General features: G+C 43.6%; 2 protein-coding genes across 3 annotated transcripts; both read left to right on the plus strand.

The window, feature by feature from the left end:
- The first annotated feature begins 8,660 nt into the window (after positions 1-8,660).
- On the plus strand, positions 8,661-20,146 carry arglu1a (arginine and glutamate rich 1a). Of its 2 annotated transcripts, XM_074658212.1 has the most exons (5): positions 8,661-9,256; positions 14,242-14,467; positions 16,152-16,214; positions 17,511-17,594; positions 18,403-20,146. In XM_074658212.1, exons 1-5 carry the CDS (start codon positions 8,922-8,924, stop codon positions 18,565-18,567), a joined length of 873 nt encoding a protein of 290 aa, XP_074514313.1. In that variant the 5' UTR covers positions 8,661-8,921; the 3' UTR covers positions 18,568-20,146. The 2 variants fall into 2 exon arrangements, with proteins under 2 accessions (XP_074514313.1, XP_074514314.1); XM_074658213.1 differs by lacking the exon at positions 16,152-16,214 and having other exon boundaries at positions 8,664-9,256.
- A 3,416-nt stretch (positions 20,147-23,562) lies between these two features.
- Positions 23,563-52,104, plus strand: efnb2a (ephrin-B2a). The gene is made up of 6 exons (XM_074658215.1): positions 23,563-23,712; positions 23,839-24,518; positions 37,180-37,460; positions 46,693-46,785; positions 48,021-48,131; positions 50,047-52,104. Exons 2-6 carry the CDS (start codon positions 24,406-24,408, stop codon positions 50,451-50,453), a joined length of 1,005 nt encoding a protein of 334 aa, XP_074514316.1. The 5' UTR covers positions 23,563-23,712; positions 23,839-24,405; the 3' UTR covers positions 50,454-52,104.
- The last annotated feature ends 19,985 nt before the right edge of the window (positions 52,105-72,089 follow it).

The following is a 72,089-nucleotide window of genomic DNA, read 5'->3' on the forward strand; positions in this document are numbered from 1 at the left end:
GATGATGATGTACAGCAGGATCAGGGATCTTAAATTCACTCAGGTAGTAGACATATTGAGACCGATGGCTAAACCATGCCCGACCCGATCAGACTGAATACCATTTGGACCCGGCCCAACTTGTGTCCTGGTTTGGGTTGCGGCTACTAAGAACCGAGTGAACAAAGGAATACCTTTAATAGCAGGCAGTACACATTTACCCCCTTAAATAACTCCTGTGATAAACAGTACACACACACACACACACGGATACATGCAGGGCTCTTGATAAGCTCTTAACTTCCACCATGTATGAAGTTCAAAGTTTTTTTATTTGTCATTTGTCAAATCCAGCAAAGCAGTCATTGGCAAGGAAAATCTTCGGTCTCAGGTTCCTTCAACAATGCTCATAAAATATGTATATATAAAAGGGAAAAACACATATAAAAGAAAAATAAAAGTGATAATCTAAGACTTAAAATAGTGCAGTTAAACTATAGAGCTTAAATATGAACATGTAAATATAAAATAGAAATTTAAATGTAAATTTGTAATTTTGTTGAAGATAGTTTTTCAGATGGCAAAACAGAATGTAAACAGGATGTAGTAGGTATATGCATGATGAGAATTAATATATATATACACCGAGGTGTAAACAGGAATGTAGTATGTATAGAGAAGTAATATATTTATACAGTAAATATATACAGTATATATATATTACAGTTTGTAATACAGTCCATGACATACTAGCTAGCAAAGGAGGTTAAATAACGCTGCAAACCTACACTAAAGTTTGGCGAGGAAAAACTGGTATGGCGATTTTCAAAGGGGTATCTTGACCTTTGACCTCCAGATATGTGAATGAAAATGGGTTCTATGGGTACCCACGAGTCTCCCCTTTACAGACATGCCCACTTTATGATAATCACATGCAGTTTGGGGCAAGTCATAGTCAAGTCAGCACACTGACACACTGACAGCTGTTGTTGCCTGTTGGGTTTGAGTTTGCCATGTCATGATTTGAGCATATTATTTTATGCTAAATGCAGTACCTGTGAGGGTTTCTGGACAATATCTGTCATTGTTTTGTTGGTAATTGATTTCCAAAAATAATTAATTACATACATTTGCATAAAGCAGCATATTTGTCATCTCCCATGTTGATACGAGTATTAAATACTTCTCCCTTTAAGGTACATTTTGAACAGATTAAAAAACTGTGTGATTAATTTGCGTTTAATCGCAATTAACTATGGACAATCATGTGATTAAGTATTTTAATCAATTGACAATCCTAATATAAAGGTAAATAAAGGTAAAGTGACAATGGTAATGTGGAAACAGCCTCTGCAACCGCTGTAATGTGTGTTAATAATTAACTCCAGACAGTAAATAAATAATTAGAGACTCGTGCTGCATTAACTCACCGTCTATTGAAATAATGAGAAAATGTTCTATACAGTGATTCACATTATAAGTCTGCAGTATTAAAAATCTTTAAGTGAGAGTGCTCAGCCCTAACTGAGGGAGACTCTAACGATTGGTGCAGAGAGGACATGGTGTATGTTTCCCAGCTATCGATGGTCAGCGCTGCAGCGCTTCGCTCCACTGACCCTCCTACATCCTCAATCTCTTCACTCTCCTAAGTCTCCACCTTCACCATCCTCCCCCTTTGTCTCCCTCTGCTCCTCACCTCTCCCATACCCAGCCCCGAGGTGAAAGAACTGTTCTCATTCAGGGTATAGTGGAGGGGATGGGGGGGTGAGCTTGCTTTCAGGTCTCCTTCCTCAATGGCTCTTTATGCCAGGACCCCTGGGCCATCAACATGACAATGTGACAATGTGGCGGGGCTTTTTAAAAGAGATCCTGTGTTTGTTAAGTGTTTTTCCCCCTGAAGAGCAACCACGGGGCAGGGTCAGGGGACCTGAAAAGTGCTCGTGAAAGACGAGGGCCAACTTTGATCACACAATGTGAAAGGGATGGACTTTTTGATTAACTTGAGCCGGGAGAGCCGGGTTCTGTTTCTTTTGGGTTTCAGAGTGTAGTGTGTGTAAATCTGAGTTAGGAGGATAACCTATATAAAATAATTCAAGCTGAAATTTTAAATTATAATTTTAGAGTACGCATCTGTTGTGATTTGACGCTATATATAAAAAAATTAATAAATTGAATTGAAACCTTTGCAATAGACGTTCTGTGTGAGTATTACCCAGAATGACTTCCAGTGCAGAAAACGCTTTATTAAAGGTACCATATTGTAAAAAAGTGAGATTTTCATGTCTTTTATATTATACAGCAGGTTTAAATGCGTTATAAATACTGTTAAACTATCAAAACGCTCAGTATACGGAGAAATACAAACAGCCCGTATTCAGAAATTGTGCGTTTGAAACAAGCCATTAGGATTTCTGTCCATTTGTGATGTCACAAATATACAATATTTAGACCATTACACGGTTTTAAACGTAAACATTCTAAATGTGTCCCAGTTTATTTCCTGTTGCAGTGTATGTAAATAACATCAGCTGACAGGATGTAAACATGGATCCAAACTGTTGCCTAGCAACGCAATTCCGTTGCAATTCCATTTGAATGCACTAAAACGGAGCGTTTCAGACAGAGGGTAAATACAGGTATATTCAGGCAGACAGAATGAAGAAAATAAAGAGTTTTTTGAACAATACATGCATGTAAATGTGTTCTAATAGAAACGCAAAATACAAGTATGAACCTGAAAATGAGCACGATACGGGACCTTTAAAGGGATTTAGAATTGGGGGGAACTGTAATATTTTCCACACTCATGAATGCCTTTTGAGCGCCGTTAGAAATGATGTTGACTGGTGAGATTACTGAGGTTTATCTTTACATGTGGATGTCAATGGCATCAGTATAGAAGCTCCCCTCAACAGTGTCAGCACACACCTTCTTTGTAACCCCTGTTGCAGCGGTGGATGCATGCAAACAGGAAGCGGTGTAATCCCATTTCATAGTTCATAATGAAATGAGTGACTCTCTAAATACCTCCCATTACAACATGTAGTGTAGACAGAGCAGCTGTTTAATTTACCACTCACTGTTTCTGCCCTTGGGACCCCGGCACCATGAAGAACATTCACAAACTGTGAGTGCTGTGGATTACATGACTCCTTCATCTGTGTCACCTCAGTGACACTGGCTGCTGCTCTTTCATTACCATGAAGACACACACTAGTTTAGTTTGCTGCCCCAAATATTAGCCTCAGTTGAGCACCAAATAAAGCCAAATTTCCTCCTGTTTCAGTAATGTTTGCTAAGGACTACAGTGTCCAGCTGTTTAAGGAAATTACTGAGACTTTAAAAATAAAAAAAATGAACCTATATATTTGCCGTATCAGTAAATTAGGCTTCTGTTGTTCTCGCATAAGGAACGTTTAATAATCACACCACTATCTGAGAAGTAATATGCAAAATCATTTTGGATTTGACACCATAGATGGAAATTGTAAAAGAAGGTAACACAAGTCACCTGTTAGCTTTTGGCACATTGAGGCAGTTACTGTGATCGTCAGTCTTTCAATGAATTAAAGGAATAGTTTGGGTGTTTTGAAGTGGGGTTTTATGAGGTACTTGTCCATAGTAGGTGTATTACTTATAGTAGATGACGGTCGGTGTGCCCCCAGCATCGAGAAACAGACAGGAGCACCGACACCGGAGCAAAGCAATACAGTGCTGTGGACGGGGCCGCAGCAAAACGTATTTTAGCCACTTAAAAAAAGGGCCAACCTAAAGAAATCGTGAAGTGTACGCTATATCTAGAATATTTTCACCGCTTTATCATGCCGTCCGACAGCCCTTTCCTTCTCCTTTCCGACGGGGAACTGAACTGAAAGTGGAACTTATCTATGCTCTCTCCAAAGCCAGAAAGCTCAGATGACAACAACAGTACAATATAACGTAAACTTAAACGGATATAAACATTTTTTAGGTAAGCCTTTCTTTTAGGTAGCCCCGTCCACAGCACTGTGATGCTTTGCTCCGGTGTCGGTGCTCCTGTCTGTCTCTCGATGCTGGGGGCAAACCGACCGTCATCAACTGTAAGTAATACACCTGGATAAGCTCCTCATACAACCCCACTTCAAAACAACCGAACTATCCCTTTAATATTAACAATTTTAAAGATGTTCGTTCTCATTTATTCAATCTTAATGAAAAGCATACAGTATTCAATCATACTGAGAGCAGGTGAAATTATCTGAAGTATCTTAGATTATGACAGCTGAACTGACTCTGATTAATACTGCCGATCAGTGAGACATTATGGGACCAAGTCAATCATCATTTTGGCTAAAACTTCAAGGAATAGGTGGTGCTCACTGTGATACATACACATTTGAACCTTGACTGACATGTGATTATTAGTGACATATCCAAATTGTTTCTCCTGAGATTACCTCTGCATGGCACCCTTTCAAATACGGATTAGAGAAATACGAAACCGGCTCTTTGGGCTCTTTGAAACCCTCTCTAACAACTCCATCTTCCGCTCTCATGTTATTGCCTCTCCTTCGACTTTCACCCCAAACCACCCAAGAGCAAAGCAGACAAACTCTGCAAATTCTTTCATTTACACTGCTTCTCCAATTCGGCTTCTTCTTTTTTTTTTTTTTTCCCTCAGCGGAGCCACGCTGGAAGTCTTTTCCTCTCCACCTCCATGAAACATTCTCTATTATTCATCAAAAGGAGCTTTAAGCACCTCTCCCTTCCCGTTACACGAGCGAAAAACAAGACATCTCTGGCTCTTTAATGCCGATTCCTCTCATCTGCTCTGCAGGAACAGAAATTTGTGGATCATTAAAATAAAACACAACCACAAGTTACAGAAAATTGATTCTTTGGCTTGGAGCAGAGGAATAAGAAAGAGAGGGAGGGCAGACAGGGGAAGCTGTTCCTGGATGGATGAACCAAGATTTGCCCTCAATTTCTGGCACTAAAATCATATAATTTCTCTCTTTGCTTTAATTCTGAGGAAATTTGTACTTCTGTGGCGGCGGTGCTCACACTCAATCTGACAATACGGGCTCACGGATGGATGCACAGTTACTCAACACTAAAGGTCCTTTTCATCTGTGTGAAAGTGACTCATCTGACAACTGTTATCAGTTCACAACAACTAAAAGTATTCTTGATCTACAATGGAAGCTGCACACAGCGCGACTACATGTGAACAAATTATTTCTTTCTACTAAATTTAGACTCAGAGATGCTGAAAGCTGCAGGTAATTAAAAAAAACCTATAAATGACAAAAAAAAATCCTTGTGAAGTTGGAGCACTTTCATTTTTAGCTTGAGTGGTGTGACCTTTTTAAAGCTGATTCACTGGGCTTTTGAGTTATGTGTTTTTAAATATAGTAATGCCAGTTTATTTCGAGCGCAGCACTCCGGGGAGAGTTATCACAATGGCCTCATTTTGCCAGAGTGGGATGGCAATCTTTTAGTGCAGGACTGTGTCATTGTCAAGTTGTGTGTTTTCTTTTCTCCCTCGTTCTGTCTGTTTGGTTGGTTATCTGATGTTCTTGTCGCTATATTTACAAGCTCTGATAAAAGCATCATTTTAGCCTCTGATAGTGCATGATAAGAGCATTTAAAAATGGACACAGGCAAAGTTAAATATAGGTCAAACAGTCAGTTCTGCTGATAGAGCAACACATGAAATTAACCGTCACAGTTTATACACTTCTACTCAACAGCTGAGGCAGTGAACAATCTTGAGGTTATGAAAACTGGAGGTGACTGAGCTTTTTCTTCTCTCTGTTTTTCATTTTAAGACATTAGTGGTTTCCTGTGAATGTTAATCTCTTCATTTTGTTGTCAAGAGAATTCATACGATACATACAGTATATATATACAGATGGATATGGCTTTGGATAATTTGCATGGCAAGACAGATTATTTTAAGAAGCTTTTTTTTGCTCAACTTCAAGTGTGTTTTGTCTGCGGGATTTCAAAAGAGTGCAATTTAAACACGTTCTTATTTGATGTATTTGTTTACACATATAAAAAGACAACCTATAAGGACAACTCCCCTATTAGATATCAATAGTCATACTTAAAAAAGAAAAGAAAACGGATGAAAAGATAAAAACAAAAGATTGCATGATTCATCAAAGTTGAGAAATGTATAGAAATGTACAATTTACACAGAAGTTTATGTTTTACAAGTTCAGATGAAACCCAGGCAGTGTTATGAATCTGTGCTAATTACAGTCCTTCAGATGTTTTGTTGAATATTGATAATGTAGATGTCTACTGGTCGTTTCTAAAGAGATGGCCCCTCTGTATTTCAATGAATATTGATTAAGGGAAGTCCAACCGGCAACACAGAAGATAAAAAGTCCTCAGAGTGTCTTGTAGAATATGAGTGAATGTCTGAAGAGGACTTAAATCTTTTCTGGAAAGCGCTCTGCAAGTCACGAGTTGGGTGTACATATTTATACATGAATACACAAGTCTGCTATATGTTCACATTAAAAATTGATAGACGTTTTTTATTTTCTGACGAGAGGAGCAGATGAGTCACATCTTTTAGCAAAGCTGAAAAAAAATCTTTTAGATAAAGGAAAGTCTTATTGAGATAACACGATAACATAATTTATATTGAGTAGGAGGGCCTGGATGCAGCGTAATAAAGAGGACGAGGCTGACAGAGTTAAAAAGAAAATGACATGTGCCATTGACCCATGTAATGTATTTAAATTAAAGGTGAGAGAATATAGGAGGATTTAAAAAAATATTCTGCATAATTTTCTAATTAAATTGACTAAAATGCTAATACAAACAGGCTAAATCTGAATCATATCCATGCATATCTGTCCAAAATCATAAATAAACTGCATTAAACCCAAATGGCTCATTTATTTGAGGACATTATACATTCTGACCCAGTTAACAATGTTGTGTTATCTTTGACATGTCACAAACATCCGATAAAAGGTAAATGATTGTTTACTGCTGTTTGGGTACACACACTAATTTGAGAGCACACATTAATACTTCAAGTTCACAAATGTGTAATTTGTATGCACAATGTATTCATTTGAGAGCATATACATTTATTTATGCACACAAATACAGCTTTTTTCCTTCATAACTCTGATAAGATTTAAATATACTCTATACAGCTAAAATGAAGTATAACCTTGACTTTGCTGTACAAACAACCCAATAAGTGGACAATCTGTATTTTTTTTTTCAAGTCATGCTAATATGTGATAGATAGATAGATAGATAGTAACTTTATTGATACCGAGGGAAATTCAAGTTTCCAGCATCACAGTTCCATAGTGCAAAACATGTTAGTAAAAAGGCAGTAAAAAAGTTAGTAGTGCAAAGTACAAAAGAATATACCAGATATAAAAATTCAAGGAGATGAAGAAAACTGTTTAAACTGAATATAGTGCAGGGTAACAGCTGTGATACACGACTATTAAAAAAGTGAATATAGAACAGAAGAGACTGTTAAAAATGAATATAGTGCAGGGTAATTCCAGTTGCTTAGTCTATGAAAGTGCACTGTGTGCATTATTATCACGTGTGCACATTTTATCACGGATTGCTCCAAACCAAGGCAGTACAGACAGATATTGCCCACTTAACGTTATATAATTAATATTTTCCAAATCTATTTCTCTTGAGAAGGTTTGGGGAGTGTACATTTGACTCGTGGGTGCGTTGATTTGACCGGGCAATCCCGAAGACCGCCGGGAAATACCGAAAGCCACGATGCCTGTTTGGAAATTACAAACGAGACAAACCGCCATCTTCCTTTAGTTGGTAGGGCACAAAATAACAACCAGTTTTCAATGATTTTTTCTCCAAAATAGAATCGTTGAAGCAACTCAACTTGGTCGGTTATTGTAAATAATACATTCAAAGAGGAGCAGGTGGAAAGGGATTCCAGATATTGTCCACATAGCAGACATAAGACACAGTAGTTTGGTGGTGCAGGCTCTACTAGTGGAGGTGGTCAACTGTTAACTGCTGTTTGGGTACACACACTAATTTGAGAGCACACATTAATACTTCAAGTTCACAAATGTGTAATTTGTATGCACAATGTATTCATTTGAGAGCATACATTTATTTATGCACACAAATCCTTTTTTCCCTTCATAACTCTGATAAGATTTAAATATATTCTAAACAGCTAAAATGAAGTGTAACCTTGACTTTGCTGTATACATACAGCCCAATAAGTGCACAATCTGTATTTATGTGCACATTTAATCACGGATTGCTCTAAACCCAGGCAGTACAGACACATATTGCCCACTTACGTTATATAATTAATATTTTCCAAATGTATTTCTCTTGAGAAAGTTTGGGGACTGTACATTTCACCCCCCCCTACTGTATCCCTCTCTCTCCCTCTGGTACTTGATTGTTTGCACACAGGCAATATTTGCTGTTTGTATCATGATTATTTTTGTTTATAGCTTATTTTGTATATTGTATATTGGTAGAATTTTTTTTTGTTATTCTTATTTTATTCTAACGTTTTTATTTATTCTTTTGTTATTATACTGCTTACTTGCACCAACAAAACCAAGGCAAATTCCATGTGTAGTCCTCTTACACCTGGCAATAAACACGATTCTGATTCTGATTTGACCGGGCAATCCCGAAGATCGCCGAGAAATCCCGAAAGCCGCGGTGCCTGCTGGGAAATCACAAACGAGACAAACCGCCATCTTTCTTTAGCTGGTAGGACACAAAATAACAACCAGTTTTCAATGATTTATTCTCCAAAATAGAATCGTTGAAGCAATTGCACTTGGTCGGTTATTGTAAACAACACGTTGAAAGAGGAGCAGGTGGAGCGGGGATCCAGATATCGTCCACATAGCAGAAATAAGACCAGTAGTTTGGTGGTGCACGCTCTACTAGTGGAGGTGGTCAACATGGGCCGATCCCGGAGCCGCAGCTCGTCCCGGTCCAAACACTCCAAAAGCAGCAAGCACAGCAAGAAGCGGAGCCGGTCTCGGTCGCGGTCCAAAGACAGGGAGAGGTCCAAGAAGCGCTCCAAGTCCCGAGAGTCGAAGAGGAACCGTCGCAGAGAATCCCGCTCTCGTTCTCGGTCCACCACAGCGTCGACCCGCAGAGAGAGAGCAGCAGCCTCACCGCCGGAGCGCATCGACATCTTCGGTCGGACGCTGAGCAAGAGGAACGCTCTGGACGAGAAGCAGAGGAAGGAGGAGGAGGAGAGGAGGGCCGAAATGGAGAGACAGAGGAAGATGTGAGTAGATATTTTATTATTAAAAACACTCGGCTGTTACATAATGGAGCACGTATTGAACTGCAAGGTGTGCTAAGCTAACTGCTAGGCTAACTGCTAGGCTAACTGCGTTAACTTGTATGGATAGCGTTAGCTTGTTAGCACTAGCATGCTAGCCGCCAGAGCATGCTAACGTCAGCTAGGCTGTACCAAGGCCTATAGAAGGAGGCTGCATCACGCGTCATATCTCTGGGGGTATTGCACATGCGCAGTAAAATCTGGCCTGCACTCATCGAAATTGAGCCAATCGCAACGCAGCCTGAGTTACACTGCGCATGCGTAATACACCATTCTCCAAGACCCGTGTCCTAGCCTCCTTCCATAGGCCTTGGGCTGTACAGGGCCTACAGACTGCACTAGTATCCCTGTCAGAGCAGATGGCTGCACTGCAGGGACCAGCGCACCTTTTTCAGCTGGATTGTTCCTTGAAATTCAGTTTAATTATGAAGAATATATGTTTTATAAGAACTGCTGTTTTTTTTTTTTGTTTTTTTTTAATTGATTACGAATTAGGCTAGAACACAAATGTACACACTTCACAGTTGTGATGTGGGTGTGATTACTTTGTTTTTTACATATATTAAACCCCTCAAAAACAAAGTAATCATTCCTGCAACCCTGTCCATCTGCAACCATCTTGGACTCTAACCACTGGCCACTTTACACTTACTTTACACTATACATCTTATATACCACTTTATAGACTGCACATATTTAGATATTACATTTATTTATTGCACATAATACATTTATTTATTGACGGACTGCACACACTATCTTCACCCATTCACTCTGTATCTATATCTTTTTTATAATTTCTGTATACCTGTACCTCCCCTGTGTTTCACTCTGTTTGCTGATGTTGCTGCTTTGACACCTGAAGTCCCCTTCGGGGATTAATAAAGGTTCATCTTATCTTATCTATTATTGCCATAGACTGTCACTGACTGCATTTTCAGTGCAGCAGATTCCAAGCAAGGTCGCTGGCCCTTAATGGACTGCATGAGGTCAGGTAGTGCTGTGCAGTTTGTTAACCAGTTGCTCTATCGTTAGAAAATACTTCATAACGGTTTTGAAAGTTTAATAATTGTGTAAGTCACTTATTGGGCAAAACAAATAGTGTAAGGTATGCCCCTTACCCTCTATCCCTAACCTTTCCTTAAGGCATTTAGTAGAAAAATAGATGAATGTATGAATCAGTGTGGAAATAATAGTTGAACAGCAGTCTCACATGGAGCAGCACGTAGTACATGGGGAAATAATTTGTGGTCATCATATTTATTTAAACACGTGACTAACTTACTGAATGCGCGCAAGAAAGGATGCTTATTGTAGGGCTGCACAATATTTTGAAAAAACTGACATTGCAATTTTTTTTTCTGTATGTGAAAAATGGAAAAAATACAGGGAAAAAAATATAAGAACATTTTGTTTTGTTTTTCACCTTAAAGTTAAATGCGTCAATCTGGTGCCCTTTGAGAGCAAAATGAAGAGCCTAGATAAACAATTGTGTGCTCTTGTTAACAATTCAATCATACACACATTGGTAGTGCAGATATGAATAGTGATGGCACGGCAAAATTTACACCCACAACGCAGATGATGGCTCCATGTTTCAAGATGGGTCGGATGGGTTGCCGACGGCGATGCAGAGCTAACCCCTTGCACTGAGGACAGTCCGCCCTGGTTGACAGTCGCGCCGTGAACCCCGTCCATCTCTGCAGGGAAAGAGGGCGTAGTGAGCACTAAGTCCATGGCCCCCGGAAGTGACGAGGTCCGGGTGAGGGTTCTGTAACGCTCACAGCCGGAGCCGCGAGCCACCTTCACCCAGGGCCCTTCCAAGCCGACCTATTAGAGCCGGTCACGGTGCACCGCCGTGGAGGAAATTTGCCCCGCACTGGGGAGAGGATCCTTCCACGCCGGGCTGCAGTCTCTGACCTGCAGAGTTGAGTCCCCCGGGCAGGCACGCAACCCACCTGTTGATTATGAAAACTGTGGCATGCCTACCTAGATTGTAGGTAGTTAATGGGAAACATTGGATTAGAATTGAGAATGGGGCGGCTGTGGATCGGGGTGTAGAGTGGGTCGTCCTTTAGCCACAAGGTTGGCGGTTCGATCCCCAGATCCTCCTGCCTGCATGTCAAAGTGTCCTTGAGCGAGACACTGCACCCTAAGTTGCTCCCTGATACCCCTTTCGTGTTGATCAACTCGCCTTTGCAAACCCAGGTCGAGAGGTGGGTCAGACCAGGGTCGATTTCAATGTGAACGGCACGGACCAGGGTCGCTAACATGCGGGGCTGGGCAAACCTATTCGGTTGCAAATGAGGGCGCATAGTTGTGACGCAACTGTCACAGGTCGCCGTGGCTCATAAACAAACGATGGGACGGCAGCAGGAATGATTTCAGACACACCGGAGGTGAACGACGGACGAGAAAAACACGGATGTGTGGCGAGACTCTGAGGTGCGGGAGCTCCTGGACATCCGCGGAGAGGAAGAAAAAAGTGGTAGATGATTGGACGGTGAGGGACAACGTAGTGTGACGCTAAACGGACATACCAAGGCTGCTGAATGAGAGAGGCATCCGCCGTTACGTTACACGAAAACACACCGCGTTTATAATAAGCCGACCACCTCTCGGTACCGCCAGCTGTACGCGCATCTTTTCAGTTTTTAAAGCATGTTTGCACATCTTCTATTTGTAACGTTACCATTTTTTACTTTTTATCTTTCCAAATAAATATGCTAAAAGATCCATCTGTTATAAAGTATCCCCCCCTCTCCCCCGCAGCCCACATTTCTACCACCTGAGCTAACTGGTATGCATTGCTCCCAGGTTGTGACCCAGGTCGTATCCGAAGATAAGGTCAGATAACCCTGGTCCAACCCTGGTCATTGGTGTGAAAGGGGTACAAGTTTTACAGTATCTCACTGCTCCTAATGCTTAGGACAGGTTAAACACAGAGGTCACATTCCTGTACGTACCTGTATGTATATGATGATTGTGATAAAGTTAAAAATAAGTTTAAATGGTAACTGGACTTGCATTTATATGGCGCATTTCTAGTCTTTCGACCACTCAAAGCACTTCACACTGCATGTCAGCATTCACACATTCGCACACACATTCATACACTGATGGGAGAGGCTGCCATGCAAGGAGCCAACCTGCCCATCAGGATCTAATCTAATACTCATTCACACACCAATGACTCAGCCTTCAGGAGCAAATAAGTAAAACTGCGAGTTTTCCTTTTGTATTGAGTAGCAAAAAAGTTGTAGCATGACGTGTTTGAGCTTGCACGTCCTGTGATGTGACTATTGCGCACATTGCAATATCGATGCTTAAACAACATATCGTGCAGCCCTAGCTTATAGTATGTAAGTTGGTCAATTAGCCTTTCAGCAATGTACTCCTCCTAATGTTTAAACATTCAAGTGTCTGACTATGCATCGGTGGTTGGCTCAGCTGCTGAAGCAGCAAGTTGCTGCTTCAGGAGGTGCAGCTGATAAAAGCACAACACTGTCACTACTCTGCGACTTAAAGCACTGCAGTGGCTGCCACACATAATGACCAGAGCCCGTTTATTGTCTGCTTGGCAGGTTGTAACTGTTGGACAGGGAAGTTGCTATTGTGAAGGTGTGTGTGTGCTAGCCAGAGGCACACAAGACACACAAGACACCTGAGATGTGAGCCGCTGCCCAACACCTGGCCTCCTGAGTGGCTCTTTTTTTTTTTTTACTGCTTAATGGCCACAGGGCCACTTAACCAGGTATACAAATGTAAATATCACGACACAGAGACTCGGTAGATAAGGAAGGACTCGGGCCTGAGTTGGGTAGAGTCTCTGGTTTCCACAGTGGCTGACCGAATGAAATGAGATCCAGGCAGGGTAGGTTGTGTGTTTACAGTTGTGCCAGAAGCGATGTGACAACACACCTCCCAACTCTTAATAGCTTCCTGTGGTGGGGGAAAAAAGAACAATTTAAAAGCATTTTCAATCAGGTAAACAGGATGACAGGTGACCTCCATCTGCATCAACCCATCAGTCTGCTGCTGTACTGGACAGGTTCATTCATTCCTATAGAGGTAGTAGGCTCAGGCTGGTATAGTGAGTCACTTTTCCACACATTCAGAATACCTGGACTGTGCTATGCTGTATGTAGCCAACCTGTGATTTGGCCATAACATTGGTGGTTTTACATATAACATGCATGAATGACTTGGTAAAAAGGTGTTGCATACTTAAGATGCCATGTTGGAGGTCAGCGTTTTCCCAGTTTGCAATAAGCACCTGTCCCCTGCAGCTCTTCATCTAACCTGTTCGCTGGCTGCATCTTCTTTTACCAAATCTCCTATTAAACATTTAACATTTCCCCTCTGAAAAAAAGTCCACTTCCATACTAAAAGTATGTATTAGCTATATACTTATTGTTATAGTATAAGGCTCCTGCGTCCTAACCGTGAGCTCTTGCATTCAATGGGGAGTGACCTCAGTGACCCGCGATATGTGGTCGTCCCTGATGTGAGAGCACAGTGGAAATGCATACGTAGACAGCATTGTTTAAGCATGCTATACCAAGCCAGTGGAAAAACTACACCAGACTCGCTGTAAACTAAAGTCAAAAATGTTAATTGCAGTGACACCGTGTGTAATTCAATGACTGTGACTCACTGATAGCGCTGCACAAGGAAGAAATAATGCTGCAGATAAATGTGATTTTCTTTTTTTTTTAAAGTCACGAAACATTTTCAGTATTTGCGTTATTAACTCACTTTCTTGTTTTGTTCGTAGTCTAGTGCTGCGGAGTATGTGTCTTTGGTATGAGAGCAGATCGGCTTTATGATAAATCGGTTCCATCCCTGATTTCCTATAAACTGTCCCTCTTTATTATGTCTCCTCTCATTCCTCCTTTCATGTCTTTTCTTCTCCCCCCATCCTCCAGCCGGCAGCAGGAGATCGAGGAGAAGCTGATCGAAGAGGAGACGGCACGGCGAGTGGAGGAGCTGGTGGCCAAGCGGGTGGAGGAGGAGCTTGAGAAGCGGAAGGACGAGATCGAGCGGGAGGTGCTGCGGCGCGTCGAGGAGGCGAAGCGCATCATGGAGCGGCAGCTGCTGGAGGAGCTGGAGAGGCAACGGCAGGCAGAGTTGTCGGCGCAGAAGGCCAGAGAGGTAACGCTCGGTTGTTTGGAACGCAGCCCCTCCATTCCCTACATACCTACCAAACCCCCTTTAACCTCCCTCTCCATCTCCCTCCCAGTCACCTCTGACTGGTGCCTTTCTACGGGACGTGGGGACGGTGGGGGGAGAGGGACCCCCACCCCTCCCAATTTACTTTTCAGATTGTAATCTAGCCATGGCACAAGTTTCACTGCAGGCAGGGGATATGCAGGGCCTGGAAGTGGCCATCCTGCAGGGAAATACAGTATTTACTGGTAACAAAGCATTACCAACGGAGTGTCAGTGTAACTGTTCCTATGGTCATTCTTACAATTTCAAATATGGGAGATGAAACTTTGTGCATGCAGCTTAAATGCACCTGTTTAATCTCTGGGGAACAAAGCCACAAATTCCAAATAATGGAACTTTGTACAACATGTGCACACGGTCATATCTCCTGCTCCTGAGATTGTGGCGCCTGCAATATATATCCTTCATTTTCTCGCAGCCACTTACTTAACAGGTTTTGCACTGAGAAGCTAGAAGTATGGGATTTTTGGTTTTCTAACAGCGGGAGTCGTGCTGAAACTGAAATGGCAATTTTAGGCTTTCAAGCATATGATTGGCTATTTCATACTTAAGAGGTGGAGTGCGAATATTGCCGCCGTTAATTTGGGCGCGTCGAGGGAGATTTCCCAACTTGCCCGTGAGAGTTTTGCCATGGCAGGGTTACAAAAAATTGACTGACTTCATTCTTTTTCATCATTTTTTCCCCCCTGGTTCGGCTTGATCTTTTTCCTTTTCATATTTGCTAGCATCTTTGTTCATATATGTAATAAAGAGCTCTCTTTTTTTAAGACGACACTTCTTGTTTTACAGTCACTGTCTCTCTGCATCACTGGCCATTTTTCCAACTTTTCTCAAATGCCTGAAATGACTAGCTTATATATTATGTCTTTTGAAAAATTATGTTTTTTTCTTACGAATTGGCTTAGCCAGGCTTTAGTTTGAGTTTTTAATAAGAAGCTCAACCCCAAGGACCCTTCTTTAAAGTTAGTACAAGCCCCTTTGCTTCTTTCTCTCCTTTTGCGTTTTAGAGAGTAAAAAGTAGACGGCTGTCTGACAAACCCTGTGCCCCACCTCCCCAAGACTTCATTAAGACAAGGGGCTTTGTTTATACTACAGTAATAACGTATTGTGAATGAGAAGGGCAGCTAAAGCCTAGTGACCCCGACTTGCACAGGGAGCAACCAGTGGCTCGGTACTAATAGGGTGAGAAATGTAGTCCGAGCATGCCTCCCTTTACCTTTGTGGACTTATTGGGTCACCCCTCTTCCTGCCTCATGCTCTGTCTGTACGCTACCACTCTCCTCTTTCTAAATCTCCCACTCTCAATCCGAGACACCGACGGAACCGGTAGAACTAGCAAAGGCCCCTTCTATATAACCAGAAGGTCTAGATCAGCCTTACAGTGTTGAGCTGAAGAAGCTTCATAACTCTTACAGGAGTTTCTGAAACACGAGTGGAGATTTCCTGTCTCTTTTACTCTGACATTTTAAAAATCACATCTGATGTGTAGAAATGTTAATCACATGTTTGATTCACAGACGGTTTATCCTGTACAGGTTTTCTTTACCACCCCACCACCCCCCCGACCTTCTCTTTAACAATCCTTGTTTTGAAAATCTTCTGTTAGACGCCATCTGCTCTTGGATACATAATGACGGACCACTACATTTCCTGTTTCCTGTTTGACAAGGTTAACTATCTCCTGGTCTAACCTCTATCTATTAATATATCTTTTTTTTTTTCTAATATTCATTATGTTACACAGTTATAGAGCTTTTTTCCTCCCTAGAAAAACAACAAATGTACTGTGTTTTGTACTCATGACTTGCTTCCTCTATAGGGTTGCTGCTAAGTTTTGATATTGTTATTTATAAATACATTTTTTTTTGTGTTTTTGTTTTGTTTTATTTTGGAAAACACAACTCACCAACTTCCTAACTAGCACTTGACCTGAGCTGGCCTGCAGCCTTTCAGCTCAGCCGAGACTTGTGTCCTGTACTGTAAGTGTACCGTGGTCCGGTCCTCCTCGAAACGCACACAGACGCCACTTTGTACTGTACTCTCCTTCGCCCTGCGACTATCGTCTCAGTGGGGGACTGAGCCACTGTAAAGGAAAGGAAAAAAAAAACACACTAAAAAACAATGTGAGCTGTGGCTGCAGGCGCAGGCTAAAGCAGTACAGAGATCAGAGTTATAAAGAGGAATGCCGCCGGCGCGGTATGGCAGAATCCCCCCCATACCCACCCACCCACCCCAGGAGCGCTTCTGTCTCTGCAGGGGCCACACAGTCCGGACGAGACAGTAAATATTCAACCGTTTAATGCCGAATGCTTTCACCAGTTGTGTAGGTACACAGGCAAGGATGCAAAGGCAAAATGCGTAGGTATACGTGCATTGGTGAGCCAAAACTATTCCCTCCTTTATTTGTATCCTTTTTTCTCTTGCTTATAATGATGTTTTAAAAAAATCAGCAATTGTATTTTTCTTCTAGATTGTATTGTCTGTCATTTTATATGTCTTTTATTCTATTTATGAGTGTGATGAGTGGGCTTCCCCTTTTTTGGAATTCTTGTGTATACATTTTAATGTCTTTCACAATAATGCAGTGAGTGGCCTAGATGTGGCGTAGCTTTTAATTTTTTTTCTACGAGGGTATTAACAGCATTTAGAGGGAGGGGGAAAAAAAACTAGCGGGTTCATTTTTTCCCCCACAGTTTTCTTTATGCTTTATGCTTTTTGCCCCCTCCTTTTGTATTTTTAAAAAAACGATTCAGCCTGACTGCAAAAAGAATGCCACAGTGTGGTCATGTGCGAGAGGCTAAACAAACTTCTCTGTGGTGTAATGAGTTAGTTGTGTGCCGTATGTGTGCTGGTGGCGAGTATGTGTGTGACAATTAGAGGGCAAGCGTGTGTATGTATGTCCATAAAGTGCTTTTGTGGCTGTAGCCTGTTCGTGCGCTAACATGGAACCGTGTCACCCGTCTAGGAGGAAGAAAAATCTAAGCGGGAGGAGCTGGAAAAAATCCTGGAGGAGAATAACCGCAAGATCGCCGACGCTCAGGCCAAGCTGGTACGCCCTGCTCTGTGAAACTGCTTCTTTTCTGCCTCTTTTATGTGATACATTTATCCCATTTCAGTCAAATTCATAACCCCTCAATGTAATAGATTTTGCATGCGGCCTTGATTGCACATGAATAGACGATCCCCTTTTAACGCTTTAACACTTTAATGCTGTAAAAACCCCTGAAAAGCACTTGTGTTTGTGTGACATTATAACACAAGAATGGGGTTTTGTTTCCTCTCTTGATTCACTTTTCATGTTTTCATTATATTGATACCCACAAATAGTTTGAAATGTAACCATCCTGATCCATTCAATGATAAATAATTTCACTTCTAAGTGCAGTAAGAAAAAGCCGACACACGTCATGTCTGGTTTATGTCCTTTTAATGTCACTTATGTGTCTTTAATTCCAAATCTTTGTCCTCCACTGATTGAGACCTCAAGGCTCCAACCGCAGCACAACATGATCGAATAACTTAATAGTCCTTTGGCAAGAAAACCACTTGTATTGAGTGGCTTTGAGTTGATGGTTATCAGCCTTGGTTACCAAACCAGTGGCTTTTATTTCCTGTTGGCTATATAAGCTCAAGTCTGACTAATTTGTAAAGCAGTTCTTGTTTGATTCGGGCTTGATTTAGACATGCTGAGGCTGTAGTAAAACCGCTGCGCACAGAAAAGACAAGCAGACACTAACGCTGGATCTTAAAAGGGGGTATGAAGACGTTGCCAGCAGCTTGTGGGCAGTTGGCTTTAAAAGATACAGCTTTCTTGTCCTTGTCTGACCTTATTGTTTCTGCTTTTGTGTGTCCGACAGGCCGAGGAGCAGTTGCGTATTGTAGAGGAGCAGAGAAAGATTCACGAGGAGCGCATGAAGCTGGATCAGGACCGTCAAAAGCAGCAGAAGGAGGAGCAGAAAATCATCCTCGGCAAGGGCAAGTCCAGGCCCAAGCTCTCCTTCTCCCTGAAGGCCACCGAATGAGAGACTGCTCCCCCTTTTCGTCCACATGTCGCACCCTGCCTTCATCCACATCCAGCTCTCCCTCCTCATCAATCGACCCCACTCCTCCTCCTCCTCCTCCTCCTCTTCTGAGGAACGCTCGCTTCGTTTTGGAAGTGCTGAAGGAAGGCCGAGGAAAAAGGGGTGCAACCCGGTGTGTTAACTCGCTCGTCCCCGTGAAAAGGCCCCACGTTGTCCCTGCCGGCCTTGAAGAGGAGGCAGCTCTTCGCCCCTTGAAGGACCTGACTGCTCCCCTCCACCCCATCCTAATCCCCCACCCCACCCCACCGCACAGATGAATCTTCTTTGTGCTTTTTTTTTTTTTTTTTCACCCCCTCGGTTTTATTTTCATTTTTAGGGGAACTTGAACTTTTGATGTAGAATGCTTTAACATGTCCCTCGCCCCCGTAAGTCTTAACTCTGGTGTAACAGCAGCGAGCCACTGCGCCTGCGCTCTTCTTAACATGTCTTCACAGCCAGCAGTCAATAATAGAACGCCAGTCCCTGATATAGGAGAGTTATGTGTGACTTTGTCTAGTTCAGTCTACTGTAAAAAAAAACACTCATGTGCAGCTCGGGAGTCAGCCTGTGGTTTTCCTGTTTTCATTAAAACAAAAAAGAAATAACAAGGTTCCCAAAGTGGCTGGACGCAGTGGTAACAAATCACAGCACAGCCTATAAAAGCACAGTTAACTTCCCGTCCAGCTGACAGCTTTGTGTCTTCCACCTTACCTTTACTTCCTTTTGCCCATAAGCTCCGTACACCATATAAATCTACAGCTTTCTTTTCTTTTCTGCTTCAGCTCTGTCTGCCATGTATATAATTTTTTTTTCTAAATGACAGCAGCATGTCGAGCTGAGAGGAAATGTAAAAGCTTGTGTTGGATTTGAAGTCGCTGCGGCGCAGGTGAACTCAGCCTCGACTCCCAAGCTGCCCATGACTGAACCACAACCCTTAACAACAGGATATGTGTCTCGTCTATGATAAGGGGAGGAGGGTGGGGGGGGTGCTGTGGGTAACGGAGGAGAGAGAGAGAGAGGACGTTTCCTGTATGATGTAATTTTATTAACCTTGCTGTGATGTGCTGACTCCCACTCCTCTCCCCAAGTTGAGATTGTGGTATGAAATTGAGCCACGATTTAGAAATACAAAAAAAAAAGGTCACAGTTAACGGTAAAATACTTGAGTTTTTGTTTTATCCGACTCTTTTGGGAAAAACAGCCGAGCATAACGGTCCACGGTGTTCTGTCCCAGCTTTGTTGTAGTAAATTAACATGGCAAGGCAGCCTCACTTGGTAAGTCTTGATTCGTTTAGGATGGACAAGTTCAGGTAAGATAAGGTTTGAGGTCAGCAGCAGTGTGTGAGTGAGTCAGTGAGTGAATGAGAGAGAGAGAGTGAGTGTGTGTGTGAGTGTGTGGTTGTGAGTGACAGGCAGGCTGACCTCAGGTGGGTATAATGACTTTTTGTTATGTTGTGGGATCTTGAATATGTCATGTAATTTCCCCCCCTCCCAATTGTCAAGGGACTGAACAGTTCAATAAATCCATTGAATGCCTCCACTGATGTGTGTGTGTGTTTGTGATGCTGTTAAAGAGTAACCCCCTGACCTCTGTTTACCAGGATGAAAATTAGCTTCATGGAGACTTCAGGCTCACAAATAAGTTGCTGTGTGGCCTTTATTCAGTCTGAAGATCACTTCACACGATCCTTTTAAATAAGTAATGGTTTCACCTGGTCACTGACATATTGGAACGGTATTAACTGGCACCTTGTTGAGTTTTCTTATTGCACACTATGGATCCATTTGATCCAGTATAGGCCCACATCACCGTCAAGTTAACGGAATCCACCGTAATAATAACACTAATGAGTTGGCAGCTCCAGTTAGTTTCCAGTAAGTGAAGGCTGATGTGACACACTGAGATCAGCTCACACCGACCGACCGGCACGGCCTCCTCATCCTAGTCCTTACATTAAAGACTGAACCTCCTCCCCCTCCTCTTCCTAATCATTACATTGAAGTGAAAGACTGAACGACCTGTGTAAATCCGCACGGATCTCTACTGTATTTGGAACCGGTTTGATTTATTGATTTAAACTAATGAATCTAATTGTAACTGTCGACTACATTAAAGGTGAAAGTGAAGCAAATGATGAATGAAGATATTAATGTCATGAATGATTAAACTCTGATCACCAGACTAGAACCTGTTGACCCAGATCAGAGGAGCAGCACCGGTCTCCTCATCTTCATCTCTTATGAAATAATGAGTCAACAGATGTGACCGGTATGTCGCCACATCTAACCCCAGCCAGTGGCCAAGTTTCCGGTGAAGAGAAGTCCCCCTGCCCGGCCCGGGCTCTCACCACCGACCCCGGTGCCCGACCCGGCCGCTCCGCTGCGGTCCGGTGCGTTGCGCTGCTGACTAAGCGGCTCCACCGCGGCCTGTGTACCGGGGCTATACCGCCTCTCTGTCCCGCTGCTGCTGCCAGTCTGCTTTAACTCCGCACAGCTCACTGCGGTCCGGTAATTAAAACAAGGAGGACTTTAGTTGGTACAAATACAGCTGGCCTTTGAAAACTAAACTAAACGGTTTTAGAGAGAAGTAGCCTATTGGAATTATTTATTAATAATAATTATAAAGGAATTATTCTAATGATAGTTTGTACTAATATATAGCTTATTATTATTATTATTCATTATTACTGCTTCACTTATTTAAAATAATGTTATATTACTATTTTAATAATCAATGCAAGCTGTGAGCTTGTCAAACTTGTGCGTTAATTGATTTGAAATAAAGTAGCAGTCTATGTGTTATCAGGAGAATTTCCATTGAATCCACTTCATCTTTGCCATTGTTTTTTTACAACAACAATAGTTAAAGTCCTGTCTGTCCAGACTGCTGTCCTGTTAGTGTCGAGCTCCACAGATTCACAGTTCACTTAGTAGAGCTCAGTATATTCAGTGAGACGCTCCTCCGCAGCAGTTTACTGCCGACGGGCTGAGAGACTTTGTTTCAGAGGCAGGAAGGAAGAGATTTAAAAATAAAGAAACTCTAAACTTCCTCTGCGCTGTCATCCACAGCCTTTCACTAAAACAATACATTTAAAGACAGCACAGCTATACAACTTTACATCACATTTAAATATAGCTTCTTTGAGTTAACACAATTTATAGTTCAGACAGAGAAACCTTCTGCCAGAACAGGCAGGTTAGGAAATATTTTACGGTGAGAAAAAAGCCAAATAAAAATACATTGTGGGCCTTTTTAAAGACACTTTTAGACTAGCCCCTTTATTTAATTTAATTTTATTTCATTTTATTTTATTTTACAGATGAGGAGAAAACATCTCAACTTGCACGTCCCAACACCACATGAGATAAACTACCATTCACATCTCTCTAAAAACGTAGTACCCATATTGTGAGTCTCTATATAGTAATATCTAGAGATGTTTGAGGGACCGTTCCTTTTAGTCTCCAGCGAGTTAAAGAAACCCAAACCTGTAAATATGTGGAGGAGGTTGAGCAGGGCCGGAGCACGGAGCTGTGTGTGTCAGTCGTGTTAATCTAATCGGCTTCATTCGTTGTTGTTTTTCCCCTCTTTAACTGTTAACTGAATTAAATTAATGTAAAGTTCACGCCGCTGCAATAAACATGCCGTCTGCGGTGGAAGCCTCCTCCTCTCTATACTATATGTTTATTCCATGAAGGGCAGGAGAAGGAGAGAAGTGATCGGACTCCTCTGGTGTTTTATCAGCCTGATTATCAGCTAAACAAACAGCGGAGTCTCTTTTTAGAAGACGCTCTGATCGAATTAAGTCGTTAAAAAGTGTCAAAACTTCACACGTTTCATTCTGGGAGCTGTAATCTACAGCCGCGCGCGTGTGTGTGCGCGTCAAATTAGAGGCCATTGACTAAAAAAATCTGTGTTTGCAGAAGAGAGTGTGAATGTGTGCCGTTTAAATTATAGGCTTTGAAAGGAACTTTATTGTGTGTTAAAGTTAATGTTTTAATAGCTCGGGAAGCACAGGTCTAATAATAAATACATCATAATAATAACTGAATAATTGTGTTGGTTAGGGACAGTAAAAAATAAAAAAAAAAAATGATTAAACTTCTTAAAAGTTTAAAGAACACCCTTTGAAACTACCTCTATGTTGGAAACAATGTCTCTTACAGAGACTACAATGTTCTGTTTTATTTGTTATAATTTAATACACGCTATTCTGGTATTTAAAATTTTAATTTAGATGTGAAAATCAAACATTATTCGATTGTTTCTGACTTTCCTCAGCATTTCTCTGAAGCACATTTTTCCGCTAGTGGGCGCTCTTGTCTTTCGAAAAACCTTGAAGTGCAATAAAGCGCTCTGAGTGGAGAGACCCAACCATGCAGCAGCAGCAGCTCAGTGGCTCATACAGCCTGTCTCTCTGTGTGTGTGTGTGTATGTGTGTGTGTGAGCCTGATGGGAGCAAATGTTTGCTCGTTGTTTTCATTATGGGGGATATCCACACAAACTATAAACACGCGAGAATTGCGCGTTATTCGTTGTTTGAGGAGCTACAAAAATAAAAACACGATTAATTTACACGAATGGTCTGGTCAGTTCTCATCTTTTAGAGGTCAATTTAATTGTAGTGGAATTCACCTTTATTATCATTCAGTGCACTCTGTATTATTGGACTAATTCGATATAATAATAATATCATGTCGCCTATATTACACTTTTTATTACACTTGTTATAATTAGACAAAAAATACATTTAGTCAGGTTCAAGTCTCATTCAACTGTAATAATGTGTGCCCGTTTCTGTTCACCACTCTAGTCCCAGTACAGAACCAGTTGCCCTGCTGCCTTTGATTGACAGCAGAGCTCCTACTGACTTCCCCTGCCGTAGGGACCAATCAGCGGCGTTGGTGGGCGGGGCCTGCTCCACCAAATATTCCCAGTCAGTCGCGCTCCCTTGCAGTTACTTTCCATCCAGGTTTCGGAGCAGCCAGTGCTGAGTGAGGCACCATCCATCCATCCCTATCTATCTATACGTCGTCTGCAGCCGTTTCGGGAGCGGATCTTGCAGGATTTGAGCCGCAGCACTTTGTTGGGGACCTCAACCTTCAGTATGACAACTTCCATTCCAGCTCCTTTTCATTTCTTTCATTCTCATATTTGATCTTTTTTTTTCCATTTTTGAAACCATCCGACCTCATTGTTTCTCATTTTTTTTCTGCTGCTGTCACCCACAGTTTGTTGCTCACCACCACCTCCACCACCAAGCAGCAGCACCACCAGCACCATCTGAAGGGATCTCTCTCCATTCCACCACCAGCCATCGCTGTGCGTTTTCTCTTCTTCTCCTGCTGCTGCTCTGGATTTGTGCCGTGCATTGCTGGACTGTAACGCAGGGGGATTTATATTTCTATTGATTTCCATCTGCCCGCCCGGCCCACAGCGGACACCACCACTTGTTCTTCTCTGTGAGGGATGTATTATAACAGGGGGAGAATATAAAACCCACTGTCTGCTGAATGAACTACAGCCGTGCGCCTTTTGGTGTGTTTTTGGAGCAGGTCTCTCTCATCTGGAGATGCTCTAGTATCTGGGTGTTTGTGGTCCGTGCGCATCCATCCCTATATATACTGGATCGGGATATATAAGGGTGAAGAAATTGCCTCGGTCAGCCTTTTTTTCTGGAGCGCTTGTCCTCTGATTTATTTATATATTTTTTATTTTCTGGACATATTTGGTTGTATTTTTTGAGAAGGATTGTGCTCTACCCCTGCACTCCGGAGGCGCGCAAAGAAAGGCTCACCATGGGGGACTCGATGTGGAGATATTATTTCGGAGTTTTGTTTATTGCCTTCAAAGTGGACTTGTGCCGGGCGCTCATCCTGGAGTCCATCTACTGGAACACAACAAATACCAAGTAAGTGGAGCTTCACAAGCCGCGCAGATTACCGGCCCCCTCTCTAGAGCCCTGTAGACGCTCTTCTCTCCGTGGGGCGACGGTCTCATGACCAGACTCCCGTTGAAAAATCTGTGAATTTAACGTCGGCGCGCTCGCCGTCCATGAATTATGCTATGTGCGTAAAATAACACCAGTTTACATTAGGTATTTTTTCCAACTCTTCAGTTCGGCATATACACTGAGTGGAACAAAGAGCTCTCAGAGTAGCGTGATGTCAAATTTTGAATTTACATTCTCCTGTTATTCCTCACGGGTTTTTCTCCACAACACGCCGTGGCGATGTTGTTGGAATCGCAGTCTCGAAAGTGAGATTTTGTCATAAATAAAAACAGCTCATAGTTGGTCATCAGACTCCCAGAGAACATACTATGATCTGTAAAAAATCCCAAATGGATATCCACCCTCTCTGCAGCTTCATATATTTGAGCTGAGTTTGGGTTTTATTATACTGAGAAGCATCGGGGTTATTATAACCACGAGGATAATACGCACAAAAAAATGATAATAAAGCCATCACCCAAAACACCTGTCAGCATAAAGGAGGACTGGATTTAGCTCTCTGCTCGTTGCTTTACTGCTCAACAAGCTAGATTTACTGGTTGTGTCTGGTCGCCGTTGGGGAATATTTACGCGCAGCGGACGCAAAGATCGAGGCCCGCTCGGCCGTGCGTTATGGTGCCACAGTATACCCGCCAGTAGAGTTTGTGTGATTCATCTATTATTTGTTGTTTTATTAGCACATTTCCTCAGGAGTTATTCAGCTTATGTGGCTCATTTCTGGTTCTTCGAACTAAAAAAAAAAATTTCGAAGGTAACTTTTACGCACCTCTTCCTGTAATAACTTGTGCGTATTCTAATTCCTATCTGACTGGAAACAGGTCCGAATCAATTAAAAAACAGCAGACCTTTGAAGCTCTATTGAGCTCATTAGCAGGCCCGTTTTATTCCCTCCCAGTTGTGTTTTCACGGGATCAAATATTGGATGTTATTTTTAGCCTCCGTAATGAAGATAATATTAATGAATCCTTGTTGTTCCCCTAAAAAAACACGCCGAGGCGGAGGAGGCTTCACGGTGGAGAGCTGCTGGGACGCTGCTCCGCTCCTCCTCCACCGGGCCTCTGATGCCTCTGGTGAGGCTATGCTGCGGGTTTACAGCACGTTTGGTTGGAAATTATGAAATAATAAAGAATCGAGCAATGAGCTTAAAAATCTTTAGGGGGCGGATTATGCTGGAAATATGGTTTGATGAGACGACAACTTTTACCAGACCGTCGTGCGCCTCCAGCCCTCATGCATGTTCTCAAACCAGCAGCACAGCCGCGTCCTGAGCCTCTCAGGAGCCTGGATGGAACCGCGGCACAGCGGCAGAGCTCAGTGCGTTTGGATCTACAATTTCAGGCTGTCCCAAAACCATATACTTATGTGTATGTTTTTAAAAAAATAGTTCATTATGACCACTATGATTGTTAAGAAATATGATGAGGGGCCCCAGAACACCTATTTGTCGCTCACATCCACCAAATCTAAAATAATCTAGTCCCTCCATCTGCCTCCTAAATATTCATACAGGCCAAGAAAGGCGGTTAAAGTCTTTTCTGCAGATAAAAAGGTGTCTTTTCCTCCTCCTCCTCTCCACCCTGGTCTCAGTGGTCTCAGCCCGGTGGGGGGTGCCTCTCTTTGTGGCCGTTTGGTCACGGCCGAACTCCAACTCGTTCAATAATTCAGCTTTTGGGCTCCAGTGCAGACAGAAAGACCCTCTAGACCCCCTCTGGTCTCCTCTCTTGGCTTCCCCCTCACTCTAATACACGCAATGGAGACGCCATGACGCTCCTACAGGTGTCTATTGATAAGTGCCCGGACGTGGACGTTATAACCTCGGGCCTTGTGTGTGTGTGTGTGTCTCTCTTGTGCCCGTGTATATTCCAGTGGATGTGGATGTGGAGAGAGAGGATTTGCTGCTGCTCTGGTGTTCTATATGCAGCACTGCTCGGCCTTTCTAGCCTCTTTGACTGCCACGGCCATCTGTGCGTCCCAACGCGCCTGAATCACACTGTGCGCGCAATGACGCACTCATTTATACTTGTACCTCATTTTAAGACAGAGGGCGCAGAGAACACGAGGTTTTATAAAGGTTATTATGGGTTGAGGTTGCCCTTTGCACACCTATATTCCAGCCCCATGACACCGTGCTGCTGCTGTGTGTGTGTGTGTGATATAAAGTGAGTTATATAGTGCCATTTGATGACCATTTGGCTTTATTATAGAGAGATGGTGAGGATAAAACACCCCCACCCTGACATGGTTTTTAGCAGCAAACACTTGCATGAATCTGATGGTGTGGAGAGATTTTTTTTAGTGTGATGCCAACACTGCTCAGGATATTTCAATATCATGCTATATGTATAGACTTCACTTTGCATCCTGGCAAAAGCCTTTCTTTCTTTTCTATATAGGGATCACCCTCAACAAGTCATTTTTGTGCTTTCCTCACAGAGCCAGAACATGAAACCTGCTCCATCTTTGGAGCTGCTTCTTGCAAATTAGTCTGTCATTTCACTTGGCGCCTCACTTTTGATTTTTAAAAAGCAGGGGACAGAACAAAAAAACTAAAAAAAGAAAAGAAGGAGAATGTGTCCTGCCCTCAGAGCAAGTATAGGCCTCGAGGCTGGCCACAAATGCAGCAACGGGCATTCCGTGGAATTAGTGTGTGCATGTGCGCATTCTTTGCGTTGTGTCTGGGTGAAGAGTTCAGAGGTAAAAGGCCACAGAGTGATATCACTGTATGGCCTGCTCACCTCTGGCTTTTTTCAGGTTAACACCACCTTTGTGCGTCGCCATCCCTCTTTTTTCGGAGCCGAGCCAGAACAATAACTAGTTCAAGTTCTCTGAAATGAACTCTTTCATTTAAACTGAACACATTTAGACTTTCTTATTGATTCTCCTTATTACTCCTTATTACCAAAGGAGGAGATGTTGATGAGGAAGAGCAGACGAGTTCAAGTTTAAGATCATTTACCTCACAGCTAATGTCTGATGAATGTGTATTATCTCCCTTTTTCACAGCTCGTTTGAAAGTCCTCATGCCCAGTGTGTGTCAGTTATTCCTCCTCGGTAACAGAGCACCCCGAAGCGTGAATATCTTTATGCAGCAGGTCAGCAATATGCTCAACAGCCCGAGTTGTCCCTGCCTCTGCGTCTCTCTTTTTAGTTTGTTAGTCCTCCTCTTTGACTATTCAAGGAAGGATGAATGTTAGAAATGTGAAGGCTGCGGGCCAGTCTAATGCCTTTGTGTGTGTAGGCCGGGGGAGAGGATAAAGAAACAGCCAGCCTCTCTCTCTCTCTCTCTCTCTCTCTGTGTACTAAGTGTGTGTGCATCTAAAAAAAAAAAATAAATCCCTCCACAGGGCCCACGGCTGTGTCGATTAAACCTTATTGTTGTTTGCGCTTTACTACTTTACTGCCCTTATGCATGAACCTACTGAGAAAAAAAAAACTAGAGAATGACCCCACCACCTCCTCCTCCTCCCAACAATCTCCCCAACACACACACACACACACACACACACACACACACACACACACACACACACACACACACACATAGACACATCACACCTCCTTCTTCTGGTAATCCATTTTGTAGTTGGGAGGGAGAAACAAAAGAGAGGCCTGCTTTACATGGTTTATGTAAAAGGAGCGCTCCCTCTCCTCCACTGCAGTTCATTAAGAGATTACATAGAAGCCCAAAGGCCCTTTGTGACCGGGCAGCGACGGGGGCACCTCTGTGGGTCCTTTTGTGAATGTAGGGGGTTAGAGAGAGAGGGCGAAGGGGGGGAGGAGGTGGGTCATAGAGATGCAGGTCCATCATGAATGACTGACGAGGCCTTGTGCTGAATGTCTTAGCCGAGACCTCCCTCATCCTCCCCGACTATCCCTCCTTCCATATCCCCCGCCGTGCCTCTAATTTAGCCTTTTCCTCGTCTTCCCCGAGCTGAGAGACAGAGAGAGAGAGGAAGATCAGTTGCTTTAATTTAGCTACATCGATCAGCAGAGAGAGGGTGAGGGGGAAAATGGAAGGAAATGAAATGTTGGACACAGAGTTCACAGTGCCGGGGTTACAGAGGGCGACGTAGCTTTTTTAATGATTACCGCCAAGAGAGAAAAAGTTGATGATTAAGATTGTGTAATAAAAGAACAGGGAGAGAGTTGAGAGAGAAGTGAAACAGAGAGGGAGAGCAGATAGTGTCGGGGGCCCCTTGGGGCGTGGAGGGTAATTACGTCTAGGCCCGCTCAGAACCCATAGGCCCTGGATTACTGGATGAAAGGGAGCAGACAGAACCAGAGAGAGAAGGACGAGGAGGTGGTGGGGGGGGACAGACAGGGCGACAGGCGGCGTAAAGACCTCTGTCCTCTCGGCCGACAGAGGGCGAAAGCCGGGGCGTTGCGAAGAATGGCGGCTGGATTAACCCCTCACTACGCCCCGGCTTGGCCCCCCTCCCCTTTTGTCTGCCCTGCCTTAATGAATCCTTTGCGTTGCAGCTGCAGATTCGGAGTCAAACAGTTGCTCTTGATCTGCGGTAAATATTCAGCCTCCCCTCGTCGCACTTTGTTTTCTCATAACTTCGGGGCCACAGGAAGAGAACGGAGGGGAGATTGGGACTGCAGGGATTACACCGGGGCTCTGTTTTGTGACACACACAAATCCAGTGGTTTAAATAGAAAGTCTGAAAGAGAGACGAGGGGGGTGGGACTGAAGGGGGTTATTATATGGAGATGTGCAGTGACAGGAGGACACAGGGAAACACAGAGAGAGAAGGCAGAGGAGACCAACAGACGAGAGATCTTACTTTTTTTATTCTGTTTTTGTTACTGGCGACAGATGCAGTGGTCATAACCTCAGGAAGTAGCTCTGCAGTCCTCCTCCTCTTTTCCTTTTGCCCCCAACACTTCCTCCGTGCTCCACAAACCCCTCCACACACACACACTAAAAAAGACACCAAACTTAAAGGTGGTTAGAAGAGAAAAACAGATGTCACATGGTAAATACACTTTCAAGTCTCCAGGACTTACCCACAGTATCAGCCGGGGTTTTGTCACGTACGTGGAAAGAGACACAAGCACCCTCCTCAACACTCAAATTCACAGCTCCATATTTCACAAAAGATAATTTCATGCGTAAATCATGTTCCACAGCCGTCACAAAGGCAGCCATGGACGTCCACTAAAGAGCACAATCGCAGGCACACAAGTCATTCCTTTAAACCCTTTTTTTTTTCCAAGAGGGGCTTTTTGTTAGAAGAAAATTGCAGCTGTCTAATTTTTTTTGCCGTTTCATTATAAAAACCCTCAGGATTATTAAAAGCTCCTTTATTTCTAACTCTGACAGAGACGTGGGGATTGTGAGGAGAGAGTTCAGGCACCTGTGGCTGTTCTCACCTTCCCACCAAACAGGCCTGACGGAGCGGTTGGTTAGAGATGAGAGGAACGACAGTTTGTCGGTAGGGGAAGTGGAGGAGGGATAGATAGATAGAGGGAGAAGGAGGAGGAGGAGGAGGAGGAAGAGTGCTGCTGTATACGTCTCCCTGTTTGCTTTCTGTCCGTCTTTTTCTCCCTCCTGTGATTATACAGTATATTCTGCAGGAGTACACTGTTGTACCCTTGTTGTTCGGAAGGACAAAATAAGCATGACGTGACAGAAAACTGTCAGTGATTTGCATTATTTTTTTAATCTATTGATAATTTTTTTCAAGTAACTGATGAATTATTGAGCCCGTAAAATAGTTAAAAATGCCCATTCGACATTCACACAGCCTAAAGTGACGTCTTCAAATGTCTTGATTTGTCCGCAGATTTTACAATAATTATTATATAAAACAGACTAAAGCAGCAAATCCTCACAATAGGAACCTCAACAATTAATCGTTTATAAAAAATCGACCTGGTCAACTAATCGATTTATCGACTACAGTGCTACTAACATGAAGTTTTCTTACTCTAAAATATTATAATAATCCGTCAACATATTCACATTGTTTTCTTTTAAATTAGAAAGAACCAGCTGTTGCTACTTTGTTTTGTGTTTCTCTTTACAGACACAAGTCATTACATAGAAGAGCTTCAGTTACTAATATTAGTCCGGTCCAGTGTACTCAGCAGATATTTTACTTTTAGAGATCTCTCAAGCAGAACGACTGTTTTTGTTTGATTGTGATGAATGAGTTGATGGCACAAGAGGCTGTGAGAGCGGTGACACATCATCATGTTGTGTAAGCGTTCAGTTTTATTCTCTGCTGTATTAATATTATTTATTAAAATGACCACAGTGACCAAAAGGAAAGAGTTACTCTATCTAATATGTGTATTACATTTTCATATTTATGTCACTTTTTCAAGTTCTTCACACTGCTAGCATCCTGAACAGTGGCCGTTAAAGGGTTACCTGTATTTTTATAAGGCGACTAACTATAAACATGACTACAAGTAAAATGAATGTCTCTCCAATTGTTACCGTTGTGATTTAATAGCCTTTTAATGCGTTTCATCTCCAGACTAGAGCTCCAGACCTCTGGGCTTTGTGGTTCAGGATATATTTATGGTGGTGGTGGGGGGGGGGGGGGTCTTACTAAAGAAGGGCCTTTAAGGGGGACAGGAGGGGTGAAGGGTGAAGTGTGCCTTAAAGAAGGGTTGGGGGTTGGGGGTCAAATGCATTTACAATCATGAGATGGCGGGGCATTATTTGTTTCCCTCCCTCCCTCCCTTTATTCATCCAGCTCTCTATGCAGTAACTGCAGCAAGGCTCAGGCCCGGCCCGTCTGTGTGTGTGTGTGTGTGTGTGTGTGTGACCCGCTGTACCTGGTGTTCGGTTCTAATGTCTGCCGTTGGGCCAGGTGTCTGGTATCTGACACACACATTCACCCATCGCAACACGCAGCGATGGGCAGGGGGAGACAGAGCAGGGAGGGAGGGAGAAAGGGAGGGAGGAGCAGAACTAATGAATGAGTGTCCAACTTGACAATCTCCCCGTCTCCATCTCTTCCCTTCCTTTTGTGTTTTCTCTCCGAGACAATCCAGAATAGCTCATATTTGCCCTCAATCAGCCTCTTGGCAGCGTCTCTTTAAAGCCACAGTCAAACACTTTTGCTCTTCTTTGTCAGCATTTATTGAATGCCTTTCATTATACGGCACTTTGCTGTAAATCAGCTGGCTGAAATACAAGAGTGTAATGGAGAGGATGGTGTGTGTGTTATTAGGCTCGTCGTGTCTGCCCCTGGCTAAGGCAGATCTCTATTTTGAATTGTAAAAAGCAGTGAAAGAGCAGGATACAGCCATTGTGGTGCCATGTCTCATATTCATATGTTTGGATGTGAGAGGAACGGTGACAGAAAGAGAGGAGAACGTTTCCTTTAGCTATTGAATGTGTGTGTGTGTGTGTGTGTGTGTGTTTGTGTGTGTGTGTAGGTTTAGTCATGTTTGATCTCGCCCAATTCCTGCAGAGATAGCATTCAATGCTAGCAGAGCAGGAGCTCCGACACCCTGTTTGATAGTATTGTCAGAAGGGTGTTGGTGAAATTTGTCATCAGAAAAGATCAGAAATGATTCACCTGATCACCGTGTGTGCATGTGTGTACAGTAGGTGTGGGCCTGTGCCTGTGTGTGTGTGTGTGTGTGTGTGTGTGGGTTGTGACAGTGACATTTATAGGTTTTCTGCTTTAGGGAGTTACAAATATTTCTTTATGAAAAACAAAACCAGTATTCAGCGCAGCGTAACCACCCTTAAAATCCCAAACGTTGTTTGTGTACAGGTAAACAAGGTATGGATTTGTGTATTTTTAACGTTACACAGAGCACTGTTTCCCCCCGTGGCTTCAGCCTTCATGCTAATCCAAGCTAAACCTAGTCCTGACTTTAGCTTTAAAGGCACAGGAGAACCAGGACCAGGACTGAGCGGGGCGGGGTGAGGCGGACTGTAAGCCAGGGTCGGCGCCACAGTATTAGGGGCATTTTTTCACCTCATATAGACTTTATTAAGTGTATATTTAACATTATCATGTTTCATGAAAGAAGTAAATTGACAGAGAGGCGTATACATACTGCCACTTTATGCGCACAGGCTCGCACGGATGCATACACATGCTGTTATGTCCACAAAATCAGGTTATAAACTAACACCGTGTCCTAACTGGATGAGAGCGTCCGACTGTCGCGCCGCATCGCACATCGGACGCTCTCTGTCCGCAGTGAATCCGTTAAATCGTCACTTCTGTTACGTCATGTACACAAACCACGTACATATCAGCTGTGAGCACCATATCAGACTGGAGCTGGAGACGTAACCGATCTAAAGATGGGTTAGTTGTTATCTTCCTACGTTTGTAGCCTACTTTTTAAACAGAAAACACATATTGTGATATTTACTGGAAATAACACAAGATATAGCCAAGAGCAAGTAGGTTGTTATTTATCGATCTTTTCCAGCCAGCTGCCACCTTATTATGGTATTTGTAGTGAAATGAGGAGGTTATGGAGGCTACAGATAACTCCTCAGGCACGCCCTGCGTCTTGCTCGTGCCAGAGTCAAAATGTGCACACACACGGGTGCCGAGATAAACAGGCAGTTAAACAACACATTAATCTAACAGTCTGACTGATTACTTCATAACAACAATTTAAGTTAATAAAGACTAAATGTGGATGTTTCACTCACCAGTTGTAGTCCCTGCTCAGCCTGCTGTATACCGTAACATTAGTCCATTGTTTTATTCCACGTAGTGACGGGGTCTCATAGTTGTCTCTGTGTGTTCGTGTTTTATTTGAACCATTAGTGAGGTGGAGGTTATATTTGTTGACAGGTAGCTCATAATAAAGTTTCACTAGTGAACGCTACGCATATGACTGCGAGCGTCAATGCCTGTGCTAAAAAGTGAAAGTAATCAAGTTCATATTTTCATTTACATCCAGGACAACTGACCCGGTTTTCTCGGCTCATTTTATCTAAACTAATCAGCCGTTCCTCTCAGTGGGAGCGACAGAAAAAATAGGAACAAGGTGTCCGACAGAAGTTCAGACAAAAAGTTGCGCTGCGCTGTGCAGCACCGTGTTGCTCGCGGCCAGTTAAGACACTCCAATAGAAACCAATGTAATCAAGCCCATCAAGTACATGTCCTAGTTGTTTCCTAAATGCAAAACTATCACTGTTTTGTGCTTTATTTTTCATTGCAGTGTTAAGTCCTTCCATTACTAAACTGTATGACTTCATTTTACTTATAGCCTTGCTGTTATTTCATTTGAGTTTTTTTGTCAGGAGAGAATTCAGCTGAGGGGGCACAGTGACTTTTTTGGACGGGCCTGGACCCCCAAGGTCCGTCTAAAGAGACTCTGGTGCTCTGAAATACTACCGCTTTTGTCCACAGGGACCGCCAAAGTCAACACAAAATGACAGTTCCTGGTAGTAGCTTTAAGCAACCAGACTGGTATCAGAATCCCACATTGGATCCTGACTATAGCTGAGCATGATGGGAGCAGGTGATGAGAACGCAGAGCTGCAGATACAGGGACGTGCTGTTGTGTTGTCATTATGGAAGTACTGAAGCACTTCTAGATTAACCCCTTTGGCTGAATAATGGCCACCACAAGCTACACTACACTACACACACACACGCTAACATGCACATGCACAGACGTTTAAAATAAGTACATGCATGCATGCTTTCACCCCTGTATAAACACACATGCCCACTTGCACGCATGAATGAATGCTTGCAACCATGCACACAGGGTTAATGCACACACCTACAGCTCCACAGTGTTAGTCTAGAAGTGAAGCCCCCCCCCCCACCACGGCTTTTCTAAGGACCTTTCCTCTCTCTCTCTCTCTGTGTGCTCCACTTCTCCCCCTCACACACACACACACAGATGATAAGATGATGCCAGATGGCGCTGCGATGCATACACATACATACCCGTCCTCTCCATCTCTCTCTCTCTCTCTCTCTCTCTCTCCCTGTGTCCGTCCGTCACTGGACACACTGTACCACCGCTGAGTGTGTCCCCAGGGGGCAGAAAAAATATTCGCTCGGCCTAGTTAGCCGCTGCGTGTGCACGTGCGGGGCTCGTGCGCGTGTGTATCTGCTCGCGCACGAGGTCACGCCGCAAGCGAAGACGATGATGCATGCTGTTGGAGGAGGAAGGAGAAATAATGTATGTGTCTGTATCCGTACGTTTGAAAGACAAAGAGTGTGTGTGTGTGTGAGACAGAGATAGAGAGAAGAAGAAGAAGAAAAAGGCTTTCTGTGAGAGCCAGCAGCCAGTATGTTTATATATAAAACTGATTGTGCGTTGAATCCCCCCCCACACACACACACACACACTTGCTATTTCATTTAGTGCTCTTTGTTAATTATGAATCGACTGTGCCTTGCCACCCGTCCCCTGTGTGAAGGCTCCCCTGCCGCCCTGCGGTGGCGGTCTTTGTAGTCGGTGTAGAGCAGCGTAGACGCTGGAGCTCAGAGTGTGCTGCTGCTGGAGCTCTCATTGCTTTGGTAATGAGAACATCTTAGGCTCTCATGTGCTTTCTTTCTTCCAGGAAAAGACGTCAAAGTTCACTTGGGAGATGCCGGGGCTGCCCACACTGTATTTACAGTATATATATATACGTTTTACATACATGTATAGGGTGGAGCAGGTTAGCGAGGGGAAGACAAAAGATCAGGAAACGATTATCACAAGTCCATTTTGATAACTCATCTTCGAGCAAGAGCGTCAAACATTTGCTGGTTCCAGCTTCTTCAATCGCGCCTTTCTCTCATTTATAGAATTATATAAAGGAGATTGAATTTGAGCTGTTTGTCAGACTGAATGAATTCTTAAATAATTCATCTAACGTTTCATTCCCAATAGGGCTGCAACTATCAAATGCTTTTATTATCAATTAATCTGCTGGTTATTTTTTTGTCGATTAACCAGTTTGTTTTTTGTAAAATGTCACAATGGTCAAAAGTCCAAGGTGATGTCATCAGATGTCCTGTTTTTTAGGGCTTTGTTTTAATGCCGCTAATTAAAACTAAACTAGAACTAGGAAACTAGAAAGAATCCATCGGTACCAACCATATTATATTAGCTTGTCGGCGAGGAAAAACTGTCATGGTCATTTTCAAAGGGGTCCCTTGACCTCTGACCTCCAGATGAAAATGGGTTCTATGGGTACCCACGAGTCTCCCCTTTACAGACATGCCCACTTTATGATAATCACATGCAGTTTGGGGCAAGTCATAGTCAAGTCAGCACACTGACACACTGACAGCTGTTGTTGCCTGTTGGGCTGCAGTTTGCCATGTTATGATTTGAGCATATTGTTTTATGCTAAATGCAGTACCTGTGAGGGTTTCTGGACAATATCTGTCATTGTTTTGTGTTGTTAACTGATTTCCAATAATAAATATATACATACATTTGTATAAAGCAGCATATTCGCCCACTCCCATGTTGATAAGAGTATTAAATATTTGACAAATCTCCCTTTAAGGTAAATTTTTTAACAGATAAAAAATGTGTGATTAATTTGCAATTAAATATTTTAATTGATTGACAGCCCTACTTGTTTTATCTGACCGACTGTCTGAAACCTGGAAAGATATTCATCAGTTTATTATCATATAAAACAAAAGCTGCAACAAATCCTCACAGTGGGTAATGTTTGGTATAATGTGCTTGAAAAATGACAATTACTCGATTATTAAAATATTTTCCAGACACACGTGCACAGAACCACAAGTACATATGATCAACACATTAAACCTAAACGGCCCCACTAGACGTTCCCATCATTTGCAGTAGTGAGCAATGCATTCCTGTCTATTTACTTGCGCCGGTGTTCACAATGTTGCCATAAAAAAGCCTCCAGGGCATCCATGGTTAACATTTCAAATTGTATTCAAGCGTGGGGCAAATTGGTTTAGCAGATAAATACGAGGTTTCACCTCACGACTCAAGCTCCAACTGTGAACGTGTGTGTGTGAGAACGCGTGCAATCACAGGAATGCTGCGGGGGCTCTCAGTACTCGGAGACTAAATGGCAACATTATTTTACTTTTGGGAAGAATTTAGGGAAATTCAACTGCACTCCCAGACAAAGCCCTCCGGCTCTCTCTTGTCTATCTGTGTGAACGTTCCTGTTGTTGTGATTTTTTGCCTCACCAAGCTGGGCTTTTTATTGTTTTTTAATTTTCTGTTTTGTATGCCAACGCTGTTCTGCCATTTCCCCTGGCATCCGTCGCCCTTCTCCTCATTTATCCGGTTCATTATTCTCTCTTTCCATCGCTGAAGAAAAAGCTGTGATTTTATCTTCAGATATGGGGTCACTTTGCACCACATGCACACGCACACACACACACAGCCATCACACATTCCATTATCCTTCATCATGTAAAATTAATGGGCCCAATCAGTAATTACCTCATCAATAATTAAGCCGACTTCTCTTTTCTTTTTTTTTTTGAAAGATATGGAGAGGCTCAATGGCAAACACTCCAATCCACAATGCATAATGAATCATCCGTTTTTCTGCAGCTAACTAATGTCCTCTGTCTCTTGTTTCCCCCCGCCTCCCTCCGTCTCCTTTCAGATTCGTGCCAGGCCAAGGCGTGGTATTGTACCCCCAGATCGGGGATAAGTTGGACATTGTGTGCCCCCGCGTGGACGGGGCGAGCGATACCGTGGAGTATTACAAGGTATACATGGTGCCTAGGGAGCAGCTGGAGAGCTGCACCATCACCAAGGCCGACACGCCGCTGCTCAACTGCGTGAAGCCCGACCAGGACGTCAAGTTCACCCTCAAGTTTCAGGAGTTCAGCCCCAACCTATGGGGCCTGGAGTTCTTCAGGGGGAGAGACTACTACATCATCTGTAAGTACATGTCGCTTCCTGAAGGGGGGGGGGGGGGGGGGGGGGGTCAGAAAAACAACCTTAAAGGGGACATGTCATGCTCATCTTCAGGTTCATACTTGTATTTTGTATTTTCTACTAGAACATGTTTACATGCTTTAATGTTAAAAAAAACTTTATTTTCCTCAGACTGTCTGTCTGAATATACCTGTATTCACCCTCTGTCTGAAACGCTCCGTTTTAGTGCATTTCAGCCGAATGGCAACGGAATTGTGTTGCTAGGAAAGAGCTTGAGTCCATGTTTACATCCTGTCAGCTGATGTCATTCACATACGCTGCAACAGGAAATAAACTGGGACACAGTTAGTATGTTTACGTTTAAATCTGTGAAATGGTCTAAATATTGTAGATTTGTGACATCACAAATGGACAGAAATCCTAACGGCTTGTTTCAAATCCACAAGTTCTGAATACGGGCTGTGTGTATTTCTCCATGGATTGAGGATTTTGATACTTTCACAGTATTTATATAGCACTTAAACCTGCTTTATAATATAAAAGACATGAACATCTCACTTTTTACAATATGGGACCTTCAAACAGTTGGGCAAGGTTGGAGAACCAGCTGTTGGTGACATACCTTGTATTTATGGGTCCAGTTTGTTGTGTGGTTGTGCATTCCACTCATTCTAGCCAATAACTGGTCAAACAGAGGTGGTGGATTACCATGCTGACATTAATTTGGGCTATCATCCTTTCAAGACAGATCAGTCAGTTGCTCGTACTTTGCAATATTGCATTCACTGTTGCTGTGAATGCCAGTTCATACACCTTCCTTAGCTGCTGTTGATGGACATTCTGAGATATATAGGAAATATATATCACAAATATATGTCACAGATTGAGGCTATCCACAGGATGAGTACTATCCTTTTATAATGAGCACATAAGTAAACATTGAGATCCATTTGAAGTCGTGCTAAAAGTCCATTCAAAGGAGTCTGTAGTGTTTCTCCCCATGGGATTAGCTTCTTGTATAAATCAAGCCTCTAGCAAGTTTCAAATGAAAAGATGGGAATCTTGAAGCCCGACCATTCAAAGTTGTGTGTAAATCTCAGCGATGAGTAGTTGTTATGTTTAATGACCTCAGTATCCTTAAACAGCATCTGAAGCCCCCTCATCCCACTCCTTTCTGACGTACGCCTTTACACGCCACACTCTGAACAAGCCTCCTGAACCCTTACAGGTCCTTTAGCTGTGACACCTTTGGTTGGCAGCTCGTATCTACTACAGAACCCCCCCCTCCCCTCCAGTCTCATGGTACAGGTGTGGCCACTCCGCTTTTTGCTGACCGCCCGTAATGCGCTAACGCCATCCTGGGAGGAAGTTCTGATGGGGTTTAGCGACGGCCCCCTGGTTTGAAACATGGGAGGTGGACTGAACCATCTGCGTGGTGCTGATGGGGGGGTGCGCCGCAGATAGGACCATCTGTGAGGCTCTGCCACCGCCATCTGTGAGCTGTCACAGTAGGGGAAGGCCATATTTCTGACTGAGTAGAAGGAAGGGGAAGGGGGAAGAAAGGAGAGTCGAAGAGAGAGGAGGAACGATGAGCAGGAAATACGGCTTCTTGTCCTATTGAGGGAGAAAGAAGTTGAATTTTTGCAGGTCAATACAACTAATTGTACCGTGCCGTATATATGAATCCCACTTTAAACTGCCTGCGGTAGCCGAGTCCTGCAAATTTCAGTGTTCCTCTCTGAGCTCCACAGTACCCAGAGGTCCTGCGGAGAGATCTGTCAAACAGCTGTTTCAGAAAAACAGGTTCACCGAGACATTATGCTCAATCGCTTCTACTTAAGGTAGTTTAAAACCAAACAGGCAACAGTGGCTGCTCTGTCGCTAATGTGTCATAGCTGCAGGATATTTGCGTGGCGGGGCACGTCTCGCTGTGCTCGAGTCTAACTGCTACTTTTGTGGTCTTGCAGGTGAGACGTGTTGTTAGCGGCTTAATTGCTTGACAATGGCTCGTGGGCAAAATGACACTTCATGGGGCTACCTGACTGGTGGGGGGGCTGCACACATAAATACACCTGTGCAAGCATGCACGAGCATCCACACACACACACACACACAGAGAAGCCGAACAAACTATTAGATGTGGCTTGTGTGTGTGTACTCAAAGACTACAAAGGCTTCTGACTGAAGAAGCGCAGACGCGAACCTCCCCCCCCCTCGCCTCCCCTCGCCTCCCTCCACCCAAACGCTGCAGTTAATTATTGATGAGCCGATGCTAATGTTTACTTACCCTGGTTCTCCCGGTGCTCTGCCTGCGCTCCTGCCCGCTGAACGGGATCACACCGTGGTGGATCAGAATCAGAGAAGACGTGGTTGAGTTCAGTTTGATGCAGAATACAGATAAGAACGTGCAGCATAGACCATCAGGTTACATGTCGAGGTACATGGGGTTTGGAGAGACGGGCGGATAGTTACATTCCTGTGACACGTTGTACATGCTGGTAATGCACGCATACACACACATGTTCTCCCTCAGGAGGCTGGAGCTGCAGCTTGAGGCAGCTTCTCTGTGCACACACAGCTGTACCGGTACATCACCCATGTGACGACAAACAACAGCGACATCAGTCCTCTTCACTCGATCTTTATATCTAGAATACTTACTTCTGTGCGTGGCTCTCCATCACAGCCTGAGCAGATGAGAATATTCAATTTCCCCATCGCCTCGCGTTAAAAAACCCTCCTCTTCATCAGCCTGCCGAGTCGACAAGTTGGAACAGAAAGAGCGATGGGAAAGTTCAATTCGGAACTTTATAAAAAGACGGGTTGGAAAAATCCAATTTTGCAGTTCTTGCAAATTCCCTTTTCCACCGACATCTCCACTCCCCCCACCACCCCACTTCTTCCTACCGCCGCCATCCCGCCTCCCTTCACAGCTACCCAAAATGCTAATGTGTAGCCTAAAGAGGGGAGAGAGGGAGCTGTTTCTCCATTGGAGTGTGTCACGTTTTCGCTGTTAATTGCCTCTTCTTGGCTAGCTCTGGCCTCGCAGTTCTGCAGCTTCAACAGCCCACTGCAGTTGCATTGCGGCGCTACGTTGTGTGTACTGTTCCTTTTTTTGTTGTTGAATCGGCCGCTTGGAGAAGCTCCAGCTTTGCATGGGTAAACACCAGGAGTAAAGCACAAACAAACACACACACACACACACACACAACGAGAGAGACAGAATGAGAGAAATGCGCAGAGGTGTGCGTAGGTGGAATCAGACTCATGGTTGTTTTTTACCTTGCCGTGTCGGAGTGAGCCGATGTGTGAATCTTTTGCCTGTGGGCAGAACTGCGTGTGTCTGTGTGTGTCGGGTGGAAGAAGCGGTGGGAACTGCTAGATGCACTCAGGGCTTGATTTGCCCTTCGTAAGCTCTACGTGAGAGCATCTCCATCTCATTTGTGCCTGCGCGAGCGTGTGTGTGTGTCCGACCCCGCCTTCCCCTCAGCGGCGCCGTCCAAGATCCGTCGGAGTGTGACACCGCCTCAGAAAAGTTCACCGCGAGGATTTCATTAGTCTTTTGGAGTGAGCACTCGATACGTAATTAATTAACCGGCGTTTAATCCTCCATTTCTTCTCACAATTGCCAAGGCCCCCACATCAATGCTACGGATCTGAGTCTCAACCAATTGGATTAGCGCTGCCTTGTGTTGAGTATTGTGCCAAGGCTAGACCTAGATTAGATGGGAATGCTTGCACCCCCCCCTCCCTCCCTTCCCACCCCACTATGACATCAGGCATCAGCATTTGACTGTCTCATCCTGTACTATCCTGCAGCTAAGACAGGCAGCAATGAAATAATAAAAAGGATCTGTGTGTGTAAGTCTGTGTGTTAGTGTGTGTTACACGGTCTCGTTCGTGTGTGTCTGTGAATTTGCAAACTGCTCGCGTGCGTAGAAGGGGCTGCTGCATATCTGCAGATTTTCTGTCTCATCGCCCACATGTGGGCATGTTTGTGTTTTTATGTGCATGCACATGTGTATGTGTGTACTTCCGTGTGCCTTTTTTTTTTTTTTAAAGTGGCAGCGCACAATGCTGCTCCAGTTGGGAGCAGATGAGTTTGATGTGATCGTTTGCGGCAGCATGGCCTGCAGCCGAGAACGTAGTGAGCTGGATGATTTCATGAGCTAAAGAGGGGAGAGAGAGAGAGGGGAGGAGAGAGAGAGAGATGAATGAGGAGAGAAAGGGGGGCTGAAAGAATGACGAAAGCGAAAGAGAGCTAACGAGAGAGTGAGAGAAGGAGGGAACATAGAGAGAGAGAGAGGAGAGAAATAGAGCCAATGGGAATAGGGGCATAAGAAGAGACAGAGCGAGAGGGATGATGAGCTAAAGAGGGCAGAAGAAGGACAAGGCTGAATTTACAGTCAGAGCAGACATGCACAGGGAAATTTCATCAAGACTTTAATCACCCTTTGCCTCAGTCACAACAGAAAATAGTCCCGTCACCTCCCCGCTACTCTGACTGTCGTCTGAGTCTAACATGAATCTAACATTCCTCTCATTAAATTTGATGTGAATTTAAAATGCGCTTTCAGGTTCTTGTCTGATTTGTCTGATTGAAACTATCAGTTCTTTATTCACCCCAATACATCCAGGTTCATGGGATTAGATTGGTGGTGACATTATTATCACATTATGATAATGGCAGACAGGTTTATTCAGTCAATGCTGCTATGTGTCTGCGTGGCTAAAAATGTGGATTTTTAGCCACAACTCTCAGTTGAAGTGTGCTTTTTGCACTCCAAATTGTAATTAAAACCACTTATCGCTGCTCTAATAATTGAGCGTTAACTTAAAGTTAAATGGATTTAAATAATGGATTTAAGATGTTTGTGTTTTCAGAGAGCACGGTGGTGATTGGTAGTGGTGGTTATTAGACAGCTTTGGGTATTTGGGGTGACCCAGCTTTGCCCTGGCCTGTTTCTGAGGGGTCACCGGGGTCCCTAAACGCAGAGGCGCCCCCTGTCACGGGTGATTAGGGCGCACGGTGGTGACGGGCATTAACCAGCCCGTAACCCCGGCACTGTGATGATGGCTTCACGCTCCACGGCAACCGGGCGGATGGCAATTTACGCTCGGCATTTAGATCATCGCCGCCTTTGTATCTCTTTTTCTCCTCTACATCCTCGCTCTGTCCATCCGTTCATTCTTTAATTCTCTTGCTGCGTGCAATACACTCTCTCTCCCTTCCTATCTGTCTCTCTGAGATGCCTCTTCAGTCTCTTGTTGCCATGCCTTTGCCCTGTTCCATTATGAGTGGCCAAGCATTGTCTTTTTGCAGCAGTGCATTGTGTAGTAATTATACCCACAGAATTGAACAATGTTAGCGAAGCAGCTTTCAACGTGTAGTTTTTTCAGCTTTACGAGGTTTGATACTGGACTACAGATAGTTCCTTATTTTAACTCAGAGTAGGACTATTTCTAAAAATCTTAAATCTTAAAAATGGCATAAAAAATTACATTAAGTTGTCTCTCTTTATATTAAATGAACATATGCTTACAGCTAATCAAAATTACAAAAATGTTATCAACCACTAACACCACTCTTGGACTGTTAGCTAAACTAGCCTACCATATGTTAGGCTACTGTGAAACTAGCTCTTTGACTGTTACGTTAGCTAAACTACCACATGCTGCTCTGAAACTAGCTCTAAATGCTAGCCCAGTCATCTGTAGTTGGAGTTTTTTCTTGCTGTTTGCTAGTTTACATCAGGAGAAAGAAGGAAACGGAGCTTTATCAGTCTTTATCTGGATTGCAGCTCACAATTGACTGTCTCGTTAAACACTGGGTGATTTTCACTCTCTTGATTTGATAAACAGGAGAAAATTAAGTTAAGGAGGGTAGATTAAGTTAAGGAGGGTGGGGGGGTAGGGTGACTCGTGATGTGTTTACGACGCGGGGGTGGGATTGTGGTTGGAGTGTTGCGTCGCATGCTAGCGCTAATTTTACAGGTGGCTCTCTAACAGACAGACACACAGGCAGACACTCAAAGTGAGGACACTTCTTCTTTCACACACTTCTACTATTTGTTTGAGACTACATGCCACTTGTGTGCAGTTGAAGGCGTGTGTGTGTATGTGCGTGCGCGTGCTGGAACATTTTTTACAGACCCACTCAAGCTGTCACTTTGGTCTCAAGCGGTAGTTTGTCACAGCCGGTGAGTGATTTTTCCTGATGGCCTTTTTCCCCTGTTGCGGAGCCTGTTTTTGCATTTGTGTGTGTGTGTGTGTATGTGACGGTGTGAATATGTGTGTGTATGGGACCAGTCTTCTTCAGCCCAAAACCCCATCTTAACCACATCGCCAGTTCGACAGCAGTGAGAAAATAGACTCTGTAATTCACAGTCGAGACGGAGTGAACGGTGAAGGAAAATCAGATGTAGCGTTTCCCCTTTTTCCTTCTTGTTTCTCTCTCGTTGTTTGTCTGCAGAAGGTCACGCACAAGCTGAAGTAGTGGGTTAATCTTTCTCACTAGTTTTTCTCCTTTTTCCTTCTTGTACTCCCCCGCCTCTCTCTCTCTCTCTTTCCCCCCCTTCCCTGCCCGTGAGTCTTATCTGGTTTGCTGTAATGCCAGGTAGTTGCTGACTAAATCCATTTGTGAGGGTCTTGTATGAACCAGGTCTATCCCACCCCCCCCATCCCCTCTTCCGCCACCGTGTTCCCCCGGGCCCAGCATTACGGATTAGCTGGTTAACTCTAGCCAGCTAGTCTGTCAGCCGGTCCAGCCTGGCCTCGTCTGGCTGGGCCGAGGAGGGCCAAGTCATTCAGCCAGCCTTAGCCGATTCAACAATCACATTCTGTTTAAATCCAAGTCAGGCTTGCCGGGGACTGCAGCTTTGGCATAGTGAGTGTGTGTTTTACTCCGCATTTAAAGGGGAAGAAGAATTTAAAGTTTAAAATGACTCCAGATTGAAGGAGGTTTTTTTTTCTGTCTTCTTTTTAAATGTCAAGGAAATGTTGCGGCCAAGTTAAAAAAAGATCTGTTTTCGGAGGCTTGACGAGGAGATTCTGTGTTGTTTTTTTTTAGCTTCAGCGTAGATGAATGTTGATGTGCTAATGGGGCAAAGGGAAAGAAGACGGGGAGAAGGGAGGAGAGAACGTAGATACAAGTGGCAGACCTAAATACACCTTCTGTGTGTGAACTCTGCACAAACACACCGCATCATGCCAATCACTACAAAGTAAACAGTGGTTAATGGCATCCTGCTGCAGGATTGTAAAAATTCATGTGTGTTATGCTAACAGGTTTATGAAATGAACACACACGCGCACGCACACACACACGGGCACAGGAGCACAAGCCTTTAAGGAGCTTTGTCTGTAATGTGCTTTTCGGTCTCCACCGGAAAGCCATAGGTCAGCTAGAGAAGGAGACAGGGGGAGAGAGAGGAGGCGAGATGGAGGGAGGGAGGGAGGGAGCGAGTCCTTGTTAACATGCTCTTTGTGTCCGCTCCCATCACCGTCTTATTGAAGCAAGGGGATTCGGATCAAAATGATTGGTAGCTGGGAGGGTGGAAAAGGAAGAGAGAAAAAAAGAAAAGGGACGACTGGGAGGAGGAGAGAGAAAGCGGCAGACTATGCAGAGCTTCATTTTTCAAAAGCTATTTCAATTGGGATCTCAGCACCTGCCTTTCAATTCCCCTTGCAGTTGATGGAACAGCTTCGAGTGCAGCAGCAGCAGGAACTGGGGACACGTTGAGGTGGCGTCGGGGAGAGGGTCGCCGGGTGGGTTCAGTGGGTAAAAGGGGTTTAAGGGGAAGAAGGTAGCGGCTTGCAGGGTGGCCGCCCCAGAGAGGAGGAAACTGGGGATGATGGGGTGTTGTTCAAGGGAGGGGAAAGAGGAGGAGAGGCTGGAGAGGAAGCGGAGGGGAGGGGGTCTCGGCATAGTGAATGCGGGCCACCGCGCGCTGGCGGGAAGCCAAGCTGCTAAGCCCTGGCAGCTCGTTAGCCTCTGTGTTACTGACCTGATAGACCACAAGCCCTACTACCCCCCACCCTCCCTTCTTGCCCGTTCCCTGCCCCTCTCATCATCTAGCTGCAGTTCCCGCCAGCAGCCTCCGGGGGCAGCGCAGATAAAAGCAGAGAGGCGGAATGGCAGCTTAATGGGCGTCCAGCTGACTGAGCGTCAGCGAGGCAGCCTTTGCATTTAGTCTGTGTGTTTGTGTGTGTGTGTGGGCCACACATCTGTACAAGTTTGACACAAGTTTGACACAAGTAGAGCTTTCTTTTTATCCGAAGTGCAGTTTTCCCACTTTGAAAAAGGCCTCGCAGCATCTGCTTACAGGGCCCGTTTTGTTCCTCCTGTCACAAGTGGGACGTCTTGCACCGCCCCTCCAGATTCCTCTCCCAACATCTGCTGCTGTCCCTTAAACACAGTGTTTAGCGGTGCACTTCTGTTTTCTCCTGTGTTTAAATGTTTTTTTTAGATCCTTTAAGCTCTTTTCATCTAAGGGCCATTGAGGTATTTATCACCTCCCTCTGTTCCCTTAATTTCACTGCCTCTCCTGGAAAAGTGCCTTATTTTTTTAAGTACTTTCTCATCCCCTCCTGTTTACATCCCCTGAATATCTTTTTTCATGTTGTCAGCAGGCCTCTCCTTCTTCTTTAAGCCTGGCAGCCAGTTTGGCTTTTAGATCTGAAGCATTTGAGGGCTTTTAAAATCCAAAAAGTGTGTTCTTTAATAACCGGCTACCTCTCTCTGGAGTGTCGTTAGTGCTAATGCACGATAAGCCGCTGAATTTTCCCGCGGCTTGCCAAGATGGCCGCTGTCATGGCAGTCGTCGTTGTTTCCCCTCTCTCGGTCTCTCTCCCCTCTCCACACCTCCCTTAACTGCCTCCTTCATGAGGCCCATCAGCACAGTTAGAGGTATTACAGTCACAATTACTCACGTTAATTGACTTTGGGGATGTGAGATATTCCGCCGGAGCGGTAGCGTCTGAGGTGATGAACAGGTGAATTGTGATTTTATTAAAGGGGATATGACTCATATCCTTCCTCGGCGGAAGGCTTTCAGCGCCTCTGTTGTCTTTGGGAACTGGCTGTTTTTCTGAGATAGTCTTAAGGCATATACGGCAAACACAATTTCCTCAACACATCCCTTCTGTAGCAGAGGCTCTCAGTGACAGCTAATTCTAACCGTGTCCCTCTCTCTCTCTCTCTCTCTCTCTCTCTCTCTGCCTCTGCCTGCTGTAGCTACATCTAACGGCACCATGGAGGGCCTCGACAACCAGGAGGGGGGAGTGTGCAAGACCAAGTCCATGAAGATAATCATGAAAGTGGGACAAAGTGAGTATTGTATTATTGAATTACGGGCCGTGAGTGCCTGCAGGCATGAGCAGGCACCCACAATGCAGCGCCAGTACATACGTACTCTGAAAATGTCCTAATAAGGTCACAGGAGGCTGTGCAGCATACAGCTCCATCGTCTCCATGACACCTGGGGGCTGCGAGGGGGCAGGAGATGTAATCTAGCGGAAGCCTAATGCGCTGAAAAATACACACACACACATTCGCACACTGTTGTGTACGCTTGCATGCACACTGGAAGCATCTGCTGTTATACACTCTTTCAACTAGAAGGCTTTCTACACATGCAAATCTAGTTTAGAGGCACACAAACAACATAATTCTCACGAGTCATGACCCTGTATGTGTCACACACACACTGTCCACACTGAGTGGGCATTCTGCACACTGCATCCAGAGCACACATGCACAGTCAACCTATTCTTGATTACAGCGATAATTATTCATAAATCAGCTGCCCCGGCGGCCGCCCAGAGTGGTCATTTTCTGGGGGTCGGCCCTCTCTCGTCGACACCGGCTCCTGTTGTTATTGAGAATCTGAGGTCAGGGAATTAATTGAAGCCGCCACACTCGGGAGGTAGAAAAGAACAGGTGCCGAACAGACCTGGAAATTGCTCGTGCCGCTTAATAGTACTGAAAATCAGCGAAGCAAAGAGTTGCTTACAAGTCAGTGGCTTTATTAAATGAAATGTACTATTTTGGTATGGTGTGTATATACTAATACTAGTGATTCTAACAGCAGATGCTCGGTGAATGACTTAGCGTGACTGCGTCGGAGTCTGCTCAGCATTAGAACCACCACACATACACTGACAGACATGTTGGCAGCATTCAGAACCAAATGGACCCGCTACAGAACCAAAAACAACCATTAGCCGCTCCTTATGGTTGATTACAGCCATTTCTGGGTCGTGAAGATGCTTTTATGTGGATCTAGCTGAAGATAATGTGGCTGCTTCACTCTTGAAGCATGTAGAGGTTCAGATTTTGGTATTTTGGTTTGGTTTTTTTGTATGAAAATGCCTCTCTGTGTTTCCCCGGTAGTCGCATGTAGGTTTGTTGTTGAGACGAAACACCACCAGTTAACCTACACACGACAACAGGAATGGAAATTCCCCCAAAATCTGAACCCATCCCCTTACCATGAGCATCAACAACACAGACTCCCCAACAAAGAATCCCCCATTAATGCTCATTCATCTTCATTTTTTCAGATCCCTCTGATCCTATTTCACCCAAAGACAACCCCACCAGAGTACCCTACCCCCCCAAGCACTCCGATGGCAAGGAGACCTACAACCCCAACGACGTGCTGGAGAAACCAGGTGAGATCACCCACTCACAGCTTAAAATCCCGGGAAATTGGTAATTGCGTCGAGGATTTATCGAAACAACTTGGCATTTGGGGCGGGCGATTGTTCGGCCAGCTAAGAGCAGATAGCGCTAAGTATGCGTGTGTGTGTGTGTGTGTGTGTGTGTGTGTGTGTGTGTGTGTTTGCAAGAGTCCCTGAGTTGTGCGTGTGAAAGTGAAGGAAAGAAAGGTCAGCGATTCATCAGCCAGTAATTGAATGTTGCCCATAAAACCGATAGGCATCTCCGGCCTCTCAAGGACTTAGAAGGTATCTCCACGTTGGCCCCATTCCAGCCTTAACCCGCCGCTTCAAGTGACATTTTCAGGAAAATGATCTGATCGCTGTCTGCCATCTTTTTAACGACCTCTTCTTAGTACAGACACGCACTTGTTTCTGCGCCGAACCACAACTCAGACGGCTACGTGCGGACCTGCTCTTATCTCTAGCTATTATATTGCAGTTAAAAATCTCCCAAGAAAATCAGACCGGCAATTTCCGCAGCGAGCGGTGTTGAGAAAAAAGAAACAGGAAGGGCCCAAGAACAAAAACAAGCTGACCTATATTAACAGTCCTCCAGTCCCCGAACCCCCCCAACCCCACCCCATCCCAACTAACAACGTGTCCTGGCTCATTGAGGGCCAACTTCACCTGACTCTTTATGTTTCTGACGTTGCACATGCAGATCGGCCAGTTAAATCCATGCTGGCAGCGTTCTCTGCCGACATCAGCATCTTGCTCTCTCCATTCTACCGTTTTTTTTTTTTTTATGTCTCATCCGTCCATCCCGGCAGCTATCAGCAGCATATGGGCGTCAGAGTGCTATGGGCAGAGCGTCTGAGGCAGCATAATCCCCTTGTAAAACAACGGAAGGGTCCTTGCTTTGGGCTGCCTGCCATCCTGTATCCACTCCCCCCTACCACGGCAAAGGCACTTTGAGGCCCTCAGCAGAGCAGCGGCCCGACAGGGAGACGCAGTAGTCCTGGCCGCTCCTGTCCCGGAGGGGGGGGGGACAGAACACAGCCGCCCTAGAGGTGTTGGATGTGAACCAGGATGTCCATCGCTGGGAGTCAGAGCCCAGCCTTGGCTTTCATAATTGATGCCTCATGATGGCATCAAATATTTCTTTCTTTATTTTCTTCCCTCCGGGGGCTGTTAGTTAGAAAATGAAGTTACTTTATTTTATGTCTTTCAAAATGCAATTTATCTAAGTGCCATTCGCCTGTATCTACCGCAGCCATTGTATCTCCTATCAGGCTTGCGCTTGCCCTAGTTTCAAGGTCGCAGTCTTCACCGGCTGAATTTGAATAGCCACCGATCGAATGTGACCTTTTATACAAAAGCTCTCTATAGGCAGGAGTCACTGTCAGCCACTGTGCTGCTGGCCCTGCTCCCTGCACCTTTTACCGTGACACGATGAAAAGATTGTGAAGAATGAAAAGGGAAAGGCAGGAAAAGACTGTCGAAAAACACCGCTTCCCTTTCTTTCCTTTAAAAGGCGTCAGTGAGCTTCAACTGAAGTGTTTTTTTTGGATGCTCGAGCAGCATCTGAGTCCCCCTTCAACACCCCTCCCCTCCCCCCAGCTGTCACAATTGTGCATTAGAATAACTTTCCAAAACTGATAATCCCAAAATCACACTCACTTCACACAGCAACTGGCCAGAGGTTCTCTTTCTTATTCTTGACACAATGGCTTTCTTCATTTTTGGTCTCTCTGTGTAATGGCAGGCTTTTAAAACAGATATAAACCCCACTACCTTCAGATGTCGTACAAACTAGTTTGTTCAGAGCATAAGTTTAGACAATAGAACTTGTATGTGAGAAACAAGCCTGCGAACACACGGCTCATTTACTCATTGTATCATCCCTTCCTCTCCCCTCTGTCTCCAGGTGTAGCGCCCAGAGAAAGCAACGACAACGACAACGGCGGCAAGTCCTCCAGCGTCATCGGCTCCGAGGTGGCCATCTTCGTCGGCATCGCTTCGGGCAGCGTCATTTTCATCATCATCATCATCATGCTGGTCCTGCTGCTGCTCAAGTACCGGCGGCGGCACCGCAAGCACTCGCCGCAGCACGCGACCACGCTGTCTCTGAGCACCCTGGCCACGCCCAAACGGAGCGGAGGCGGCGGGAACAATAACGGCTCGGAGCCCAGCGACATCATCATCCCGCTCAGGACTGCTGACAGCGTCTTCTGCCCGCACTACGAGAAGGTCAGCGGCGACTACGGCCACCCGGTCTACATAGTTCAGGAGATGCCGCCTCAGAGCCCGGCCAACATCTACTACAAAGTCTGAGGGGGGAACTTTTGAAAGCAAGAGACGAACTGGAACAATACCGGGCAGAGCGGGTTTTTTAGTTTCGGCTGGCGCCGCCGGCACGCCCGCAAATCACTCTCGCTCTTTCTCTCTCTGTCTCTCTCTGTCGACTCCTCCTCCTCGTCTCTGATGTTTTTGTCACTACTTTTTTTCTTTATCAAAGTTTTGCTGATACCTTTGTCGCTCTGGTTTGGTCCCAGTCGGTGCGGACGGGAGAGAAGGCTGCTGCCGCTGCTGCTGCTCTCTGGGGCTCTTGGGAAATAGAGAGGACGATCTCTTCTTTCTCCCAAGTGCTGCTCCCTGTTTGCTTTTGTGCACTGCAGCCAGCATTTTTGGGGGAACTGAGTGTCAGAAAGTTAGACGCACAGCGTTGTTTTTTCTTTTTCTGGGATGGGACGGATGGACGGATGGACGGATGTATGGACGTGAAGGTTTACTGGCATGAGAGGAGGGGAAGGAATTTTTTTGGCTTCACCTTAAAGAGAGACTACTGCTTGGAAAAAGAGAGGGAAAGAGACAAAAAAGCGAGTGAGGAGGAGATGTAAGGGAGAATACTACGGGCTGACCGTGAACTCACAAAAATGGCTGCCCTCCCGTTGATGCTCACTAGCCAGAGAGACTCTGTGGATTTAGGCAGTCGGAGGGAGATTCTCACAGCGATTCCTCTCTGGGACTTTCCTGACTGACTCACGGAGATCACCCATTCACCCTGCCACCCACATGCTCACCATCACATACACACATTCACACCCACACACACAGACACACTGTCTTCACCAGTCAATGTGAACTGTTTGGGTTTTTTTACGTGTGGATTTCTCCTCCTTCCCAGATATGTTTTTCAGAAAAATTGCTTCTTTCACGTGTTACTTGAAGGTCTTAAGGAAGAAAAATAGACTCCCCTTTTTTTTTGTACTGTCAACATTTAACTGATGTTGTGTTTGGTTTTCATATCCTGGTGTAGTTCAGAGTTTTTTTTCTTTTCCTTTAGTGACATGTCATTCAAACAAAAAGTGACCCGACGGTGGCTAGGAGTGGCGAGAGCGTGAAAAGAAGGAGTGAGTGATTTTTTTTTTGTTGACAATTCTGCGCCCTCTCGCTATAGGGAATAGGGCGCATGTCAGGTCTGCCCATGTGGGCTCCTGGGAAGAGTGGAGGACGTTCATATACATAGAGCAGCACTTTTAACCCCTTTTTGGTACCTCCACTCTTCGCAGCAGTCTAGAGAGAGACACAGTGACGACTAGAGAGGGAGAGCAGCCGTATCCCGTCAGATTTAGTAAGTGAGGACTACAACCTGGGCTTTTCACGCGGGAAAAGTGTTCGGGGCAATAAGAAATCCAATTCGCCTTACTGCCGTTTTTCGCATCAGGTGAAGAAGAAGAAGTGGCCCGAGATCAAGTTGAGGTTAGCGTAGCTGGCTGAGACAGCTCTAGGTACTGTAACGTTTACCCCCTGGGGTCCAATGATGATTAAGGATGCCCAAAGGGCCACCGGTGCTCTCTCTATTCTTGTTAAAAAAAAAAAAAAAGCACAGGGACATCTTCTTACATTGTCACTGTTTCTCAATCTCCATTAGCATTTCCATATTGTGAGTTCTTTGATTTACTTCTCTCTCTCTTTTTTTTTTTTTACAAAATAGATGTACATTTAAAACAGGACATTACGAAGATGAAAAATTACGAAAAAAAATCAAATAAAAAGCAGAATTTATTTATGATAGACACATAGAGCACAGGTGTTGTCAGGCGGTATGGAGAAGAAGAAGAAGTAATGTTAATATATTATGGTATAAGTGCACATTATGCAATCTAGGTTTTTGATTATTTCATATCTCTCCCGTATTTTCATGAGCTCTCGTCCACAGACACAGGGCCCGGCCCTGGGAAAGAGGACTAAGGGGAGGGCAGCCCCGGCCCCGGACCCGAGGGAGTGGACTTATCTGACCCAAAATAGCTCACATTGGTGTACACAAGGGCAGAGTAGCTGTGTCTCCCACACTCACTCAGTGTAGCATCTCCCAAAGGATAATTCTCATGAACACCCAGTGCCCCCCGACTCTCCTCATACACACCTTCAATGTTCTCTGTGCATGTGCGTATGTGTGTGTGTGTGTGCGCGTGCGTGTTGAGCAAGTCCATATTTCAGTGACTTCACCTTCATTAATATCTTTGGCTTAATATCCTAGTCGTGACTTAAGCTGTTCCCATAGCATGTATCAGCCCATTATCATCATTAAAGAACATCAAATTTCACCGAAAAGCCAAGCCTTGTATGATCTGAGGTTTGTGCCTCTAAGAGGCTACAAAATCTGCAAATATGCAATTCTTATTTATTTTTTTAATCAATTCTGAGAAAAAAAAAAACCTATGGAAAGTGTTCTTAACCACTGAAAGATGTAACAACAAACAAAATGACACAAAACTAGCAAAGTACGTCACACAAGCCTGCTGTTAGTTTTTATTTCCTGCATTCTTTGTAGTATTATTTGAACCTTTTTTCTGTTCTAACCATGTGCCGTAGTACAAAGGTAAACTGTGAAAAATGAAACCATTAAAAAAAGCATATATATCACACCTGAACAGGTATTTAAAGAAAAGATGGGGAAAAAAAAGATACACACACACATCCAACAGAGAAATCAGCTGTTTAGTTGCTGTCTGTCTGCGGCAGAATATGACAATCTTATTAGTTTATTTGAATCTGACGTCCTTTTCTTAGCTGCCTCTTGACTAACGCTCTCCCAACATTGACCAGGTTCTGGGTCAAAGCTGTTCTGAAAATGTTCGTAGCGATGCTGTGAGAGTCTTAGCACAAAGGCTAGGAGAAGCACCTCAGGCTACTGTAAAATGCCTTGCTCGTATGGTCAGCCCTTGGTCACTTGACTCAGTAATTTTGCACCGTACTTCTGTAGGTAAGAAAACTGTAAATACATTAATGTTTGTATTGTATATGGATCCTGGGTTGTTACAATAGCCTTATTCACCTTTTTAGGAAAGTAAAAGGAAAAAAAAGTACAGAAAAAATGGAATACACTTCAGTAAAAACAGAGCATACTACTTTTTTGGTAAATAGCTTATGTAAATATTGACCAGAACCCAATAAAAACATTTTTTTATAAACTCTTAAAGTAAGATGTTTTGTATAAAATTTGAATTTTTTGCTATGTATTTTAGCTAGTGCTCGATGGAAAGCCCGTGTCCTCCCCACTCCCTCCCCTTTTGCACTGTTTCCATGGTAATTTGGTTTTTAAAAAAAATGAGAGAAAAAGTTGCCAAACCGACTGCTGCATATTTGTGCCATAAGTGTGTACCATAAATATTTATTGAATTAGTTTCTTTTCTTTTCTTTTCTTTTTTTTTTTGTTCTGTTTATGATTTAACTTCAGTCCAGTTTGTAAGTAACACAGTATTATATTTGCATTGTTTGTTGGTCTGCCCCTGGTTTTCTTTAGTCATGTCATGGTCACCGGGTGGCTGTAGCCCTCTTCTCCCCCCTTCCTTGCAGTATGAGATGGCCAGGCTGTGAAAAATGGTTTTAACATTCAAAAATTTAAAACAAAGTTCAAAGTGAGGATAAATGACACACATTCCACCAGTCTGTTACAAACTGAAAATGTTTTTCAATAAAATGTTTTTCCTATGGACGCGCTGTCTGCCTGTGTTGCTTTGTTCTGCTGCTTTCATACCGCATGAATAAATAATGGTTCATCGTTTCACACGACTTCACAGTAAAAGACAGTTTCATTTACTGATTTCTCTCTGTGTAGAATCACTCCCACTTCATCCATCCATCCATCCACCGCCTCAGGCTCCAAGTGGCAATACTGTCATTTACATGATGTTTTTGGGGGAAAAAATGAGGACTCACATCTGCACATTGAACATTGTACTTTAAGAAGAACTGAAATAAGAAAACAGATTTTTTGCTACTGACGTTACCAGTGTGGACGAGGCTTTAGTGTGCTGCTATAACAGCCTCCAGTCTTCTACACCTCAGCAGAGTTTCATAGTTCGGGGAACTTCGGGTACGAAGAGGAAGTGCGTGTCCTTTTGGTTGTTCTCGTGTTTGTTTTGTAAAACAGGAAATGTCATTAGCTTCTGGTGCTGTTTCACAATGACTGGACCAACAACACACGTGAAATATGAGTTGCAAAAGTTCTCTTCTGTTTAAAATCCTGGCTATTCAGCCACAAGAGCATTAGTGAGGTCCAACACTGATGTTGGTGATCAGGGCCGACTCATAGTTCATCTCAAAGGTGTTGGATGGGCTTGAGTTCAGGGCTCTGTGCAGGCCATTCAAGCTGGGAAAAAACATTTCTTTATAGAGCTGGCTCTGTGCACGTCGGGGGCATTATCATGATGAAACAGTGTGAGGACCTTCCTCACACTGTTGCCCACAATTTTGGAAGCACACTATTGTAGCACTAAAGGGATACTGCAGACAGATATCAAAAAGAATAGTAAAACTGATGGAGAACAGATGACACATCCTGACTTTTATTCCCTAAAATGGGCTCAAGCCTCCAAAACACTAGATTCTACACTTTACTTTCATTTAACCCTGTCTGGTAAATAGCCACGTCTTTCAGACTCCATGCCCAGAGTTTGTAATAGTTTTCGGCTACCTGACTTCAGGCTGAAGCCGGGTTTGGATCGGTATTAAGAAATTTCACTCGTTCTCTCTCTGACAATGCCAATCGTCTGTGTCCATGTGTGTCATGTGTTGGATGCATAATGTGTAGATGACGAGTTAACGATTACTCATAGATAAAATGTAGCAAACCGGCAGCACCAGTCAGGGTCTTAAGGCGCCAACATAAACATATAGTCCATTTAATCAAACTCTGGTGCTGACCAAAACAACCTAGCGTGGCCAGCTACACTGTCAGCGAGTCGCTGTTGAAATGTTGCTCAAGTGCCCGTCAACATAGTTACGTTGTTGAATAGCACTGGCAGCGTTGCCAGATGGGAAATGTTAAACTATCGTACTAGAGGCTTAAAATGATTGAATATTTGATAAAAAAATAATTGTTATGTTTTCGTTACCTTAGAGTGAGCTGTTTATATCTACATACAGAGCAGGTCCTCTCTCCATGGAGTCCAGTTGCACTGCCATGTTTCTACAGTAACCCAGAATGGACAAACCAAACAATGCTAACTTTTCCTGCTTGGGCCGGAGTCGATAACGTTACTCGCTCTCTCTCTTGCTTCACCACTCACTTCCCACATACACACACACTCTACGCACTGACTCTGCTCTGCATTGCTCTAGAGAGGGCCATTCGCGTTTTCGCGTTGGCCACCGTAGCTCTCCAACACGCTTGGCGCACAGGAGAGGCTTCAGTTGGTTGCAATCTCCTCACCTCACCGCCATATACCGCCAGATCCTACACACTGGACCTTTAAGGCCATAAACTAAGCTAATTAAATAAATAACTGAGCTTACTGGTGCATTCAAAGCTATCTCTCGTGCAAACTCTCTTCAAATATGAGCATCGAGCAGCTGTGCTCGCATTCAGTCGCGTTCATAAACATCACACCCTACACAAAGCATGATTGGCTGGAAAGAGATCACGTGACAAGAGATGCGTAAACACAAACGTAGGATTAAAATGAGACAGCACAGACTAAAACCAACTACTAATTGTAAGCGCCACAAAATGGTCAAATTATTATACATTACAGCACTTTTGGCATAATTGATCGTACAGAAGGCACATAAATAAATATAAGTAAATTGTTCCCTGATATTGTTGGCTTCAGTGCGCCATTGGAACGCTGAAAAAAGTTGAGATCCGCTCGAGTTTGATTTGCAGCACGTCACGGCCGTCCCGCAGCGAGAACTGTTGGCTGTCAGTTTGTAGCTTCTGTGTCGCTCATCGTGTGAACACAGCATCCCAACACAGTGAGTGTCAGGACACGGTATAGCGAGTAGCGAAGGTGTGTCTGCTGTGTGTAGTATGGCCCACTCTTTGTTGATGTAATATGGAGGCAGTGATTAAGGGATCCTGTTTCCTATCAGTGGGATGATGGTTGCTCTCTGAAACAGAACCAGCACTGGGCCAAACTGTCACTAAGCCGATGAGTCAGTCTCGTTGTTTCGTCGGCCAATATATCCAGGCAACTAGACTGTATAACCGGCCATGCTGCCAGTGAGTCAGGAGGACAACCTGCCAAAATATAGCCAGGCAGAGACACAGCCATAGCAGGCCAGACAAGCTAGCTAGCGCCAGTCATCGAGCCACCAAATCTCTCTCCTACAGCCCATCAGCTCACCGCCATAACTGTTCAGCCAAAGAGTCTGTATGCCAGGAAATCGAGCAACAGGCAAGATTATAGCTGTGACAGCCAACCATCCAGCTAGCCAGCTTTCTTGACCAAGTCTAGATTAGGGCTTTATTTTAGCATCAACACTCGGTCACTGGGTCTGTATTTGCTTTCTGAAAAAAGGTTGAACCAATGAACTTGAGATTAAAACCTTGCAACAAGGTTGGAGGTATCAGCCTATCAGAGGAGGTTCCTTATACGGTGGCTAGAACGTATTCTTTGTATTAGTATTCTTCAACTCTGCCATTTGGCCACACCACTCCCATTCCATTTCCACAATTTTATGGATGAATAAATTGAGATGGCACCTCACTGACATAGGCCTACCCTGGCCTTAAAATAGTTGACATTTTGAGAAATACTGAAATGCCTTTAAAGGGGAACAACGGCCATTTCTAAAACATTTTACAACATATTAGCTTAGAGACTAGAAGTATGGGGGAAACAGCTAGCGTCACTCTGTCCAAGGTTTACAAAATGAGTCTGAGTGAGTAACATGATATAACCACGATGCAACCATGTGTGTGTTTGTTTTATTCATACACTTTTGGTCGGCTACGTATTAAGCTATAGCTTGCTTCCCTGTTTTCAGTCTTTGTGCTAGGCTAAGTTAAGCTAACTGGTTGCTGGCTAAAGTTTCAAACGGCCTTCTCATCTAACTCTGCAAGAAATCAAATCACCACACCCCCCCTTTTGGGGGATAGAAAACAGATATCCCATAATGTCAATGCAATTTGACATTAAACAAACGTTTGATTTATACACGTCTAATAATTGTTTTGCAATCTTGCCTGAACCTGAGCATTTGTGATACCTCAGACTAATAAATGAAGGTTGATCACCGCCATGTTCCTTCAGTCTCCCACCCAGTGACGATCTATACATATCTGACTGAATCCCGTTAGGCTACGTGTTGTCTGTAAAATAACCAACGTATTAACAGCCAACTGTTTGATCTATAGGCTGATGTATAGTTGGAGATGACAGTCTGCTATACTGTATGACTGTACTGCAGCAGCCTCCCACTGAAGCTAGCTAGGCTAACTTATCCATCAGTGGTAACTGTCACAACATCTTTTGTCTTGCCATTTACCACACTGACAGTGATTATTCATGTATCATAATGTTCTTAACGCCTCGGTTAACCTGCTACACAACAGCTTTTCAGCAGTTTCCTGTTTAATGTGACACGGCCTTGGCGATGACGCGATGCTGGTCTGGTCCATACATATATGTAAGCCTTAGCCTATATGTGGTTTACTCAACACCTGCTTTGCATTGGTGGATTACTGCATTGCAGGTCTTTCTGTTATTTTAGCGACCTCAGTATTTTGACACTCAGCACCTCGATACGATAGGCCCTAACTGTAAAAAGCTGCCTTGTTAGTCCTGAGAGAAACATTACGGCTAAAAAAATCCTAATGGAGCGCAAAAAACCTCAGAGTTGGAAACTCACCATCCTTTTTCTTCTTTTTCATTATTATCTAATGCGCCGCTCTATTCTTTGCCACATCACAAGTATTAGGGATATTAAAGCCACTGGCTATATATTCATCATTTCTAACCACATTGTCTCCACAGCCTTCTGTTTATGAGGCTGCAGCTCTGAAAATGAAAATATCTTCACGGCACCGCATCTCAGCTCTTGACTGTTTATCACAAAAAAAAAAAAGAAAACTGCCTGAGAAGCCAAGATGAAAAAAAAAAAAGCAGGAAACAAAAAGAGAAAACAAATTGTGAGGCTCCCATCGCTCGCTCGCTCTCTCATGGTGGTCCGTCATCTTGCTCGCGTCTCGCTCACACACTTTGATGAGGAAGAAGAAAAGGAGGGTGGGGGGGGGGGAGAAAAAAACTTTCTGATGTTTTTCCTATTTAACGTTTCCGTTTTATCTCCCTCGCTTTCATGCCTTGGACCGCGGAGTGCTGTTGAGAGGCGACGAGGCGTTGCAGGTGTTTAATGGGTTTTTTCGTTTTGAGGAAGCTGAAGGGTTTATCATGGGGGAGTAGTCAGGTTTTTAGGCTCTTAACCTCTCTCCACATGTCTGTAATTTAACATTGTTCAGAACCAGAGGGCCAGTATCTTAAATGCCCAGGAGGTTCCTGTGTCAACGTTGAGTATGTTTGGTAGGAAGAGACACCCGCTGGGACTTTGGTTAGAGTTGTTTGAGTAGGATGAAATCTCTCTGGAGGCTGCTTTGAATGCAGACCGGTGTGTGTTGGCATACTGTACATATCTTGTTTTTTTGGGGGGGGGGGATGGAGGGTGAAAAATAAAAAAGAAAAAAAACATCTGAGAACTCTTTTTGCATACTAACATAACAACTTCAATATATATATGCACACACGTCGATCACTGAAGAAAATCCCTGTGTGATCCAAGATGCACACTGGGTTTGATGTTCTTCTGCAGCATCCGTGGGCAGAAAGAAGCACTGGACTCGTTGCACAGATAAGCTCCACTGAGTTAGTTAATAACCCAGTCATGCATACCGTGGTGTCCAACATTCTCTCTCCCAACTCATCAAATACCGCCGCCTGCTCAGTGGCGGCCCTATACGCTTGACGCTCTAGGTACCCCTATAGCGTCAGTTTTTCGTTTCAACTGTCAAGTGAATTTTAAGCAAACTATTGAAATGTCGCAAAAAAGAAATGCAAATTACGCGTGTTTCTGTCAACTGGTTTGGAGCAAATAAACTAGGGTACAGTGTAGTTTCGTCAGAAGTTGACACCAGCATACAGGCTACGCTTTACCCATGGCTGTCATCCACCAGGAGACATAGAAGAAGAAGTAGAGGTTGCGATGGGCGTACAAATACATGAATGGAAACACGGCTTACAGTATGTATACCCCTCTAGTTTCAGTGTTGGACGTGTCAGTGACGGTGAGTCACTACATGCATAGTGTCTTTTCAAAATAAACTTCCAATGTAGGTTTACTTAGGAAACAAAAGTACTTGGTGAGGTTTAGGACAAGATCATGGTTTGGGTTAAAATAAGAATGTTTGTTGCATAAAATTAGTGCGCTTGTTATGTAAAATAAGGACATTTGTTATGTAACTGGCGATAGGTAAGTAGGTAAGTTACGTAACAAAACTAAGATGAAATAAGTTACCGCCGACTTGGTTTCACACGGGTCTCCTGCGTCAAAGTCTGTGTTTGTTTGACCCATCCGGCCTCACTCTTTATAGGCTACTATGCAGTTGCTCTGACTGTCTAATACTGACGTGGATGGGTTTACATTGGAGTTAGTTGAAAGCCCGGTGCGTCTCGTATAGACACTAAAGGTTTTGCCACTGACCGAGCGTCGGTATTGGATGAGTTGGGAGTGAGAATGGGCTGTTGTGTGAATGTGAATGTGGAGTTCCATCCCAGTTTCTCATGTGGAGGATCCCAAGAAGATGATCCCACAGAAACTTGACTCCTGCCGTGTGACTCATCCAGGAATATGGATTCCACTGGTGGGTGTGCTCACGTGGCAGATGTTCGTCATGCCAATGAGGATTTTACATGAACAGTAGACTGTTGGTGGTCCTCATTATACACATTACATCAGTCACATTTTGCTGCATTCAACCATGTCTCTGTTAGTTTAGCATCCTCTGTAAACAGGTAGCATTAGAGAAGCACAATTCAAACACACTTAACATGGACAGTAGCTTTTAGAAGGACTGAGGACAACGTCTTGCAGCATTAAATGATTTTTGGAAACTTGTGGTAAGCAGAACAAGCTGCTAAAAGACTAAAACAATTTACACATCCGGATACAGAGCGACATTAGCATTCGTTTGGAGCGCTGTTTGTTTCCACCTGATGAGTGAGCATCCCAGGTCTGTTTGAATAAAAGATATAATGGTGAGTGAGGAATTTCTCTCGGCAGAGTTAAGTACAACAGTACGTCTTTAAGTTCTCAAAGTGTCCTGCCTGGCGATGAATATGAAACACTACCAAACAGAGAGTTTCAGTTTAAGATGCTGTTCTTACTCATAAACGTTTGGGTGGTGGTGACCTTGTTGACATGCCACAGAGGTATGTAAATACAGCCAACACCTTCAGCTAATGGACGAGCGGGCCCGACCGCACATGTACACACACTTCTCAAAAATGTGTTTTCCCTCACCTGTTGCTCTGCTCTGGTATTGTACAGACAGACAGCTCCACCCCTCTCCTTTGTGTGGATGAATAGAAGGTGTTAGCATCTGTGGCTCACACTGTTACGTGTCGAGAAAGGAACAAAACAATCGAGCTTTGAAATCACTTAATCCTCTAACCGTGCCTCTTCGACTGGCTTTACCTATTCCCAGCCTGTAATTAGGCCTCATTTTCTCCGTCATCCTCCCACGTTCCTGACATTTTGATCACACGTCACAACCCAAAATCACCCTTCCTCTTTGTCTATTATCACATTTAGTCATACAAACATGTGACTGTCTGTCTGACATAGTGAAACTCTAAACACATTCCCGTGCCCCTTGGCGTCATTTTACTTTTGGCATCAAAACCACTATAGTAACCTTTGGGGCCCGGAAAGTCCCGGTATTTCACGCCCTGGGAATGAGAACGGGCTGAAACTCTACAGGGACGAGCACTGACAGAAGTGATAGTGATGTTAGTGGCTAAATGTGTACTATGTATTAACTCATATTAGTATTTCATCTTGTCTCACTCAGCTATCATTAAAACACACATAACTCCTTTATATATCAAATTCCAAACTTTTAATTTGTGTTTTTTGTCAAATATATTACATATATAATAAATCATTTGGTGAGGTAAGTAACTCCACTTTAAGACACCCACTAATGATAAATGGATTTCATTTACTTCAGTTTCATTTGAGAGTCAACATGAAGATCTGCATAAAGATGTACAAAATTAATAAAATAGTATAAGATATACCCCTCGGCGTCACTTTTCGGTCGTAGTTAACATGTGCTTAAAGTTCATTATTGATTCGTGTACATAGACACAAATTTCACGTTTTTTCCGTGATAGTCAGCATGAAATCAATTCATATGGAATCCATGTAATTGTGAACCAGGAAGTATAGAGAGAGGCGAACGTTGCATAGGGAGGAGACTGGTGTCCGTGTCCCGTGTGAAACCAGAAGTCAAAGTTGATTTATTTGTCACGTAACTTCCATACTTGAGTTACACTACTTCCGGTGTTATTTAACCCCAAGCCCTGATCTTTTCTTAGACCTAACTAAGTAGTTTATTTTGAAAAGACTGGAGCGGAAATTGACGCGCGCGTCACGTGTTGCTGGACATTAGTAAGAAAAAAGCACGAAAAATACCCACCCACCTCCCCTCCCACCTGCCCTGTGTGTCTCTTTCACTCTTTATTATACGTCACCACATCACTTACTCTGAGCGCTGGGTGGGTATTAATCAAATCATGTATTTTTTTATGTAAAATATCGAACATTGAATGACATCAGATCTAAAGTGTTATTCCTTCATTTAGCGTAGAGATTTCAAAAGAGGCAGATAAAAAAAAAAATACTTACCTGCTGCAAGAAGTGAAAAAAGTTAATTTCAGACCCTGTGCATACGACATAAGAGGTTTACTTATAACCACGCTACCTTCGCTTCTGAAAAACAGCAGTCATTATTCTCACGGTCACAACAGGTCGTTTCAGGCATTTGAAGAAAATGCTTTCATCTAGGTGGTCAGAACAGACCTGAACTGAGCTATTCAGTTCAGAGAGAAAGTAGAAAGTAGTTACAATTAAAAGAGATTACAGCGAGGTCGTTTCTGGAGAGACATGTTTGCTGTTACATTTTTGTCATTTTGGATTCTTTGAGCACCATAAACAGGAACATCTCAAAAATAAAACTATCTGCACGATTAGTAGAAAGTAGAAAAAAAACATGTGAGCTGATCCTTTAATATCTGTATTCTAACAGTTTAGCCTGTCTGATCTCATGGTTCTACCAACTGAGGGTGGGACTTTGAAATGAACTGAGCTGAGTCTATGTCACCATCACATGTCAATCAAGCTCACTGACAACAAATCAAGGGGTGCGTCGGTGCAGGAGCCCCTCCTTCCCGCTGTCCTTAACTACCCAGGAGCTGTCAGTCACCCTGTTGTCATGGGACTCTCCTTTGCCTTGAACTGCTCAGCTACCTTTGTTGACGGAGTCACACCAAGCATCATTAGAACTGTGTCAGTCCCTCCATAATGGACCCAGAGGAGCCACTGCACTGTGTGAAGTTCGCTGCTCTGCTGCTGTCCCAGTGGTGAAACACACACAAACACACACACACACACACACAAACACACACACACACACAAACACACTGATGTTGTTGTTTTGGAGATGTTTGTGTTTTTGTAGCAGGGGTGAGACTTTCATTATGTTTCACTGAGAAAACACCCATTTCCCAAAATATTGTGTTCTCCAAACCCTATTATTCATTTGAAAACAGGTCACACATACAGCATAGTATATAATTCCATTTTTCAACAGATTTCCTAAAACAGCTGGACACTAGTTTTTATCAAATGTTACTCAAACAGGAGAACAGCAGTGAATTGATCCGTATTTGGTGCTCTAGTGAGTATTTGTGGCAGCAGGACGGTGTATGTGAGATTGAGTCAAATAGTGTGTTCATGGTAATGAAGGAACACGTCACCCAGTACAGTGTAACAGTGTGGCCAACCTGATCTCACAGAGATACGTGAAATGACCACGACCACTTAACAGCGCATTACATGGTGGTAGCATGTAATATGTTAAAATTATGTGTTTGTACCACAGAAACAATGCCAACGGAAAGTCAATTGGGACCCTTTGTCGTGGTGGACACGGATATACCCAGGTTCAACGAAAATAGGTTTTAATCAAAGTCCGTGTAGGGAGGAGGTCAGGGTGGACAGATGGATCAAACATGGGACGTTCACCCAGGAGACCGCTGTTCGTGTCCCGTGTGAAACCAAAACTCAATGTTGACTTATATTAAATTATATAGGCTTATGTAAGTTAAGTTACGAAACAAAGATATAGGCTACTTATTTGAACCCAAACCATAATCTTTTTTTTCCCCCTAAACCTAACCAAGTAATTTTGTTGCCTAAACTTAAATTGTCTCTGTGGTGGTAGCACATCATTTTAAAGGGATCATATCATGCTCATTTTCAGGTTCATGCTTGTATTTTGGGTTTCTACTAGAACATGTTGACATGCTGTAATGTTCAAAAAACACATTATTTTTCTCATCCTGTCTGTCTGAATATACCTGTATTCACGCTCTGTCTGAAACGCTCCATTTTATCACATTTCAACGGAATGGCAACGGAGTGCGTTGCTAGGAAACAGTTTGGGTCCATGTTTACTTCATGTCAGCTGATGTCATTCACATACACTGCAACAGGAAATAAACTGGGACCCATTTAGTATGTTTACGTTTAAAACTGTGAAATTGTCTAAATATTGTAGATTTGTGACATCACAAATGTACAGAAATGTACAGAAAAACATGTACAGCTTGTTTCAAACGCACAGTTTCTGAATACGGGCTGTGTGTATTTCTCCATGGATTGAGTGTTTTGATACTTTCACAGTATTTATATATCACTTAAAGCTGCTTTATAATAAAAAAAGACAAGAAAATCTCACTTTTTACAATATGGGACCTTTAACACATGACGTGCCACCACCATATATGACACAGAGGGATAAGATATATGAGGCTTTGGATACACACACAATATTGGTGTAAGCTAACTATTATTATTCTACTATTCCTTAAAAACTAGATTTTGACTCAGGATCCCTCTAGACCAGGGCCACAAGATTGGGTACTAACGTCTTAGTTGATATTGTACTTTAGTTAGAGTCTAATTTGCATTCAAATGACATACAACCAGCTGATATGGACGTTGCTCACTTTGCTCGGATGGTGATCCAGCGTTGGATCCAGCGTTGGCAACAGTAATGCACTTTTGAAAAGAAACATACACTCACAGTGGTAGTTCAACTAATTAAACTGTCAAGTACCTGCAAGTTGATTTTCACGTTGTTCTTTACATGAATGGAAAACTGCCTGAAAAGTAGGAAATGGTCCGCAGTAATTTCCTCTTGCATGATTTCAGTGAAAAAAAAGGGCTGCATTTAATGGTGATGGCTTTCGTGAAACCATTGTACTATCCATGTGACCATTTCATATCAGAGGGAATGGAGGAAAATCTGAAATGTAATGGCTGTGTATGTGTGATGGCATTATTTAAAGAGTCTCTGTAAGCTGCTGGTTGGGCACCGGTGTTTTTGAAATTGAATGTGACCACTGCATTGCGGTTTTGGGGGGAAAAAATTGGATTGGATGCGTAAAGTGTCTGAAATACCATCACCATTCCAAAACTAATCTCCATCACCTCGGAGAGGAGCGAAGAGGATGATCTCACAGCATGCAGAAAGAAGGAATGCTATTCGAGTCGCGGCCCCGACTACTTAGCTTTCACTCTACTTCTCCCGGTCGCTTCTCCCCCTCATTTCCAAAAGTGGATTGACCTTCTTACTCCAGTCAGCACAGCAGAGTCACTCCCCATTCTTTCATCCGAGGCTCCAAACTCATCTCTTCAAAAAGTACCTCATGCTACCCTTTTCACACATAATCATATCCCTTCACCTACATCTCCCTCTTCCACTACTTCTAATGCGATCGTGACAAAAGAGAAAATCCCTCCCACCTCTTCTTTCCTTCTTACCACCTACTTTTTTTCCAATTCTGTTCTCATCACCTCTTTCTGAAATCATCAGTTGAGGGTGACAGTTTATTACTTTGAAAGCCTTAGTCCTATTGAAACTTACGGATAGATAATAATTTTCTCCACTCAGATGTCTAAAAAGTAAAACAGAAGCCAACGTTTCCTGAATTTCAGACTGTAGAGGATATAGCTTTAAAGCAGAACATTTCATAAATTATAAAATAAAACTGGGGTGAGAAGTTGAGACATTTGGCTTTAAAGGGACTCTATGTAAGAATCCGAAATTGTTTGTTAACAGCGACACCTGTGGCCGTTAGGTCAACGAAAGTCAGCGTCCTGTTGCTCGTGCTTGTGCTCGCTCTACATAGACATGAACGAGCATCGCTCAAAACAGTGAGGCGACACACGTCAGCTAAAAGCACAATATCACTCTATATTTCAGCTGCTTGGCAGTAATGTTAGCTGACCAGACGAAGGTCTCTCCATGAATCAATGCTGATACTGTGTTTCCTGCTACAGCCTCCCGACCGCGGTCAGAAGGAACAGGGGAGACACCGGAGTTTTGGTCGGAGACGATAACGTTACTCAGCAGCATGAGACATGACACGGGAAACCTCTGTTGGTCTGGAGGAGCTGCAGCATTTATTTCTGCACAAACGTCCACTGTACATTCACTAGATATTCTCAGAGCTAAACTAACTCTTCTGCAGTGTGGAGTGTGCGCGCACGCACGTGAGAGGTGGAGCGAGAGAGCGGGTGAAGGCAAGCAGGCAGAGGAGCAGAGCAATAGTGATGGGAATTCCAGCTCTTTTTAGTGAGCCAGATCATTTGGCTCAGCTCACCAAGAAGAGCCGGCTCTTTCGGCTCCCAAACGACTCTTCGTTTTACCACTTCTGCCTTTTATAATTCAGCCAAATTTAGCGCTGTTTTGACCTATGATTAGTATGTGTGCACATATATCACTTACATTATTCGATATAATTATACTAAACCTTATAATTTCCAGAATACCATCATTTTACATGCTGCTTCGTTTCAAACGGTCACTCATCTTGTCTGCTATTCGCGCACCACACTCTCTTTATCTCCTTGGAGTGCTTGTGGTGCGGAGAAGATCATCCTATCATTCTGCCTTGAATTAATACATTTAAAAAAAAAAAAAACAGCCGGCTCCCATCGTTCACTTAAAAGAGCTGGCTCGTTCACGACCGACGCATCACTACAGAGCACAGCATCGTCTCCGGTCCAGGAGACCAAAGCTACGGTCTCCCCTGTGTCTTCTGACCACACGGGCTTCTATAGATAGAACTTTGAGGTTTTGGTGCTTCCATGCTGTTTGTGTTGCAGTCTGAGTCTGAACAGCGTAGCCACACGCGAGCGCGCATGGGACACCGACCCGCAATGATTTATACGCGATAGGACTTACAAACACATTTAAACTGTATAGTATTAAATACACAAACAGTCTTCTGCTGAGGTTGGAGCAAAACTGATCCAATGATTGAAAGAGTTTGTAGCACTGAGTCAAGGTTGTAATGTTTCCATTATACGATTATACTGCAGTTATTTCGCTGATATGAGTAGGCGGGGGCAGGTGAGAGTTGCTGTCAGACTGTGACTGTGTTTGTGCATACATCAAGCTTTTCATAGCATTGTACCATACCCATAATGCATCAGCAAGAACCTTCTAATGCAGCCTGTCTGCACTGACTGTCAAAAAAGTTAAGAAAACTCAAAATTTCAAAGTAACGCATTTTCAATTATTAATATTTGTAGATTTTGATTCCGAAACTTTCAGAAGTCTACAAGTTTAGTCAATTAAAACTATTTTGTTCACATAACGCACTTTTCTTCTTTAAAAAAAATTTAAGTTTGAGTTGTGCACACCAAACTTCTATATTTCTGTGGCTCATGACTTATTTGCTTGTAACAGCAGGCATGCATCAACAAGTGGCTGTGATACAAGCAGCATTGTTCACATGTCTGTCTGCGTATAGTATATGGAGAACAGCTACAATGTTAGCAGAGCCTAGCACTGATCCAAACTCCATTCAAAAAACAAGCATTTTAAAAGTTGTTTGCTTGTCGTCTTGCGGACAGACCTGACAAAGCATGAATTCAGACGTTTTACAAATCAGCATCATTATGTAGTTATTTCGGCGTCTTTTTCATCCGTTTATTGCAATTAAATCACAGGAAAATGTGTTCATTTTGGGTCCATCCGACGTGTGGCTTGCAGTGAATAAAGCGCGGTGAAATTCACCGAGCATATCCAGATGATGTTATGAACCCAGACACAACATATCTGGGACTTCCACAGCAGGTACAAAGCAGCAATAGTGGTTATTTCGGTCATGGTTGATGAAATGTTGTTGGTGTCCTTGGAGGTAAGGCGAAAATTCAATTTGTGTCTGGTGTGAAGTTGAACACAGCATAAGACTGTTGAGTTAACCAACAAGCACAATGCTTTCATCCAGGAGACTGCATGACAAATCGGCCGTATGCGACGAGTTGGGATGAGAACATGTTGGATATATAACCCTGAATTTTGTCCTAATTCGCTCACCTATTTCGTTCCATTGTGAAAACGTCACTGAATTGTCTGTGTGAATCCAGATCATTGATGTCATTGGAAATTGTTAGTTGCCAATACAGGTCAGTAAAAGTAAGACGTGTTCTTACAATATATAATCATCAAAGGCCTCACCTGTCTCAGTAGCGGTGTCATTGTGTCATACTCTCACAGCTGTGTTTCAGAAAACAATTTTGGTGGTAAATCCAGGTTCACCTCCCAGTTTTCTCTCAGCTCACCTACAGTATTTCTGCCTACAGCAGTGATTTCTCTGTCTGAGATCATGGACCTCTTTTGTCAGTCTTATCAGCTCACAGTGGATTTTGTTATTTCCTAATGTTCGTTGGCGCATGACTACAGCTCAAAGGTTCTGATCATCTATCTAAGGGTTTTAGGGATATAGAAAAAAGAGAGAAATTAACAAAGCAACTCAATTCCATTTGCATTGTTTTAATGGCAGAGTGGAAGGGGTTTTGCATACATAAATATAAATGAATGAATTAGCTCTTTTGGCTCAAAGAGTGAAAGCGTCAGTGACAGGTTTGGACCATTGTGGTGGGAGAGATAGAAAAAAGGAGGAGCGAGTCCAAAAACAATAGCTGGCTTTTTGTTCCTCACGCTCCAGCCGGATCATCGGCACTGATCCGTATGATTGGCTGATGATGAGGTGTCTCACGCCCGCACACACATACGCGATGAGCGGGGATGCAGCTCATAATCACACAGGGTGACAGACGATTGGATATTACGGTGGAATAATGAGAGGTCTCGAAGAGGGGGGGTGAGGACAATTTGGATAAGAAATCAGAAGAGAGATGAGAGGGACGATGGGTATCGTGTAATGTAAAAAAAAAAAAAGAAGACAGCTTGGCATGATCAACCTGTTAGTGTGCCTCTGGGCAAAGGGGCATTCTTGATTCCCTTCCACCCCCCCACCCTGTGCATGCCACCTGTCCAGTGGCAGAGTGGTAATGGGGATGATTGGTAGAAATTCCAGTGGGTTCATTCGGTTATGGGCCGATCACTGTGGGTTGACTCAGGTGATGACAACCCCGTCTCTCTCCCAACTCGTCAAGTACGGCAGCAGCTTGATCGGCGGCCCTCGGCGTCTGATACCAACACGCGGAGGCACCCTTTAGAGTCCGTGTGTGATGCAGCAGGCTTTCAGCTAACTCCTATGTAAACCCATCCGTGTCATTATTAGACAGTCAGAACAACTGACGGAGTATAAACTGCACGATAGTCCGCCTAGGGTGGGGGTCAAACCATGGATGTATAAAAAGAACTGGATACAGCGCCGGGGGCGCCGTTCATCCCTATGAAAAGTTGCTCAGTGGCACATGACTCAAAAAAAGCTCAACTTCTGAGTATAAAATTACCCAGATCTCCCAGCGATCTTCCACATCCATTGGGTCCACAGAGCAGGTGCAGTAGCGTTTCCTTTAACTCCGCTTCCCAGCCCTTGCTCCAGCCTCGGTCTGGGTCTCATTCACATGAACGGAGGAAGGAAAATAACTCTGGATTCAGCTATTAGTGCGTTTTACAACTTTTAGTTGATTTACCTAAAAACATCAATTACTGATTTACAGATGTCTCTCTCCCAATGTAAGTCTATGGGAATAAGTAATTTGAGCCCAATGGCATCACGTGATGGACCCAGAAATTGTAATTCCACCGTTTGGACACTATGTAAAATTAGCTTCAAAATTGGGCACACTTCCTGGGTGCTTGGGTCAAACAAACACAGGACTTTTAATATTTTGTCACATCAGTCGTTAGTCATGTGACTGTTTAGTATATTTAGTAACGTTAGTTACGTGAGTCAGTGAAGTTAACGTCAACCACAATCTTTTCCTAACCCTATAATAGTGGTTGTGTTGCCTAAACCTAACTTTGTTGTGAAGACAGAAGTTTATTTTGAAAAGACACTATGCATGTAATGAGTGGAAACTGACACGTCCCAAAACTGACCCTAGAGGGGTACGTAGAGCGGCATAGTTTGAAGCGTAGGACCACTGACCAAGCATCAGTATTTGACGAGTTGAGAGAATGTGTAGGTGATGAAGCTTTCAAGCTTTCTGTATCTTCACACAATACAGTAAAGGGAGTAAATGAGAGGCCCCCCCCCTAAATGGGCGGCTGTGGGGCAGAGGTAGAACGGGTCGCCCACCAATCGGACGGTCTGTGGTTCGATCCCCGGCTCCTCCAGCATGTTGAAGTGTCCTTAGGCAAGACACTTAACCCCAAATGGCTCCAGAAGGCTGTGCCATTGGTGTGTGAATAAGTATTTAGATTAGATCCTGATGGGCAGGTTGGCACCATGCCAACCTACTTGCACCAACGTAGGTTTACTTGGTTAGGTTTAGACAACAAAACTACTTGGTTAGGTCTAGGAAAAGAATGTGATTAGGGTTATAATAAGTGTTTGATACATAAAATAAGTAGAAGAAGAACAGGTTGACTAGTAAGTCACAATCATGGCCACAATAGTTCCCCAAGTTAGCTACTTAGCTATCAGTTAGCAAGCTCGCACTGACTGCTGCAGTTCCATTAAAATGAATTCATTTTTCCATGCAATTCCATGTCCATATAAGTGCTGGTGTTTAAGCCGGGCCTTTGAGCAGTGTTTCCAACATGCTGACTAAATTGTCAGGCTGCACCTTAAATAAAGAAATCATTATCTAGATGTTCAGTCACGCTGTATGAAATAAATGCAGCTTTACAGCCATCCTTGAAAAGTGACAAAGAGAGATAAACAAGGTTTAGGAGACCATGTGACTTACTGCAACAACTCGCGTGTTCACAGTGTGACTTCAAAGTCCAGTTACAAGTTATTTCTTTTCAGGAACTTTTATTTCATTTTGAATTGAATTGTTTGTGTTGGTCTAAATCAGGGGTCAGCAACCTTTACTAAAAGCCATTTTAAGCAAAAAAAAAAGAAAACAATCTGTCTGGAGCAGCAAAACATTTGAGCATTTGATGAAGGTAACACAGTTTATAGTCTAAGTATATAGTAATTAAGCCTAATGCAGTGAGGGCCAAAGTGCAAATGTACTACGGAGTATTAGGGCTACATTGAGGGAAAAACATCTGAGATTTCCAGAATAAAGTCATATTACGAAAAAAAAGTCATAACTTTACGAGAATAACGTCTTATCTTTAGGAGAAAAAAAGTTGTAATATTAAAAGACTAAAGTCATAACTTTACGAGAAAAAAAGTCGTAATATACGAGAGAAAAAAAGTTGTAATATTACAAGAATAAAGTCATAACTTTACGAGAAAGAAGTCGTAATATTACGAGAATAAAGTCATAACTTTACGAGAGAAAAAGAAAATAACACATAAAATTATACTTTATAATATTATGACTTTATTCTCAAAATCTCAGATTTATTTTTTTTCCTCAATGTGGCCCTAATACTCCGTCGTACCGTCATACATTAGACAACAATGATAAATAAAAATGAAAATGTAAACAAAAAACAGTTATTCATTTCCATCTTTATAAATCCACAGGGAGCCACTGGAGAGGGACTAAAGAGCCGCATGTGGCAGACCCCTGCTCTAAACTGACGACCAATCAGATGTTGTTGTTTATTTTTTTTTGTATTAGCACAATAGGAATTAGATTTTCACACATGGCCTTCTATAAAATAAAGCTACTAGATTAGGTAATTAATGCAGGGCCCACCTCGACTGATACTGTGGTTTAATGGTACAAATTCCCAAACTCATTTGCAATTAGAATTAATTAAATTACGCACAACCGATTTCTACTGAGTAAATCTGGGGCTTTTGCGGTCCCAGCAGTTTCCTTTTCCTGGTTGGTAATCCAGCGTTGACAGACAGAAAGAAAAGCAGAAATAAAGACATCCAGCAGGCGTAACAAACAAAGGACACAACAGAATGCTACAACAAGAGAAATAAAAGACTGCAAAGGACAAAGAAGAAGAGGGAACGGTGAGGGAGGGGACGCGAGTTCACGTCTTTATCTCATTGTGTGCAT

The sequence above is a fragment of the Sebastes fasciatus genome, chromosome 14 (assembly GCF_043250625.1).
Source record: "Sebastes fasciatus isolate fSebFas1 chromosome 14, fSebFas1.pri, whole genome shotgun sequence".
Lineage (NCBI taxonomy): Eukaryota > Metazoa > Chordata > Actinopteri > Perciformes > Sebastidae > Sebastes > Sebastes fasciatus.

Coding starts and splice junctions, on each gene's coding strand:
- arglu1a (XM_074658212.1), top strand. CDS start 8,922: ATGGGCCGATCCCGGAGCCGCAGCTCGTCCCGGTCCAAACACTCCAAA. Junction 14,468..16,151: donor CGGCGCAGAAGGCCAGAGAG/GTAACGCTCGGT, acceptor ATCTTCTGTTAG/ACGCCATCTGCTCTTGGATA. Junction 16,215..17,510: donor CCTGTTTCCTGTTTGACAAG/GTTAACTATCTC, acceptor TCACCCGTCTAG/GAGGAAGAAAAATCTAAGCG.
- efnb2a (XM_074658215.1), top strand. CDS start 24,406: ATGGGGGACTCGATGTGGAGATATTATTTCGGAGTTTTGTTTATTGCC. Junction 24,519..37,179: donor TGGAACACAACAAATACCAA/GTAAGTGGAGCT, acceptor GTCTCCTTTCAG/ATTCGTGCCAGGCCAAGGCG. Junction 48,132..50,046: donor CGACGTGCTGGAGAAACCAG/GTGAGATCACCC, acceptor CTCTGTCTCCAG/GTGTAGCGCCCAGAGAAAGC.